Source organism: Somniosus microcephalus, chromosome 19 (genome assembly GCF_052327205.1).
Source record: "Somniosus microcephalus isolate GS21.2 chromosome 19, FLI_Smic_1.0, whole genome shotgun sequence".
NCBI classification, from domain to species: domain Eukaryota; kingdom Metazoa; phylum Chordata; class Chondrichthyes; order Squaliformes; family Somniosidae; genus Somniosus; species Somniosus microcephalus.
The window spans coordinates 73,905,736-73,976,065 of NC_141005.1; the positions used below are offsets into that span (position 1 = coordinate 73,905,736).

At 50.0% G+C, this 70,330-nt stretch overlaps 1 long non-coding RNA gene across 1 annotated transcript; it reads right to left on the bottom strand.

Moving 5' to 3' along the window:
• Positions 1-31,772: 31,772 nt before the first annotated feature.
• LOC147104908 (uncharacterized) lies at positions 31,773-37,707 on the bottom strand. The gene is made up of 2 exons (XR_015072402.1): positions 37,380-37,707; positions 31,773-32,186 (listed from the first exon to the last, which is right to left on the bottom strand). It is a non-coding gene; the product is annotated as an uncharacterized LOC147104908 (long non-coding RNA).
• Positions 37,708-70,330: the final 32,623 nt, after the last annotated feature.

Genomic DNA, 70,330 nt, shown 5'->3' on the forward strand with positions numbered 1-70,330 from the left:
TGTGAGTGTGTGGAAGTGAGTGTGTCTGTGAAAGTGTGAGTGAGTGAAAGTGTGAGTGCATGTGTGAAAGTGTGCATGAGTGTGTGAGAAAGTGTGAGTGAGTGTGTGTGAAAGTGTGAGTGTGCATGTGAAAGTGTGCATGAGTGTGTGACAGTGTATGTGTGTGAAAGTGTGAGTGTATGTGTGAAGGTGTGAGTGAGTGTGTCAAAGTGAGTGTGTCAACGTGTGAGTGAGCATGTGTGAGTGTGTAAAAGTGTGAGTGTGTGAAAGTGAGTGTGTGTGTGTAAGTGTGAATGGGTGTGTCAAAGTGAGTGTGAAAGTGTGAGTGAGCATGTGAATGTGTGTGTGTGAAAGTGAGAGTGAGTGTGTGTGAAAGGGAGTGTGCATGTGAAAGTGTGCATGAGTCTTTGAAAGCGAGTTTGTGTGAAAGGGTGCATGAGTGTGTGAAAGTGTGAGTGAGTGTGTGAAAGTGTGTGTGTGAAAGAGTGCGTGAGTGTGTGAAAGTGAGTGTGTTTGAGTGGGTGCATGAAAGTATGAATGAGCGTGAGAAAGTGAGTGTTTGAAAATGTTAGTGCATTTGTGAAAGTGTGAGTGAGTGTGTGAAAGTCAGTGTGTGAAAGTGAGAGTGTGAGAAAGGGAGTGTGTGTGGAAGTGTGCATGAGTGTGTGAAAGTGAGTGTGTGTGAAATGTGAGTGTATGTGTGAAAGTGTGAGTGAGTGTGTGAAAGTGAGTGTGTGAAAGTGTGAGTGAGTGAGTGAGAGAAAGTGTGTGTGTGTGAAAGTGTGAGTGTGCATGAAAGTGTGAGTGTGAAAGTTTGTGTGTGTGTGAAAGTGTGAGTGAGCATGTGAACGTCAGTGTGAAAGTGTGAGTGAATGTGTGAAAGTGTGTGTGTGTGTGTGTGAAAGTGTGCATGAGTGTGTGAAAGTGAGTGTGTATGAAAGCGTGAGTAAGTGTGAAAGTGTGAGTGTGTGTGAAAGTGGGAGTGAGCATGTGAAAGTGAGTGTGAGTGGATGAAAGTGAGTGTGTGTGAAAGTGAGTGTGAACGTGTGAATGAGTTTGATAGTGTGAATGTGTGAATGTGTGAAGGAGCATGTGAAAGTGTGTGTGTGAAAGTGTGAGTGAGTGTGTGAAAGTGTGAGTGAGTGTGTGAAATAGAGTGTGTGTGAAAGTGTGACTGTGTAAAAGACTTAATGGGTGTGTGAAAGTGTGAGTGAGCTTGTGAAAGAGTGTGAGTGTGGAAGTGTGAGTGAGTGTGTGTGAAAGTGTGAGTGTATGTGTGAGTGTGAGTGAGTGTTTCAAAGTGAGTGTGTCAAAGTGTGAGTGTGTGAGAAAGAGTGAGTGTGTAAAAGTGTGTGTGTGAAAGTGAGTGTGTGGAAGTGTGAATGTGTGTGTGAAAGTGAGTGTGAAAGTGTGAGTGAGCATGTGAATGTGTATGTGTGAAAGTGTGTGTGTGTGTGAATGAGAGTGTGCATGTGAAAGTGTGCATGAGTGTGTGAAAGTGTGAGTGAGTGTGTGAAAGTGTGAAAGTGTGCGTGAGTGTGTGAAAGTGAGTGTGTTTGAGTGTGTGTGCAAAAGTGTGAATGAGTGTGTGAAAGTGAGTGTGTTTGAAAGTGTTAGTGCATTTGTGAAAGTGTGAGTGAGTGTGTGAAAGTGAGTGTGTGAAAGCGTGAGTGAGTCTGTGAAAGGGAGTGTGTGTGGAAGTGTGCATGAGTGTGTGAATGTGAGTGTGAAAGTGAGTGAGTGTGTGAAAGTGTGAGTGTATTTGTGAAAGTGTGAGTGTGTATGTGAAAGTGAGTGTGTGAAAGTGTGAGTGAGTGTGTGAAATTATGAGTGTGTTAAAGTGTGTGTGAGTGTGAATGTGTGTGTGTGGAAGTGTGCATGAGTGTGCGAAAGTGAGTGTGTGAAAGTGAGAGAGTGTGTGTGAAAGTGTGAGTGAGTGCATGTGTGAAAGTGTGCATGAGTGTGTGAAAGTGAATGTGTGAAAGTGTGAGTGCATGTTTGTGAATGTGTGAGTGAGTGCGTGTGAAAGTGTGAGTGTGTGAAAGTGTGCATGAGTGTGTGACAGTGAGTGTGTGTGAAAGTGAGAGTGTATGTGTGAAAGTGTGAGTGAGTGTTTCAAAGTGAGTGTGTCAAAGTGTGAGTGAGTGTTTCAAAGTGAGTGTGTCAAAGTGTGAGTGAGTGTGTGTGAAAGTGTGAGTGTGTGTGAAAGAGTGTGTGAAAGTGAGTGTGAAAGTGTGAGTGAGCATGTGAATGTGTATGTGTGAAAGTGTGAGTGAGTGTGTGTGAAAGTGTGAGTATGCATGTGAAAGTGTGCATGAGTGTGTGAAAGTGTGAGTGAATGTGTGAAAGTGTGAGTGTGTGAAAGTGTGCATGAGTGTGTGACAGTGAGTGTGTGGGAAAGTGAGAGTGTGTGTGTGAAAGTGTGCATGTAAAAGTGTGCGTGTGAAAGTGTGCATGCGTGTGAAAGTGTGAGTGTGTGAAAGACTGAATGGGTGTGTGAAAGTGTGAGTGAGTGTGTGAAAGTGTGCATGAGTGTGTGAATGTGAGCGTGTGTGAAAGTGTGAGTGTGTATGTGAAAGTGAGTGTGTGAAAGTGCGAGTGAGTGTGTGTGTGAAAGTGTGAGTGTGAGAGAGAGAGTGTGTGTGAAAGTGTGAGTGTGCATGTGAAATTGTGTGTGTGAAAGTGTGAGTGTGTAAAAGACTGAATGGGTGTGTGAAAGTGTGAGTGAGCTTGTGAAAGAGAGTGAGTATGGAAGTGTGTGTGAGTGTGTGAAAGTGAGTGTGTAAAAGTGTGCATGAGTGTGTGAAAATGAGTGCATGTGAAAGTGTGAGTGATTGTGTGAAAGTGAGTGTGTATGAAAGTGTGAGAGAGTGTGAAACGGTGAGTGTGTGTGAAAGTGTGAGTGAGCGTGAAACGGTGAGTGTGTGTGAAAGTGTGAGTGAGCATGTGAACGTCAGTGTGAAAGTGTGAGCGAATGCGTGAAAGTGAGAGTGTGTGTGAAAGTGTGAATGAGTGTGTGAAAGTGAGTGTGTGTGGAAGTGTGAATGAGTGTGTGAAAGAGAGTGTGAATGTGTATGGGTGAAAGTGTGATTGTGCATGTGAAAGTGTGCATGAGTGTGTGAAAGTGTGAGTGAGTGTGTGAAAGTGTGCGTGAGTGTGTGACAGTGAGTGTGTTTGAGTGTGTGTGCGAAAGTGTGAAAGAGTGTGTGAAAGTGAGTGTGTTTGAAAGTGTTAGTGCATTTGTGAAAGCGTGAGTGAGTCTGTGAAAGGGAGTGTGTGTGGAAGTGTGTGTGAAAGTGTGAGTGTATGTGTGAAAGTGTGAGTGAGTGTGTCAAAGTGAGTGTGTGAAAGTGTGCATGCGTGTGTGAAAGTGTGTGTGTGTGAAAGACTGAATGGGTGTGTGAAAGTGTGAGTGAGTGTGTGAAAGTGAGTGTGTGAAAGTGTGCATGAGTGTGTGAATGTGTGAGTGTATGTGTGAAAGTGAGTGTATGTGTGAAAGTGAGAGTGTGTATGTGAAAGTGTGTGTGTGAAAGTGTGAGTGAGTGTGTGTGTGAAAGTGTGAGTGAGTGAAAGTGTGAGTGTGTGAGTGAGTGTGTGAAAGAGAGTGTGTGTGAATGTGTGAGTGAGCTTGTGAAAGAGAGAGAGTGTGGAAATGTGAGTGAGTGAGTGAAAGTGTGAGTGTGTATGAAAGTGTGCATGAGTGTGTGAAAGTGTGAGTGAGTGTGTGAAAGTGTGAGTGTGTATGGAAGTGTGAGTGAGTGTGAAAGGGTGAGTGTGAAAATGTGAGTGAGCATGTGAACGTCAGTGTGAAAGTGTGAGTGAATGTGTGAAAGGGTGAGTGTGTGTGAAAGTGTGAGTGAGTGAAAGTGTGAGTGTGTGTGTGAGAAAGTGTGCATGAGTGTGTGAAAGTGAGTGAGTGAAAGTGTGAGTGAGTGTGTGAAAGTGTGAGTGTGAAAGTGTGAGTAAGTGAGTGTGTGAAAGTGTGAGTGAGCGTGTGAATGTGTGAGTGAGTGTATGAAAGTGACTGTGTGTGAAAGTAAGTGAGTGTGAACGTGTGAATGAGTTTGATAGTGTGAATGTGTGAAAGAGCATGTGAAAGTGAGTGTGTGAAAGTGTGAGTGTGTGAAAGTGTGCGTGAGTGTGTGAAAGTGAGTGTGTGTGAATGTGTGAGTGTGTGTAAAAGTGTGAGTGAGTGTGTGAAAGTGTGAGTGGGTGAGTGAGTGTGTGAAAGAGAGTGTGTGAAAGTGTGATTGTGCATGTGAAAGTGTGTGTGTGAAGGTGTGCATGAGTGTGTGAAAGACTGAATGGGTGTGTGAAAGTGTGAGTGAGCGTGTGAAAGAGAGTGAGTGTGTGAATGTGAGTGAGTGTGTGAAAGTGAGTGTGTGAAAGTGTGCATGCGTGTGTGAATGTGAGTGTGTGTGAAAGTGTGAGTGAGTGAAAGTGTGAGTGTGTGTGTGAAAGTGTGCATGAGTGTGTGAAAGTGAGTGAGTGAAAGTGTGAGTGTGTGTGTGAAAGTGTGCATGAGTGTGTGAAAGTGAGTGAGTGAAAGTGTGAGTGAGTGTGTGAAAGTGAGTGTGAAAGTGTGAGTAAGTGAGTGTGTGAAAGTGTGAGTGAGCGTGTGAATGTGTGAGTGAGTGTATGAAAGTGACTGTGTGTGAAAGTAAGTGAGTGTGAACGTGTGAATGAGTTTGATAGTGTGAATGTGTGAAAGTGTGAAGGAGCATGTGAAAGTGAGTGTGTGAAAGTGTGAGTGTGTGAAAGTGTGCGTGAGTGTGTGAAAGTGAGTGTGTGTGAATGTGTGAGTATGTGTGTAAAAGTGTGAGTGAGTGTGTAAGTGTGAGTGAGTGTGTGAAAGTGTGAGTGGGTGAGTGAGTGTGTGAAAGAGAGTGTGTGAAAGTGTGATTGTGCATGTGAAAGTGTGTGTGTGAAGGTGTGCATGAGTGTGTGAAAGACTGAATGGGTGTGTGAAAGTGTGAGTGAGCGTGTGAAAGAGAGTGAGTGTGTGAATGTGAGTGAGTGTGTGAAAGTGAGTGTGTGAAAGTGTGCATGTGTGTGTGAATGTGAGTGTGTGTGAAAGTGTGAGTGAGTGAAAGTGTGAGTGTGTGTGTGAAAGTGTGCATGAGTGTATGAAAGTGAGTGAGTGAAAGTGTGTGTGTGTGAAAGTGTGCATGAGTGTGTGAAAGTGAGTGAGTGAAAGTGTGAGTGAGTGTGTGAAAGTGTGAGTGTGAAAGTGTGAGTAAGTGAGTGTGTGAAAGTGTGAGTGAGCGTGTGAATGTGTGAGTGAGTGTATGAAAGCGAGTGTGTGTGAAAGTAAGTGAGTGTGAACGTGTGAATGAGTTTGATAGTGTGAATGTGTGAAAGTGTGAAGGAGCATGTGAAAGTGAGTGTGTGAGTGTGTGAAAGTGTGCGTGAGTGTGTGAAAGTGAGTGTGTGTGAATGTGTGAGTATGTGTGTAAAAGTGTGAGTGAGTGTGTAAGTGTGAGTGAGTGTGTGAAAGTGTGAGTGGGTGAGTGAGTGTGTGAAAGTGTGTGTGAAAGTGTGATTGTGCATGTGAATGTGTGTGTGTGAAGGTGTGCATGAGTGTGTGAAAGACTGAATTGGTGTGTGAAAGTGTGAGTGAGCGTGTGAAAGAGAGTGAGTGTGTGAATGTGAGTGAGTATGTGAAAGTGAGTGTGTGAAAGTGTGCATGCGTGTGTGAATGTGAGTGTGTGTGAAAGTGTGAGTGAGTGAAAGTGTGAGTGTGTGTGTGAACGTGTGCATGAGTGTGTGAGTGTGAAAGTGTGAGTGAGCATGTGAAAATGAGTGTGAAAGTGAGAGTGATGGTGTGAAAGTGAGTCTGTGTGAAAGTGTGAGTGAGCATGTGAATGTGTGAGTGAGTGTGTGAAATTGAGTTTGTGTGGAAATAAGTGAGTGTGAATGTGTGAATGAGTGTAATAGTGTGAATGTGTGAAAGTGTGAAGGAGCATGTGAAAGTGTGTGTGTGAAAGTGCATGAGTGTGTGAAAGTGCATGAGTGTGTGAAAGACTGGGTGTGTGAAAGTGTGAGTGAGCGTGTGAAAGAGTGTGGAAGTGTGAGTGAGTGTGTGAAAGTGTGTGTGTAAAAGTGTGCATGAGTGTGAAAGTGAGTGTGTGTGAAAGTGTGAGTGAGTGTGTGAAAGTGTGAGTGTGTGAAAGTGTGAGTGAGCATGTGAATGTGTGAGTGTGTGTGTGAAAGTGTGTGCGTGAAAGTGAGTGTGTGTGAAAGTGTGCGAGTGTGTGAACGTGTGTGAACGTGTGTGTGTGTGTGTGTGTGTGAGAGTGTGTGAGTGTGTGTAAAAGTGTTAGTGCATTTGTGAAAGTGTGAGTGAGTGTGTGAAAGTGAGTGTGTGAAAGCATGAGTGAGTGTGTGAGAGTGAGTGTGTGAAAGTGTGAGTGAGTGTGTGTGAAAGTGTGTGTGTGTAAAAGTGTGTGTGAAAGCGAGTGTGTGTGAAAGTGTGAGTGAGTGTGTGAAAGTGAGTGTGAAAGTGTGAGTGAGCATGTGAGTGAATGTGTGTGCATTGAAAGTGTGTGTGTGAACGTGTGTGTGTGTGAAAGTGAGTGTGTGAAAGTGCGAGTGAGTAAAAGTGTGAGTGCATGTGTGAAAGTGTGCATGAGTGTGTGAAAGTGAATGTATGAAAGTGTGAGTGCATGAAAGTGTGCGTATGTTTGTGAAAGTGTGAGTGGGTGTGTGAAAGGGTGAGTGTGTGAGAACCTGTGGGTGAGTGTGTGAAAGTGTGAGTGTGCATGTGAAAGTGTGCATGAGTGTTTGAAAGTGAGTTTGTGAGAAAGTGTGCATGAGTGTGTGAAAGTGTGAGTGTGTGAAAGACTGAATGGGTGTGTGAAAGTGTGAGTGAGTGTGTGAAAGTGAGTGATGCGCTATCAATTACTCAAAAGACTGAGGTTAAGCGAGTAACTAACAGGCTTTTATTAACAAGAGAATGAAGGTGTGCCTCGAGTGGTCGACCAGTCCAGAATACCGAGGGACTGTGGAGCAGTCATCTTTATACCTGGACTCGTGGGAGGAGTCAGCCGAGGCATGTACAGACATGTACACAGTGGAATACAAACACCCACACAGGCAGGTATAACAGTGGTTTACCACATTCACCCCTTGTTTAAAAATGAGTCCGGCGGGGTGAAGTGTATTAAAAGTTTATGTATTGGAGTCTCTCCGGAGGTCTTGTCTGCCGCTGTGATCGACGTGGCGACGGCAGGGGTAGTGAAGCTTCCGGCGTCGAGTCCCGCGTAGGCTGGGGCACTGGTGTGTAGTCCTCATGGGTGTCGAGCGGGTCGCGGGGCCCAGGCGTGCCGTCTGCTGGGGTTAGATATTGGATCGTGGGGGGGGGGGGGTGGTAGTGGGTAGTGGGTTACTGGGGCCCCCGAGGGTGCGAGGTCTCATATGGAGACTGTGTCCTCCCGCCCGTCCGGGTACGCAATTTAAGCATACTGGGGGTTGGCGTGGAGGAGGTCGACCCTCTCGACCAGGGGGTCCATTTTATGGGTCCTCGCGTGTCTTCTCAGTAGGACCGGCCCTGGGGACATCAGCCATGGCGGTAGCAATGTCCCCTGTAGTGTATGTAACCGTTCCACCTTTAAGAGAACTATTTTAAGAGTTGCACTACTTTATCTTGGCTGCTGTATACTGTAATACCGGTGGTGACCACACCAGTATATAAGTGCTGTGTAATGATTTATTGGGCAGTTCCGCCCTGACCTTCGACTAGTAAAGACCTGTTAATTTTTACTCTTGTGGTCTGTGTAGTAATTCTCAATATAACACACAGACTTAACAGTGGCGACGAGTACGATCTTACCCTGCGGCAGAGATTATCCAAGGCAGTTTAACGGGCATCGAGAAGAGGCATCCGCCCTCATCATTCTGCTGAGAAAAGACTCGAGTCTGCAGAGCAACGGAAGAATTCTAACACGAAGCCTTCCATCAGCAACAGGCAGGATCATCCCTTCTATCACGGTGGTGGGTAAGCCGATCAGCGACGAACAGCGAGTCGGCCACGTTGACTGTGAAGTAGGGGAGAGAAGATCGGAGGATATAAGGGCGGAGAACTCGACCACGGCCGGGGAAAAGAGCCGGACAGAAGTCGGGGCCAGAGGCGCTGAGACTGGGGCAGCGTAAGGCACGGAAGCCGCGGTGAATGCAAACGCAACCGGTGTGAGAGACCGCAGCGAATGCAAACGCAGCAAGTGAGAGAGACCGGGCTGCAAGCGGGCTGGGAGACGCAACAGCATCGAGAGAGAGCTCGACTGCGACTGGTGAAAAAGGCCGGGCAGCTACCGAGGCCGCGAGGCGCAGCGACCGGGACAGCAAGGCGCGGGAGAAAATAAAAAAAAAAATGTTTAAAAACCGCGGAGAACTCAGCCGCAGCCGGGGGGGAAAGGACCGGACTGCAAGAGGGGCTGGGAGGCACGATTGAAAACCGCTGGGGAGGGCGAACGCTGCAATACGGCAATCGCCGTTACAGCCAGCGGGAGAGACAGAGCCCGAGCGAGCGGGAGAGACAGAGCCGAGCGAGCGGGAGAGACAGAGCCCGAGCGAGCGAGCGAGCGGGAGAGAGAAGAGACCGAGCGAGCGAGGGAGACCGAGCGAGGGAGACCGAGACCGAGTGAGGGAGACCGAGCGAGCGGGGGGGAACGAGACCGAGCGAGCGAGGGGGAACGAGACCGAGCGAGCGAGGGGGAATGAGACCGAGCGAGCGAGGGAGACCGTGCGAGCGAGGGAGAATGAGACCGAGCGAGGGAGACCGAGACCGCGCGAGCAGGAGTGACAAGAGACAGCCAGCGGGGGAGAAAGGCAAACGCGGGAAGCTGCCATTTTCGGAGGCGGGGAAGAAGACAAGCGCGGGAAACCGCCATTTTGAAAGTAGGCGGGGAAGAAGACAAGCGCGGGAAACCGCCATTTAAAAAAAAAGTTAAAGAAAAATTTCTTTTTGTTCTCAAGAAGATTGCGAGGATGCCTAAGCGTGGTAACATCAACGATTTCGATCCCGATGTTGAAGATTGGGCCACGTATGTAGAACGCATAGAGATATATTGTAAGGCAAATAAAATATCAAATGAAGATAAAGCACTAACCTTACTAAACTCAATGGGTGCAAAGACATACGGGCTATTGAAGCATCTTCTATCACCAGCTAAACCGGCGGATCAGGCTTTCGCTAATATTGTTGCTGTCCTGAAGGATCATTTGAACCCCACACCGCTGATGTTAGCGGAACGATTTAAATTTTATGCGAGAACGCAACTGAAAGAGGAAAGCAACGCGGAGTACTTAATTGAACTGCGTAAGCTAGCGAAATACTGTCAGTTTGGGGAAAATCTGACAGAGGCACTGAGAGACAAATTCGTGTGTGGGTTGTCGAAAGAAGGAACACAAAAGCGGCTACTTGAAGAGAATGATCTTACACTTGATAAGGCTGTCACTATTGCAGCATCGCACGAAGCCGCAGCGAGAGGCACTGCGGAAATGCAGCTGAAGGCAGCGGTACTCAACGTAGATCAAATGGCTTCGGGTACAACGAAATGTTATCGTTGTGGGAAGACAACACATGATCAGAACCAATGCTGGTTTAAAAACCAGGAATGTAGAAAATGTGGCAAGCTTGGTCACATAGCTAAAGTATGCCGGTCAGGAAAGAAGACCAACAACAAAAAGTCACCGCTGGAAAAGTGCAGAAAGGTACATAAGGTGGCTGAGAAGAGTTCGGATGAACAGAATTCGGATTCAGACTCCAACAACCAGGAACTGGGTAGTCTGAGAATTCACAATGTGAGTAAGGAAGCTGACCTACAAACTATCTGGGTCACGCTCAAGATAGCCGGAGTCCAAGTGAAAATGGAATTGGACACAGGATCAGCCCTAACAGTCATAAACCGAAGGGACTACAAGTGGCTATTCTCACATATACCCTTGAGAGATACCGAGATTGTCTTGAAGACATACACGGGGCAAAGAGTATACCCCATCGGAAAGATAAAAGTCAAGGTGAGACACAAGGGCAAAGAACACCAAGGAATGGACTTATATGTATTACCTGAGGGAGGTCCACCACTTCTGGGACGGGAGTGGATCAGGAAAATAAAGATGGACTGGCACTCCCTAAAAGCAATAACGGGAGATTCCGGAAAAAGAAAAGATGTCAAACCTGCATGATTGTCCAGAATATTGGATGAGGGCATATGCAGCAGTGACAGTGACAAAGCAGAGAGTGAGAACTCGGGGAAGACAATCAGCTCAGACCCTGGAACTGATGATGGTAAGACCAGCCCATGTGCAAAAGACAAGTCTAAAATGGACTTGCAGACTAATGATGGAAAAACGAAGGAGTGTATAAATGCTTCAGGAGAGAACAAAGTATCAGAACAGAATTCCACTGAACAACAACAACATAGTTTGACAGAAAATTCTGAGTCTGTCCAGTCTACAGACATGCACATTTCTGAGGAACCCGGGGCTCGAACTCAACTCAATCTCAAACTACAACAGCAATTAGAACAAATGATTCGCCGTTTTGAGCAAGAGATGAATGCAAAGAAAAAGTTCTTTGACACAGAGTTGGAGAATTTGGGAAGACAGCAGAAGCAGCTGATTGAGAAAATGGAGCAGGAACACACAAACCGTCTGCGCGAGGAGGCCAAACGAATCAAAGCTGATTCAGTTGCTGAAGGTGCGTGCCCTAATCTGGTGGAGCAGGATGTTCAGCAACTGAAGGCGCTTGTTAGCAGGTTGCAGGCAGGAAAGGCTGATGTGGTTGCCATGAATTCCGAGCTCCTACTGAAGTTGGGTGCAGCATCACCGGACGATTCATTTGTTGAAATTCGAACGGTGGAGGCTGCGGATGATGGCGAATTAAAAGCAACAAAGGACCCCCAGTGCAAGGTTACAAACAGCCCTGCAGCCTATACGTCAAAAACACATGACGACGATACTGGGAAACGTCTGATGTCAGAAGAGTTAACGGTCAGCCAACTCTTTCATATGCTGAGGGACAAGACTCTGAAATTGGAAAAACTTGAACACGAGCTTCAATCTTCCAAGGAAAGGGTTTCGGAGCTCTCAAAAGTTATTGAAACAGCTGAGGTTGCAACACAGACTGAGAAGATTGCAGCAGAGCAGCCCTTGGATGCCAAGAGTACGCTGACTCACGTCAATGTAGAACAACAGAACGCTGAAACAGCTGCGCCAGTAGAGGGATTGAATAGTCCGAACAATCAATCTCCGAATGAAGTTGAAGTATTGAAATCACAAGTGATGTCATTAGTAAAAGACTTGCAGGAAGCCCAGAAAAAGCTGGATGAAGCTAAACACATGAAGAAGTCTCTTCAGGAGAGATGTCTGGATTGGGAACAAAAGCTGGCTAACGTCCAGCTGGGCATGGAGGAAATAGAAGACAATAGAAAAGCAGAAGATGATGACTCATCTGAACTATTATCACCCCTGCCAGGTCACGCACGTGGTCCCTCCGAACTGAGTCAAATCAGTCTGGAAGTAGAAAAACTTCCCAAGGTACTCGAGCTTTTAGAAGTCAGCAATGCTGGTTCTGAAGTTACGGAAGTTCAAGCTGGTTCTGAAGCTACGGAAGTTCAAGCGGTTAAGTCCAGTGAAGGACTATTAGATGAGTCACCCCAGCAACAAGAACCTACTACACCATCGAAAACTACTACACCACCGAGGCATTATCCGGACCGAGTCAGGAAGCGCAGGAGGCGCCACCGCAGAGACTGAATCTGTGAACTGTTTTTACATGAAGTTGTGTATATATATGTTATGATGTTATGTTTAATGGGAAACATATACTGTTAAGCTAAAAAGGGAGGATTGTAGTGTATGTAACCGTTCCACCTTTAAGAGAACTATTTTAAGAGTTGCACTACTTTATCTTGGCTGCTGTATACTGTAATACCGGTGGTGACCACACCAGTATATAAGTGCTGTGTAATGATTTATTGGGCAGTTCCGCCCTGACCTTCGACTAGTAAAGACCTGTTAATTTTTACTCTTGTGGTCTGTGTAGTAATTCTCAATATAACACACAGACTTAACAGTGGCGACGAGTACGATCTTACCCTGCGGCAGAGATTATCCAAGGCAGTTTAACGGGCATCGAGAAGAGGCATCCGCCCTCATCATTCTGCTGAGAAAAGACTCGAGTCTGCAGAGCAACGGAAGAATTCTAACACGAAGCCTTCCATCAGCAACAGGCAGGATCATCCCTTCTATCACGGTGGTGGGTAAGCCGATCAGCGACGAACAGCGAGTCGGCCACGTTGACTGTGAAGTAGGGGAGAGAAGATCGGAGGATATAAGGGCGGAGAACTCGACCACGGCCGGGGAAAAGAGCCGGACAGAAGTCGGGGCCAGAGGCGCTGAGACTGGGGCAGCGTAAGGCACGGAAGCCGCGGTGAATGCAAACGCAACCGGTGTGAGAGACCGCAGCGAATGCAAACGCAGCAAGTGAGAGAGACCGGGCTGCAAGCGGGCTGGGAGACGCAACAGCATCGAGAGAGAGCTCGACTGCGACTGGTGAAAAAGGCCGGGCAGCTACCGAGGCCGCGAGGCGCAGCGACCGGGACAGCAAGGCGCGGGAGAAAATAAAAAAAAAAATGTTTAAAAACCGCGGAGAACTCAGCCGCAGCCGGGGGGGAAAGGACCGGACTGCAAGAGGGGCTGGGAGGCACGATTGAAAACCGCTGGGGAGGGCGAACGCTGCAATACGGCAATCGCCGTTACAGCCAGCGGGAGAGACAGAGCCCGAGCGAGCGGGAGAGACAGAGCCGAGCGAGCGGGAGAGACAGAGCCCGAGCGAGCGAGCGAGCGGGAGAGAGAAGAGACCGAGCGAGCGAGGGAGACCGAGCGAGGGAGACCGAGACCGAGTGAGGGAGACCGAGCGAGCGGGGGGGAACGAGACCGAGCGAGCGAGGGGGAACGAGACCGAGCGAGCGAGGGGGAATGAGACCGAGCGAGCGAGGGAGACCGTGCGAGCGAGGGAGAATGAGACCGAGCGAGGGAGACCGAGACCGCGCGAGCAGGAGTGACAAGAGACAGCCAGCGGGGGAGAAAGGCAAACGCGGGAAGCTGCCATTTTCGGAGGCGGGGAAGAAGACAAGCGCGGGAAACCGCCATTTTGAAAGTAGGCGGGGAAGAAGACAAGCGCGGGAAACCGCCATTTAAAAAAAAAGTTAAAGAAAAATTTCTTTTTGTTCTCAAGAAGATTGCGAGGATGCCTAAGCGTGGTAACATCAACGATTTCGATCCCGATGTTGAAGATTGGGCCACGTATGTAGAACGCATAGAGATATATTGTAAGGCAAATAAAATATCAAATGAAGATAAAGCACTAACCTTACTAAACTCAATGGGTGCAAAGACATACGGGCTATTGAAGCATCTTCTATCACCAGCTAAACCGGCGGATCAGGCTTTCGCTAATATTGTTGCTGTCCTGAAGGATCATTTGAACCCCACACCGCTGATGTTAGCGGAACGATTTAAATTTTATGCGAGAACGCAACTGAAAGAGGAAAGCAACGCGGAGTACTTAATTGAACTGCGTAAGCTAGCGAAATACTGTCAGTTTGGGGAAAATCTGACAGAGGCACTGAGAGACAAATTCGTGTGTGGGTTGTCGAAAGAAGGAACACAAAAGCGGCTACTTGAAGAGAATGATCTTACACTTGATAAGGCTGTCACTATTGCAGCATCGCACGAAGCCGCAGCGAGAGGCACTGCGGAAATGCAGCTGAAGGCAGCGGTACTCAACGTAGATCAAATGGCTTCGGGTACAACGAAATGTTATCGTTGTGGGAAGACAACACATGATCAGAACCAATGCTGGTTTAAAAACCAGGAATGTAGAAAATGTGGCAAGCTTGGTCACATAGCTAAAGTATGCCGGTCAGGAAAGAAGACCAACAACAAAAAGTCACCGCTGGAAAAGTGCAGAAAGGTACATAAGGTGGCTGAGAAGAGTTCGGATGAACAGAATTCGGATTCAGACTCCAACAACCAGGAACTGGGTAGTCTGAGAATTCACAATGTGAGTAAGGAAGCTGACCTACAAACTATCTGGGTCACGCTCAAGATAGCCGGAGTCCAAGTGAAAATGGAATTGGACACAGGATCAGCCCTAACAGTCATAAACCGAAGGGACTACAAGTGGCTATTCTCACATATACCCTTGAGAGATACCGAGATTGTCTTGAAGACATACACGGGGCAAAGAGTATACCCCATCGGAAAGATAAAAGTCAAGGTGAGACACAAGGGCAAAGAACACCAAGGAATGGACTTATATGTATTACCTGAGGGAGGTCCACCACTTCTGGGACGGGAGTGGATCAGGAAAATAAAGATGGACTGGCACTCCCTAAAAGCAATAACGGGAGATTCCGGAAAAAGAAAAGATGTCAAACCTGCATGATTGTCCAGAATATTGGATGAGGGCATATGCAGCAGTGACAGTGACAAAGCAGAGAGTGAGAACTCGGGGAAGACAATCAGCTCAGACCCTGGAACTGATGATGGTAAGACCAGCCCATGTGCAAAAGACAAGTCTAAAATGGACTTGCAGACTAATGATGGAAAAACGAAGGAGTGTATAAATGCTTCAGGAGAGAACAAAGTATCAGAACAGAATTCCACTGAACAACAACAACATAGTTTGACAGAAAATTCTGAGTCTGTCCAGTCTACAGACATGCACATTTCTGAGGAACCCGGGGCTCGAACTCAACTCAATCTCAAACTACAACAGCAATTAGAACAAATGATTCGCCGTTTTGAGCAAGAGATGAATGCAAAGAAAAAGTTCTTTGACACAGAGTTGGAGAATTTGGGAAGACAGCAGAAGCAGCTGATTGAGAAAATGGAGCAGGAACACACAAACCGTCTGCGCGAGGAGGCCAAACGAATCAAAGCTGATTCAGTTGCTGAAGGTGCGTGCCCTAATCTGGTGGAGCAGGATGTTCAGCAACTGAAGGCGCTTGTTAGCAGGTTGCAGGCAGGAAAGGCTGATGTGGTTGCCATGAATTCCGAGCTCCTACTGAAGTTGGGTGCAGCATCACCGGACGATTCATTTGTTGAAATTCGAACGGTGGAGGCTGCGGATGATGGCGAATTAAAAGCAACAAAGGACCCCCAGTGCAAGGTTACAAACAGCCCTGCAGCCTATACGTCAAAAACACATGACGACGATACTGGGAAACGTCTGATGTCAGAAGAGTTAACGGTCAGCCAACTCTTTCATATGCTGAGGGACAAGACTCTGAAATTGGAAAAACTTGAACACGAGCTTCAATCTTCCAAGGAAAGGGTTTCGGAGCTCTCAAAAGTTATTAAAACAGCTGAGGTTGCAACACAGACTGAGAAGATTGCAGCAGAGCAGCCCTTGGATGCCAAGAGTACGCTGACTCACGTCAATGTAGAACAACAGAACGCTGAAACAGCTGCGCCAGTAGAGGGATTGAATAGTCCGAACAATCAATCTCCGAATGAAGTTGAAGTATTGAAATCACAAGTGATGTCATTAGTAAAAGACTTGCAGGAAGCCCAGAAAAAGCTGGATGAAGCTAAACACATGAAGAAGTCTCTTCAGGAGAGATGTCTGGATTGGGAACAAAAGCTGGCTAACGTCCAGCTGGGCATGGAGGAAATAGAAGACAATAGAAAAGCAGAAGATGATGACTCATCTGAACTATTATCACCCCTGCCAGGTCACGCACGTGGTCCCTCCGAACTGAGTCAAATCAGTCTGGAAGTAGAAAAACTTCCCAAGGTACTCGAGCTTTTAGAAGTCAGCAATGCTGGTTCTGAAGTTACGGAAGTTCAAGCTGGTTCTGAAGCTACGGAAGTTCAAGCGGTTAAGTCCAGTGAAGGACTATTAGATGAGTCACCCCAGCAACAAGAACCTACTACACCATCGAAAACTACTACACCACCGAGGCATTATCCGGACCGAGTCAGGAAGCGCAGGAGGCGCCACCGCAGAGACTGAATCTGTGAACTGTTTTTACATGAAGTTGTGTATATATATGTTATGATGTTATGTTTAATGGGAAACATATACTGTTAAGCTAAAAAGGGAGGATTGTAGTGTATGTAACCGTTCCACCTTTAAGAGAACTATTTTAAGAGTTGCACTACTTTATCTTGGCTGCTGTATACTGTAATACCGGTGGTGACCACACCAGTATATAAGTGCTGTGTAATGATTTATTGGGCAGTTCCGCCCTGACCTTCGACTAGTAAAGACCTGTTAATTTTTACTCTTGTGGTCTGTGTAGTAATTCTCAATATAACACACAGACTTAACATCCCCGATGTGGACTTCCTTGGGAAGACAAACATTTTCTCATGAGGGGTGGCGTTAGTGGCAGTGCAGAGCAGTGACCGAATAGAGTGGAGCGCATCGGGGAGCACATCCTGCCAGCGGGAGGTCGGAAGGCCCCTAGACTTTAAGGCTAGCAGGGCGGCCTTCCAAACTGTCGCATTCTCTCTTTCCACCTGTCCGTTCCCCCGGGGGTTGTAACTGGTAGTCCTGCTTGTGGCAATACCCCTAGCGAGCAGGTACTGGCGGAGTTCGTCGCTCATAAACGATGAGCCCCGGTCGCTATGGATATAGCTGGGGAAACCGAACAGGGTGAAGAGGTCGTTCAGACATTTAATGACCGTGGCACTGGTCATGTCCGGGCAGGGGATGGCGAACGGGAAACGGGAGTACTCATCAATAATGTTGAGGAAGTACACATTGCGGTCGGAGGAGGGGAGAGGACCTTTAAAATCAACGCTCAGGCGCTCGAAGGGGCGAGTGGCTTTTATCAGGTGAGCCCTGTCTGGTCTATAAAAGTGCGGTTTGCACTCAGCGCAGACTTGGCAGTTCCTGGTCATGGTCCTGACCTCCTCAATGGAGTAAGGCAGGTTGCGGGCCTTGATGAAGTGGAAGAACCTGGTGACCCCCGGGTGGCAGAGGTCATTGTGGAGGGCCCGCAGTCTATCGATCTGCGCGCTGGCGCAGGTGCCACGTGATAGAGCATCCGGGGGTTCATTGAGCTTCCCGGGCCGGTACAAGATCTCGTAATTGTAGGTGGAAAGTTCGATTCTCCACCTCAAGATCTTGTCGTTTTTGATTTTGCCCCTCTGCTTGTTGTTAAACATAAAAGCAACTGAACGCTGGTCAGTGAGCAGGGTAAATCGTTTTCCGGCCAGGTAGTGCCTCCAATGACGCACAGCCTCCACAATAGCCTGGGCCTCCTTCTCAACAGCGGAGTGTCTGGTCTCCGGGCCCTGGAGGGTTCGTGAAAAGAAGGCCACGGGTCTCCCCGCCTGATTAAGGGTAGCGGCCAGGGCAAAGTCGGACGCGTCGCTTTCCACCTGGAAGGGGATGGATTCGTCCACTGCGTGCATGGTGGCTTTGGCAATGTCTTCCTTGATACGGTGGAAGGCTAAGCGGGCCTCTGCCGTCAAGGGAAAAAGAGGTGGACTTGATCAGCGGACGGGCCTTGTCCGCATAGTAGGGGACCCACTGCGCGTAATAGGAGAAAAACCCTAGGCACCTCTTCAGGGCCTTGAGGCAGTGGGAGTTCCATAAGGGGACGCATCCGGTCGGGGTCGGGACCGATGACTCCGTGTTCCACAACACAGCCAAGGATGGCGAGGCGGGTTGTGCGGAATATGCACTTCTCCTCGTTATACGTCAGGTTCAGGAGTTGGGTGGTGCAGAGGAATTTTTCGAGGTTTGCGTCATGGTCCTGCAAGTCATGGCCGCAGATGGTCACATTGTCCAGATATGGGAAAGTGGCCTGCAACGCATTTTGATCGACCATCCGGTCCATCTCCCTTTGGAAGACGGAGACCCCGTTGGTGACGCCAAAGGGAACCCTAAGGAAGTGATAGAGGCGGCCGTTTGCCTCAAAGGCAGTATACTGGCGGTCCTCAGGGCGGATAGGGAGCTGGTAGTACGCTGATTTCAGGTCAATGGTCGAGAAGACGCGGTACTGCGCGATCTGGTTGACCATATCAGCTATGCGGGGGAGTGGGTAAGCACCCAGCAGGGTGTAGCGATTTATTGTCTGGCTGTAGTCGATGACCAGGCGCTGCTTCTCGCCGGTCTTAACGACCACAACCTGGGCTCGCCAGGGGCTGGTGCTGCCCTCAATAATCCCTTCCTTCAGGAGCTGCTCCACTTCGGTTTTAATGAAAACCCTGTCCCCGGCACTGCATCGCCTGCTCTTTGTGGCGATGGGCTTACAGTCGGGGGTGCGGTTAGCAAACAGTGGGGGGGGGGGGGGGAGGGGGTAACTCTGAGTGTGGAGAGGTTGCACCTGGTGCGCGGCGGGCAGTTTGGAAGCTGCTGGCTGCGGACTATGAGTGGGGGGAGGGGTCCACCGTACGCCATCGTAACACTTTTAAGGTGGCACTGAAAATCTAACCCCAGTAGAACGGCAGCGCAGAGGTGGGGCAGGACCAGAAGTTTAAAATTATCGTACACAGTCCCGTCTACTAAGAGTGTCACCACGCAGTAGCCGCCAACTGGGACTCGGAGGCCATAGAAATCCGCTGGTGCGCAGGCAGGACTGGGAGAGAGCAACGCCGCACCATGTCGGGGTGGATGAAGCTCTCCGTGCTCCCAGAGTCAAAAAGGCAGGTTGTTTCGTGACCATTTACCTTAATGTCCATTGTGGACCGGGCCAGTTGGTGCGGTCTCACTTGGTCCAGCATAACGGAGGCCAGCGTAGGGGTCGGTTTGTCGCTGCTGGTATCAGATGAGGTGGTGTTGGGGGCCTGCTGCGTCCAAGATGGCGGCGTCCATGATCCCCATGTGGCTGGAGGCGTCCAAAATGGCTGCTGTTCCGGTGGTTCGCACATGGCTGGGGAGGCCCAAGATGACGGCCCGCACGGCCCACATGCGGCGCTGCTGGGGTTCGGGGTGGCTTTGGCCCTGCAGACGCTGGCGTAGTGTCCCTTCTTCACGCAGCCCGAGCAGATCGCATTTTTCACCGGGCAGCGCGCTCTGGGGTGTTTGGCCTGGCCACAGAAGTAGCATTTCTGGCCTTGGGACACTGCTGCGGTAGTTGGGCCGTTGCTGGGATGTGGCTGGGGTGGCACGGCGCTATGAGACGGTCCTACCGTGTCCCAGGCTGTCATTCCCCGCGGCGTCCACGGTGCAGAGGAGTAGGCATCCATGCCCCGGTAGGCTGCATCCAATGATAGTGCGAGTTCAGAGGCCTTGTTGAGGTCGAGGTCACTCTGCTCCAACAGTCGCTGTCGGGTGTAATTGGACCTGTGGCCTGCTACAAAAGCGTCCCGGATAAGTTCCTCTGTGTACACGGCGGCCTTTACATCCTTACACCCACAGGCCCGGCCAAGCACAGACAGTGCCTGAAGGTATTCCTCGGTCGATTCCCCAGGTTGTTGTTTACGACTCCCCAGGAGGTGCCTGGCGTACACCTCATTCACTGGGCGCGTGTACTGGTCCTTGAGGAGCTTGAGAGCAGCCGTGTACGAGGTCGCATCCTGGATGACCGAGTACGCTCGGTGGTTCACTTTGGAGGTCAGGACATCCAGTTTGTCCACATCCAATTTGACCGTTGCAGCGGAGGCAATCAGGAATCTTTCAAAGCACCTAAGCCAGTGAGCAAACTTGGTGGATGCGTCCGCCTCCCGATGGTCTAAGTCCAGGCATGCTGGTGTGAGGATCTTCTCCATTATAAAAAAATCTTGTTAATAAAATTGATGCGCTATCAATTACTCAAAAGACTGAGGTTAAGCGAGTAACTAACAGGCTTTTATTAGCAAGAGAATGAAGGTGTGACTCGAGTGGTTGACCAGTCCAGAATACCGAGGGACTGTGGAGCAGTCACCTTTGTACCTGGACTCGTGGGAGGAGTCAGCCGAGGCATGTACAGACATGTACACAGTGGAATACAAACACCCACACAGGCAGGTATAACAGTGGTTTACCACAGTGAGTGTGTGTGAAAGTGTGCATGAGTGCATGAAAGTGAATGTGGGTGAAAGTGTGAGTGCATGAAATTGTGCAAATGTTTGTGAAAGTGAGTGTGAGTGTGTGAAAGTGTGAGTGAGTGTGAAAGTGTGAGTGTGCATGTGAATGTGAGCATGAGTGTGTGAAAGTGTGCAGGAGTGTGTGAAAGTGTGAGTGTGTGAGTGAAAGTGAGAGTGAGTGAAAGTGAGAGTGTGCATGTGAGAAAGTGTGCATGAGCGTTTGAAAGAGAGTGTGTGAAAGTGTGCGTGAGGTGTGAAAGAGAGTGTGTTTGAGTGTGTGTGCGCGAAAGTGTGAATGAGCGTGTGAAAGAGTGTGTTTGAAAGTGTTAGTGCATTTGTGAAAGTGTGAGTGAGTGTGTGAAAGTGAGTGTGTGAAAGCGTGAGTGAGTGTGTGAAAGGGAGTGTGTGTGGAAGTGTGCATGAGTGTGTGAATGAGAGTGTGTGTGAAATGTGAGTGTGTGTGTGAAAGTGTGAGTGAGCGTGTGAAAGTGAGCGAGTGTGGAAGTGTGAGTGAGTGTGTGAAAGTGTGAGTGTGTGAGAAAGTGTGAGTGAGCATGTGAACGTCAGTGTGAAAGTGTGAGTGTGTATGAAAGTGTGAGTGAGTATGAAAGGGAGAGTGTGAGAGTGAGAGTGAGCATGTGAAAGTGAGTGTGAAAGTATGAGTAAGTGTGTGTGTGAAAGTGTGAGTGAGCGTCTGAATGTGTCAGTGAGTGTATGAAAGTGAGTGTGTGTGAAAGTGGGTGTGATCGTGTGAATGAGTTTGATAGTGTGAATGTGTGAAAGTGTGAAGGAGCATGTGAAAGTGAGTGTGTGAAAGTGTGAGTGTGTGAAAGTGTGCATGAGTGTGAAAGTGAGTGTGTGTGAATGTGTGAGTGAGCGTGTGAAAGACTGAATGGGTGTGTTAAAATGTGAGTGAGCGTGTGAAAGTGTGCATGAGTGTGTGAAAGTGAGTGTGAGTGTGAAAATGTGAGTGAGTGTGTGAGTGTTGAAAGTGTGAGTGAGTGTGTGAACGTGTGAGTGAGTGAAAGTGTGAGTGAGTGAAAGTGTGAGAGTGAAAGTGTGAGTGAGTGAAAGTGTGAGTGAGTGAAAGTGTGAGTGCATGTGTGAATGTGTGCATGAAAGTGAATGTGTGAAAGTGTGAGTGCACGAAAGTGTGTGTGTGTTTGTGAAAGTGAGTGAGTGTGTGAAAGGGTGAGTGTGTGTGAACGTGTGTGTGTGTGTGTGTGTGTGTGTGTGTGAAGTGTGAGTGAGTGAAAGCGTGCATGAGTGTTTGAAAGTGAGTTTGTGAGAAAGTGTGCATGTGTGTGTGAAAGAGAGAGTGTTCATGTGAAAGTGTGCATGCGTGTTTGAAAGTGAGTGTGTGTGAAAGTGTGAAGGAGTGTGTGAAAGAGAGTGTGAATGTGTGAGTGAGCATGTGAATGTGTGTGTGTGAAAGTGAGAGTGTGTGTGAAAGTGTGAGTGTTCATGTGAAAGTGTGCATGCATGTTTGAAAGTGAGTTTGTGTGAAAGTGTTAGTGCATTTGTGAAAGCGTGAGTGAGTGTGTGAAAGGGAGTGTGTGTGGAAGTGTGCATGAGTGTGTGAAAGTGAGTGTGTGAAAGTGTGAGTGAAAGAGTGTGTGTGAGTGAAAGTGAGAGTGTGCATGTAAAAGTGTGTGTGTGAAAGTGTGCATGCATGTGTGAAAGTGTGAGTGTGAAAGACTGAATGGGTGTGTGAAAGTGTGAGTGAGTGTGAGAAAGTGTGCATGAGTGTGAGTGTATGTGTGAAAGTGAGTGTGTATGTGAAAGTGAGTGTGAGAAAGTGTGAGTGTGTGTGTGAAAGAGTGTGTGAAAGTGTGAGTGTGTAAAAGACTGAATGGGTGTGTGAAAGAGTGAGTGAGCTTGTGAAAGAGAGTGAGTATGAAAGTGTGAGTGAGTGTGAAACGGTGAGTGTGTGAAAGGGTGAGTAAGTGAGTGTGTGAAAGTGTGAGTGAGCGTGTGAATGTGTGAGTGTGTGAGTGTGAAAGTGTGATTGTGCATGTGAAAGTGTATGTGTGAAGGTGTGCATGAGTGTGTGAAAGACTGAAGGGGTGTGTGAATGTGAGTGAGTGTGTGAAAGTGAGTGTGCGAAAGTGTGCATGAGTGTGTGAATGTGAGTGTCTGTGAAAGTGTGAGTGAGTGTGTGTGTGAGTGAAAGTGTGAGTGTGTGTGAAAGTGTGAGTGAGCATGTGAAAATGAGTGTGAAAGTGTGAGTGATGGTGTGAAAGTGAGTCTGTGAAAATAAGTGAGTGTGAATGTTTGAAAGTGTGAAGGAGCATGTGAAAGTGTGTGTGAGAAAGTGCATGATTGTGAGAAAGTGTGAAAGACTGAATGAGTGTGTGAAAGTGTGAAAGAGAGTGAGTGTGGAAGTGTGAGTGAGTGTGAAAGTGAATGTGTGAAAATGTGCATGAGTGTGTGAAAGTGAGTGTATGTGAAAGTGTGAGAGGAGTGTGTGTGAAAGAGCGAGTGTGTGAAAAAGTGCGCATGAGTGCATGAAAGTGAGTGTGTGTGAAAGTGTGAGTGTGTGTGAAAGTGTGAGTGAGCGTGAAAGTGTGAGTGAGCATGTGGAAGTGAGTGTGAAAATGTGAGTGATCATGTGAAAGTGAGGCTGTGTGAAAGTGTGAATGTGTGTGAGAAAGTGTGAGTGACCACGTGAAAGTGTGCGTGGGTGTGTGAAAGTGAGTGTGTGTGAGTGAGTGTGAAAGTGAGTGTGTGAAAGCATGAGTGAATGTGTGAAAGGGAGTGTGTGAGAAAGTGTGCATGAGTGTGTGAAAGTGAGAGTAATTGTGAGAATGTGTGGGTGAGTGTGAGAAAGTGAGTGTGTGTGAAAGTAAGTGAGTGTGAACGTGTGATAGTGTGAATGTGTGAAAGTGTGAAGGAGCATGTGAAAGTGAGTGTGTGAAAGTGTGAAAGTGAGTATGAGAGAGTGTGAAAGTGTTAGTGCATTTGTGAAAGTGAGAGTGAGTGTGTGAAAGTGAGTGTGTAAAAGCATGAGTATGTGAAAGGGAGTGTGTGTGAAAGTGTGTGAGTGTGCGTGTGTGAAAGTGAGTGTGAAAGAGAGTGAGCATGTGAATGTGTGTGTGTTGAAAGTGTGAGTGAGTGTGTGAACGTGTGAGTGTGTGAAATTGAGTGAGTGTGTGTGAAAGTGCGAGTGAGTGAAAGTGTGAGTGCATGTGTGAAAGTGTGCATGAGTGTGTGAAAGTGAATGTATGAAAGAGTGAGTGTGAAAGTGTGCATATGTTTGTGAAAGTGTGAGTTGGTGTGTGAAAGGGTGAGTGTGTGTGAACCTGTGGGTGAGTGTGTGTGAAAGTGTGAGTGAGTGTGTGTGAAAGTGTGAGTGTGCATGTGAAAGTGTGCATGAGTGTGTGAAAATGTGTGTGAGTGTGAGAGTGTGTGAAAGTGAGTGTGTGTGAAAGTGTTAGTGCATTTGTGAAAGGGTGAGTGAGTGTGTGAAAGGGAGTGTGTGTGGAAGGGTACATGAGTGTGTGAAAGTGAGTGTGTGTGAAAGTGTGAATGTATGTGTGAAAGTGTGAGTGAGTGTGTGAAAGTGTGAGTGTGTGAGTGAGTGTTTGATAGAGTGTGTGTGGAAGTGAGAGTGTACATGTGAAAGTGTGTGCGTGAAAGTGTGCATGAGCGTGAGTGAAAGTTTGAGTGCGTGTGTGAAAGAGTGCATGAGTGTGTGAAAGTGAATGTGTGTGAAAGTGTGAGTGCATGAACGTGTGCGTATGTTTGTGAAAGTGAGTGTGAGTGTGTGAAAGAGAGAGAGAGTTTGTGAAAGTGAGTGTGTGTGAAAGCATGAGTGAGCATGTGAAAGAGAGCGAGTGTGAAAGCGTGAGTGAGCATGTGAAAGTGAGTGTGTGTGAAAGCGTGAGTGAGCATGTGAAAGTGAGTGTGTGTGAAAGTGTGCATGAGTGTGTGAAAGTGAGTGGATGTGAAAGTGTGAGCGAGTGTGTGAATGTGAGTGTGTGTGAAAGTGAGAGAGAGTGAAAGTGTGTGTGTTAAAGTGTGAGTGAGCGTGTGAAAGTGTGAGTGAGCGTGTGAATGTGTGAGTGAGTGTGTGAAAGTGAGTGTGTGTGAAAGTAAGTGAGTGTGAGTGTGAGAAGGTGTGAGTGTGTGAAAGTGTGAGTGTGTGAAAGTGTGAGCATGCAAAAGTGCACTTGTGTGTGAAGGTGTGAGTGTGTGTGAAAGTGCGAGTGTGCATGTGAAAGTGTGAGTGAATGTGTGGAAGGGAGTGTGTGTGAATGTGTGCATGAGTGTGTGAAAGTGTGAGTGTCTAAAAGTGTGAGTGAGCATGTGAAAGTGAGTGTGTGTGAAAGTGTGCGTGCATTTGTGAAAGTGTGAGTGTGTGAAAGTGAGTTTGAGTGTATAAGTGTGAGTGTGTGAAAGTGTGTGTGTGTGAAAGCGTGAGTGAGTGTGTGAATGTGCATGAGTGTGAGAATGTAAGTGTGTGTGAAAGTGTGCACAAGTGAGTGAAAGTGAGAGTGAGAAAGTGTGCGTGAGTGTGTGAAAGTGTGAGTGTGTGAAAGTGAGTGTGTGAGAAAGCGTGCGAGTGTGTGAAAGTGATTGTATGTGAAAGTGTGCGTGAAAGTGTGCATGAGTGTATGAAAGTGTGAGAGTGTGAAAGCGTGAGTGTGTGAAAGTGAGTGAGCATATGAAAGTGAGTGTGAAATTGAGAATGTGAGAAAGTGTCAGTGTGTGTGAAAGTGTGAGTAATTGAAAGTGTGAGTGAGCGTGTGAATGTGTGAGCGTGTGTGAAAGTGTGTGTGTGTGAAAGTAAGTGAGTGTGAATATGTGAAAGAGTGTGATAGTGTGAATGTGTGAAAGTGTGAAGGAGCATGTGAAAGTGTGAGTGTGAAAGTGTGTGAGTGAGTGTGTGAAAGTGTGAGTGTGTGAAAGTATGTGAGTGTGTGTGAAGGTGTGCGTGAGTGTATGAAGGTGTGAGTGTAAAAGTGTGAGTGTGTGAGAAAGTGAGTGTGCATGTGAAAGTGTGAGTGAGTGTGTGAAAGAGAGTGTGTGAGAAAGTGTGCATGAGTTTGTGAAAGTGAGTGTGTGTGAAAGTGAGTGTGTGTGAAAGTGTGCATGAGTGTGTGTGAAAGTATGAGTGCGTGTGTGAAAGAGTGAGTGTGAAAGTGTGTGTGAAAAAGTGTGCATGAGTGTATGAAAGTGAGTGTGCATGAAAGTGAGAGTGAGTGTGAAAGTGTGAGTGTGTGTGAAAGTGAGTGAGCATGTGAAAGTGAGTGTGAAAGTGAGTGATCATGTGAAAGTGAGGCTGTGTGAAAGTGTGAATGTGTGCGTGAAAGTGTGAGCATGTGAATATGTGAGTGTGTGTGAAAGTGTGTGTGTGAAAGTGAGTGTGTGAAAGTGTGAGTGTGTGAACGTGTGCGTGGGTGTGTGAAAGAGAGTGTGAAAGTGTGCGTGAGTGTGTGAAAGTGATTGTGTGAGAGTGTGTGTGAAAGTGTTAGTGCATTTGTGAAAGTGAGTGTGTGAAAGCATGAGTGAGTGTGTGAAAGGGAGTGTGTGAGAAAGTGTGAGTGAGTGTGCGAGTGAGCATGTGAATGTGTGTGTGTTGAAAGTGTGAGTGAGTGTGTGAACGTGTGAAAGTGCGAGTGAGTGAAAGTGTGAGTGCAGGTGCGAAAGTGTGCATGAGTGTGTGAAAGTGAATGCATGAAAGTGTGAGTGCATGAAAGTGTGCGTATGTTTGTGAAAGTGTGAGTGGGTGTGTGAAAGGGTGAGTGTGTGTGAAAGTGTGAGTGGGTGTGTGTGAAATTGAGTGTGTGTGTATGTGAAAGTGTGCATGAGTGTGTGAAAGTGTGAGTGAGTGTGTGTGTGTGAAAGTGTAAGAAGGTGAGTGTGTTTGAGTGTCTGTGCGAAAGTGTGAATGAGCATGTGAAAGTGAGTGTGTGTGAAAGTGTTAGTGCATTTGTGAAAGTGTGAGTGAGTGTGTGAAAGGGAGTGTGTGTGGAAGTGTGAATGTATGTGTGAAAGTGTGAGTGGGTGTGTGAAAGGGCATGTGAAAGTGAGTGAGTGTGAAAGTGAGAGTGAGTGTGTGAAAGTGTGAGTGTGTATGAAAGTGTGAGTGAGTGAGAAAGTGTGTGTGAGCATGCCAAAGTGAATGTGAAAGTGTGAGTGAACGTGTGATAGTGTGAGTGTGTGTGAAAGCATGAGTGAGTGAAAGTGTGTGTGAAAGTGTGCATGTGTGAAAGTGTGAGTGTGTGAAAGCGTGAGTGAGCATGTGAAAGAGAGTGTGAAAGTGAGTAATTGTGTGAAAGTGAGTCTGTGTGAAAGTGGGAGTGAGTGTGTGAAAGTGTGAGTAATTGTGAGAATGTGTGGATGAGTGTGTGAAATTGAGTGCGTGTGAAAGTGAGTGTGAACGAGTGTGATAGTGTGAAAGTGTGAAGGAGCATGTGAAAGTGAGTGTGAAAGTGTGTGAAATTGCGCGAGTGTGTGAAAGTGAGTGAGTGTGTGTGTGAAAGTGAGTGTGAGTAAGTGTGCGTGTGTGTGAAAGAGAGTGTGTGAAAGTGAGAGAGTGTAAGTGTGAGTGAGTGTTTGAAAGTGTGAGTGAGCGTGTGAATGTGTGAGTGAGTGTGTGAAAGTGAGTTTGAGAGAAAATGTGTGTGAATGTTTGAATGAGTAATAGTTTGAATGTGTGAAAGTGTGAAGGAGCATGTGAAAGTGTGTGTGTGAAAGACTGAATGAGTGTGTGAAAGTGTGAGTGAGTGTGTGAAAGAGAGAGAGTGTGGAAGTGTGAGAGTGTGAGAAAGTGAGCGTGCAAAAGTGTGCATGAGTGTGTGAATGTGAGTGTGTGAAAGTATGAGTGAGTGTGAGAAAATGTGAGTGAGTGAAAGTGTGAGTGTGTGTGTGAAAATGTGCATGAGTGTGTGAAAGTGAGTGTGTGTGAAAGTAAGTGAGTGAATGTGTGATAGTGTGAAAGTGTGAAGGAGCATGTGAAAGTGGGTGTGTGAAAGTGAGTGGGTGTGTGAAAGTGTAAGTGAGTGTGAAATTGTGAGTGAGTGTGAGAAAGTGAGTGTGTGAAAGTGTGAGCGTATGTGTGAAAGTGAGCGTGAGTGTGTAAGTGTGCGTGTGCGTGTGCAAGTGAGTATGAAAGTGTGAGTGAGTGTGTGTGTGAGTGTGTGAAAGTGAGTGTGCAAGTGCGCGTGAGTGTGTAAATGTGTGTGTGAAAGTGTGCATGAGTGCATGAAAGTGTGCGTATGTTTGCGAAAGTGCGCATGAGTGTGAAAGCGTGAGTGAGTGTGTGAAAGTGTGAGCGAGTGTGAAAGTGTGAGTGTGTGTGAAAGTGTGAGTGAGCATGTGAAAGAGAGTGTGAAAGGGTGAGTGATCATGTGAAAGTGAGGCTGTGTGAAAGTGTGTGAGTGAGCATGTGAAAGTGTGAGAGTGTTTGAAAGAGAGTGTGTGAACGTGTGCGAGAGTGTGTGAAAGTGAGTATGTGAGAGTGTGTGTGAAAGTGTTAGTGCATTTGTGAAAGTGTGAGTGAGTGTGTGAAAGTGAGTGTGTAAAAGCATGAGTGAGTATGTGAAAGGGAGTGTGTGTGAAAGTGTGAGTGTATGTGTGAGTGTGTGAGAAAGTGTGAGTGAGTGAGTGTGTGTGAAAGTGTGAGTGAGTGTGTGTGAAAGTGTGAGTGAGTGTGTGTGAAGGTGTGAGTGAGTGTGTGTGAAAGTGTGAGTGAGTGTGTGTGAAAGTGTGAGTTAGTGTGTGTGAAAGTGTGAGTGAGTGTGTGTGAAAGTGTGAGTGAGTGTGAGAAAGTGAGTGTGGTTAAAGTGTGAGTGAGTGAAAGTGAGTGTGAAAGTGTGAGTGAGCATGTGAATGTGTGTGTGTGTTGAAAGTGTGAGTGAGTGTGTGAGTGTGTGAAATTGAGTGAGTGTGTGTGAAAGTGCGAGTGAGTGAAAGTGAGAGTGCATGTGTGAAAGTGTGCATGAGTGTGTGAAGGTGAATGTATGAAAGAGTGAGTGTGAAAGTGTGCGTATGTTTGTGAAAGTGTGAGTTGGTGAGTGAAAGGGTGAGTGTGTGTGAACCTGTGGGTGAGTGTGTGTGAAAGTGTGAGTGAGTCTGTGTGAAAGTGTGAGTGTGCATGTGAAAGTGTGAGTGTGCATGAGTGTTTGAAAGTGAGTTTGTGTGAAAGTGTGCATGAGTGTGTGAGTGTGTGAAAGTGAGTGTGTGAGAAAGTGTTAGTGCATTTGTGAAAGCGTGAGTGAGTGTGTGTGGAAGGGTGCATGAGTGTGTGAAAGTGAGTGTGTGTGAAAGTGTGAATGTATGTGTGAAAGTGTGAGTGTGTGAAAGTGTGTGAGTGTTTGATAGAGAGTGTGTGGAAGTGAGTGTACATGTGAAAGTGTGTGTGTGAAAGTGTGCATGAGTGTGTGAAAGTGAGTGTGTGAAAGATTGAATGTGTGTGTGAAAGTGTGCGTGTGAAAGTGTGCATGAGTGTGTGAAAGTGTGTGTGTGAGTCAGTGTGTGAAAGTGAGTGAAAGTGTGAGTGTGTATGAAAGTGTGAGTGTGTGAGAAAGAGAGAGTGAGCATGTGAAAGTGAGAGTGATCATATGAAAGTGAATGTGTGAGTGTGAGTGTGAGTGTGAGTGTGAGTGAGAAAGTGAGTGTGAATGTGTGTGAAAGTGAGTGTGTGAAAGTGTGAGTGAGTGAGTGAATGGGTGAGTGTGTGTGAAAGTAAGTGTGAAAGAGCGTGTGAAAGTGAGCGTGTGAAAGTGAGAGTGTGAGTGTGAAAGAGAGAGTGAGTGTGTGAAAGTGAGTGTGTGTGAAAGTGAGTGTGAGTGAGTGTGTAACTGAGTGTGTGTGTGAATGTGAGTGTGTGAAAGTGTGAGTGCATGAAAGTGTGCATATGTTTGTGAAAGTGAGTGTGTGAAAGCGTGAGTGAGTGTGAGAAAGCGTGAGTGAGCATGTGAAAGTGAGTGAGTGTGAAAGTGTGAGTGTGTGGAAGTTTGTGTGAGTGTGTGAATGTGAGTGTGTGTGAAAGTGTGAGTGTGTGAAAGTGAGTGTATGTGAAAGTGTGAGTGAGTGTGTGAAATTGAGTGAGAGAGAGAGTGAGAGAGAGAGAGAGAGAGAGAGAGTGAGCGTGTGAAAGTAAGTGAGTGTGTGTGTGTGAATGAAGGTGTGAGTATGTGATAGTGTGAATGTGTGAATGTGTGAAAGTGTGAAGGAGCATGTGTGTATGTGAAAGTGTGAGTGTGTGAAAGTGTGTGTGAGAGAGTGTGTGAAAAAGTGTGTGTGAAAGTGTGAGTGTGTGAGTGTGTGAGTGTGCAAAAGTGTGCTTGAGTGTGTGAAGGTGTGAGTGTACGTGTGAAAGTGAGTGTGTGTGAAAGTGTGAGTGCATTTGTGAAAGTGTGAGTGAGTGTATGAGTGAGTTTGAGTGTATAAGTGTGAGTGTGTGAAAGTGTGAGTGTGTGAAAGCACGAGTGAGTGTGTGTGAACGTGCGTGTGTGAAATTGTGCACGTGTGTAAAAGTGTGCACGTGTGAGTGAGTGTGAAAGTGTGCGTGAGTGTGTGAAAGAGAGTGAGTGAGTGAAAGAGCGAGTGTGAGAAAGAGAGTGTGTGTCAAAATGTGTGTGTGTGTGTGTGAGAAAGTGCGCATGTGTGTGAAAGAGAGTGTGTGAGAAAGCGTGCGAGAGAAAGCGTGCGAGTGTGTGAAAGTGATTGTATGTGAAAGTGTGAGTGAGTGAGTGAAAGTGTGAGTGTGTATGAAAGTGAGAGTGAGCATGTGAAAGTGAGTGTGAAATTGAGAGTGAGAAAGTGTGAGTGAGCGTGAGAATGTGTGAGCGAGTGTGAGAAAGTGAGTGTGTGAAAGTAAGCGAGTGTGAAAGTGAAAGAGTGATAGTGTGAATGTGTGAGTGTGTGAGTGTGCATGAGTGTGTGAAAGTGAGTGTATGTGAAAGTGTGAGTGAGTGAAAGTGTGAGTGTGAGAGAAAGCGTGAGTGAGCATGTGAAAGTGTGAGTAATCGTGTGAAAGTGAGTCTGTGAGAAAGTGGGAGTGAATGTGTTTAGGTCTCGGAGCACGGAGTCCATCAAGCGCTGGAAAGCCTGTGCCGCGTTCTTGAAGCCAAACGGCATCCGTAGGTACTCAAAAAGGCCGAACGGGGTGATGACTGCGGTTTTTGGGACGTCTTGTGGGTGCACGGGAACCTGGTGATACCCACGGACGAGGTCGACTTTTGAAAAGATGGAATTTCCCGCCAACTGGGCCGAGAAATCCTGAATATGCGGGATCGGGTACCGATCAGGAGTAGTGGCGTCGTTCAGGCGTCGGTAGTCGCCGCATGGCCGCCAGCCGCCGCCCGGTTTCTGAACAATGTCGAGAGGCGAAGACCAGGGACTATTCGACCGGCGAATAATCCCCAGCCGCTCCATCGTGTCGAACTCCGCTTTCGCAGCCACGAGCTTGCCCGGTTCAAGCCTTCGAGCCCATGCATAAACCGGAAAGCCAGCAGTGGTGATATGATGTTCAACACCATGCTTCGTGGCCGAGGAGGAGAAAGTGGGCCGCTCAGCTCCAGGAACTCGGAGGAGCCGAGTGAAGTCATCTGGAGATGGGAACGCACAGGCGATAGAGCGTGACACGGCGTTAATGCGGTGGCACGGAATCGAGTGGAACGTGGCCGTGTTGATCAACCGGCGGTGCCGGACATAGACGAGGAGGCCGTTGGCACACAGAAAATCCGCCCCTAGGATGGCCTGCGAGACTTTGGCCGTGACGAATTCCCAATGGAAACGCTGACCGCCGAAACACAACTGGACCCGCCGTTTTCCGAAAGTTCGAATGGCTGCGCCATTAGTCGCCTTGAGGGAAAGGCCGTGGCCCCCAGCTTGAATATCGAGATTCGATGCAGGTAGGATGCTACACTGCGCCCCGGTGCCGCAAAGGAAACGCCGACCCGATAGGGAGTCGGTGATGAAAAGAAGTTTCCCCGAAGATCCGATGGCCATCGCAGCCGCGGAGCGCCCATTAGACCTGGTCCTCCTTCGCCAGGAACGCTGCAGGAGCTTTGTTTTTTTTGGGGCGAAAAGCTGCAGGGAGAGTGGCAGCATCGTGCTTTCGTGCCAAAACGGGCGTGGTAGGAGCAGCAGCCCGCTGCGAGGAGCTGGAGCCGCGTCTGTGGGGGATGGGTGTCTCGTGGCAGCGCAGCACTGCTGGGTTACTGTGAAAATCTTATCTGCTTCGGCAGCAAGCTCTGCGCAGTCTGTGACCTTGGCCCTGGCTAGGGCAGCCTGCACCTGCTCCAGCAGTTGGCAGAGGAAAAGCTCCCGGAAGAGGAAGCATTCCGGTTCGGCACCTAAGAGCGTGAGCATTTGGCTCATGAGCTCGGACGGTTTGGAGTCCCCAAGGCCGGGCATAGCAAGAAGCCGGCGAGCGCGTTCTGACTTCGAGAGCCCGAAGACTTGTAGCAACCGCGCCTTTAACGTATCATACTTGCGGTCAGTATGTGGACTACCGAGTAGGCTGACGATCCGCGAGGCAGTGCCACTATTGAGGGCGGAGACCACGTAGTAATAACGGGTCTGATCCGTGACGATGTTCCTGATGGCGAACCGGGCTTCAGCCTGGATGAACCACGCGGCTGGTTGCTCCCAGAACTGTGGCAGTTTCAGAGTCACAGCGTTCGTTTCCATGCTGAAGATCTTCCGCGAAAACCGTTCGCGAAAGTTGGGGTCACCAATGTAGGAATGTGGGTTCCTAACTAAAAGACTGAGTTCTACTCAGGCGATCAAACAAAACGAACTTTAATGAAACAAACAGGTTTTAACAAAAAACTGCAGGATAACATCGAATGTAGATCTGCTCTCTTCGGAGGCTGTCATGACATCATCACGTTTTTCCTGCCAGTGGGGGATCACGTGATGAACGGCGTGACGTCATTACGTTTTAGCCGCGCTGTTAAAGTAACCACGCTCTGTACAGTTAAACAGCATAAATAAAGATACAGACTCAGACTGTAGCTAACATGTTGTTAAAGGAATTATATACAAACGATCCGAGTCCTTTGGTGGCTCCGCCACACAGTCATCTCTCCAACTGTTTGGAGCAATCAAAGCCTCCAGTGCACACTCCTAGATGAACCTTCAAATGCAATGTGGCTGTCAGGGCGAGGCTGGTTCTGGACCCAAGTGGAGAGACAAGGCTAGAGGCAGGTATAAAGTTCAAACAAAGTACTTTACTTAATAAACACAAAGATACAATTACACTTTAGAAGCTCTGACAAGCAACCACTTGACACAAAGGCTTGTCAAGACTGAGCACAGAGAAGGGGGGAAACAGAACTTATATACTACAAATCACAGGTGAAACTCATAAGCCCAATAACAGTCAATTAAGGATTAACACAGGGGTAACCACTCATGAAGGTGCCACCTAGGGGTTATTAGGAGAACTAACCGGCACCCTCACAGGACCCCCTCCCCTAGGAACGGCTCGCGACGTTCCTCCTGGACGAGCCGGGTGGCGATGGCGAAAATCCCTTATGAGTTCCGGATCCAAAATGCCCCAGGCCGGAACCCAGGAACGCTCTTCAGGACCGAAACCCTCCCAGTCAACCAGGTATTGGATGCTCCTCCTGACCCGGCGACAATCAAGGAGGCGACGGACCGTGAAGGCTTGCTGGCCGTCGATCATATGGGGCGGGGGGGTCTAGCCACAGGAACCAAGGGACTAGTAAGTACCAGCTTGAGGTGAGAGACATGAAATGTGGGATGTATCCTCATCGATCGAGGAAGGAAGAGCCGGTAGGCCACAGGGTTTACTTGCTCCAAAATCCTAAAAGGTCCTATGAACCCGGGAGCCAACTTGCGGGACTCCACATGGAGCGGAAGATTCTTGGTAGACGGCCAGACCTTCTGTCCGGTCCGGAACCGAGGAGCTGGGCGACTGTGACGGTCGGCTTGTACCTTCTGCCGAGATGAGGCAAGCCGCAAGGCGGATCGGACCCTCCTCCAGGTACGACGGCAGCGTTGGACTAACCCCTGGGCAGCCAGCACTCCTACCTCCCTCTCCTGTTCCGGGAAGAGTGGCGGTTGGAAGCCATATTGGCACTCAAAAGGCGAAAGACCAGTGGAGGAGCTCTGAAGGGTATTATGTGCATACTCTGCCCAGACCAGGTACTTGCTCCAGGAGGAAGGATTGGAGGACACAAAGCTTCGTAGCACCCTCTCCAGATCCTGATTAGTTCTCAGTCTGGCCGTTAGATTGAGGGTGGAACCCCGAAGAGACTGACGGAAGCCCCCAGGAGGGAACAAAAGGCCTTCCAAAACTGATATGATAACTGAGGACCACGGTCAGAGACAACATCCAGGGGCAAGCCATGGAGGCGGAAGACGTGTTGGACAACCAGCTGGGCGGTCTCCCTGGCAGAGGGAAGCTTGATAAGAGGAACGAAGTGAGCAGCCTTTGAAAAGCGATCAACCACAACTAGGATGGTGGTGAATCCTTCAGATGGAGGTAGCCTGGCGATGAAATCCAGGGCGATGTGAGACCAGGGACGGCTGGGAATAGGCAAGGGATGCAGGAGACCAAGCGGAGGTTGTCGGGATGTCTTGTTCTGGGCACAGACGGGACAAGCGGAGACAAAGGCCCGGGTGTCGGCTTCCATAGCGGGCCACCAGAACCTCCTTTTAAGAAACTCGAGAGTCTGATGGATCCCAGGATGACCCATCAATCGAGAAGAATGGCCCCATTGAAGGACCTGGGCGCACACTCGACTGGGAACATATAGTTTATTAGGAGGGCCTCCTCCGGGATCGCCCTCCCGACGTTGGGCCCTTCGCACCACAGTCTCAATCTCCCACACGACGGGAGCCACGATGCAGGAACTAGGGACGATAGGTTCCGGAATCCGGTCCTTTTCCGAGGGGTCAAACTGGCGAGAAAGGGCATCCGGTTTGAGGTTCTTCGACCCTGGGCGGTACGACAGGAGAAAGTTGAACCGGTTAAAGAAGAGTGCCCACCTGGCCTGCCGGGGGTTGAGGCGCTTAGCGTCCTGAATATATATCAGGTTCTTATGGTCGGTCCAGACGACAAAAGGATGTTCCGCTCCCTCCAACCAGTGTCTCCACTCCTCCAAGGCCAACTTAACTGCCAAAAGCTCCCTGTTGCCGACATCATAGTTACACTCAGCTGGCTTCAGGCGACAGGAGAAGGCGGCACAGGGATGAAGTTTTTGGTCCTTGGGGGAGCGCTGGGACAGGACAGCCCCAACTCCAATATCCAAGGCATCCACCTCTACGATGAAGGGCAGGGTGGGATCGGGATACATCAGAATGGGGGCGGAGGTGAAGCGTTGTTTGAGCTCCTGGAAGGCCCGTTCTGCTTCAGAACACCAGCTGAACCGTAAAGACGAGCCCTTGGTCAATGCAGAGAGGGGAGCGGCAAGGGAGCTGAAGTTACGGATGAAGCGTCTGTAAAAGTTGGCGAATCCCAGGAACCGCTGAATCGGCTTAACCGACGTGGGACTCGGCCAGTTCAGGACGGCTTGAACCTTACTCGGATCCATCTGGACGCTTCCACCAGAGATAACGTAGCCCAGGAAGGTGACCTTAGTGATGTGGAATTCACACTTCTCGGGTTTGACAAAGAGACGGCTCTCCAAGAGCCTCTGCAACACCCGCCTGACGTGTTGGACATGCTGCTGGGGGGACTTCGAGAAGATGAGAATGTCATCCAAATAAACAAACACGAACTGATTCAGCAGGTCCCGGAGCACGTCATTGACCAGAGCCTGGAAGACAGCAGGAGCATTAGTGAGACCAAAGGGCATGACAAGGTATTCCCAGTGACCGCTCGGGGTGATAAAGGCAGTTTTCCATTCATCCCCCTCCCTAATGCGGACCAGGTTATATGCGTTGCGGAGGTCAAGTTTGGAGAAGATGGTAGCTCCCTGTAGCTGCTCAAACGCTGAAGACATCAAAGGGAGAGGATAGCGGTTCTTAATCGTAATTTTGTTAAGCCCCCGATAGTCCTATACAAGGTCCGAGACCACCATCCTTCTTTTTTACAAAAAAAGAAACCTGCACTCGCTGGGGAGGTGGAAGGACGAATGAAACCTGTGGCAAGGGCTTCTTTGATATATTCCTCCATCGAAACATTCTCAGGGCCAGAGAGAGTGTAGAGCCGACCCCGAGGGGGGCTAGTGCCAGGCAGGAGATCAATCGCACAGTCGTAGGGCCGGTGTGGGGGGAGTGTAGAGGACCGCCCTTTACTAAATACCGCATGGAGGTCCGAATACTCAGGAGGCACACGAGCAAGGTCCAGCTGATCGGCTGGCTCGGGAGAGGAAGGACGAGGCAGACTAGGGAAGACCTTGAGACAGTTAGTTGAACATGAAGGGCCCCACTCCAGCACCGTGCCAGTAGTCCAGTCAATATGAGGGTTGTGGAGAAAGAGCCACGGGTGTCCAAGAACGAGAGGGAGCTCAGGGGAATCTATCAGGTGAAACTGCAACAACTCTTGATGTCTCTCCCCCACTTGGACCTGTAACACTCGTGATATGATGAACGTGCCCAGAACCAAGGGGCCTGCCATCGAGGGCGGTGACTTGTAAAGGCTTGTCCAGGCGGGAGAAAGGAATTTTCAGTCTGTGCACCAGGGTACGGTCAATAAAACAACCCACGGCCCCGGAGTCAATGAACGCCTGCAGATTGAACTGCTTTCCCTCCCAAGAGAGACGAGCAGGAATCAGGGTTTGGAAGACTGAAGGGGTGGGAGAAGGGGTTTGATCAGTCCGTATCTCCCCAATCCTCCTGGCTTGTTCCTGGAGCTCTGGGCATGTGGCTCTGAAATGACCAGACAGGCCACAGTAAAGACAACACCCCTCTCTCAATCTCCTCTGTCTCTCAACCTGGGAGAGCCAAGTTCTGCCGAGTTGCATAGGTGTCTCTTCCGTGCTAACAGGTGGACTCAGGGGTACTTGGAAACTCCTGGTCAGATCCGGAACACCGGACGATCTCACCCCGGTGGAAGTAGTGAATCTCCTCTCTCTAGCATGCTCCCGGAGGCGGTTATCCACTCTGACAGCAAGGGAGATGAGCGGGTCAAGGTCCTCCGGGATCTCTCTGGACGCTAGTTCATCCTTGATAGTTCCGGAAAGGCCGTAAAAAAACCATGGAAAGAAGGGCCTCGGTGTTCCAGCGACTCTCCACAGCGAGTGTGCGGAACTCAATGGCGAAGTCGGCTACGCTGCAGCCGCCCTGGCAGAGATTCAAAAGTCTCTTAGCTGCCACCCGTCCACTCACAGGATGGTCAAAGACCTTGCCCATCTCTTTGGTGAAATCGACAACGTCAAAGCAGACCGAAGATTGCTGCTCCCAGATAGCGGTAGCCCAGGCGAGAGCTTTTCCCGAGAGTAGTGAAATAATGAATTCTACCTTAGAGCGAGGTGAATGGAACATGGAAGGTTGAAGTTCAAAAACCAGGAAGCACTGGGTCAGGAAACCACGACACTTGCCTGGATCACCATCATAGCACTCCGGCGCAGGTAGGCGAGGCTCTCGGTAAGTCCGGCGATCGGCGACCGGTGGGGTAGCACCCAAAGGAACTGACTGACAAGGAACATCCTGAGCAGAAGCCACAGCAGCTAGGTGTTGAATGGTCGGAGTCCACGTATCTACCTTGTCCGAAATGCTTTGGAGAAGTTGCTCAAGGCAGCCGAGGAAAGCACCTTGATGGGAAAGAATAGAACGAAGTTCCTCCATCACTGCTGGGTCCATAATGGCTCAGTCTTGCTGTCAGGGCAAGGCTGGTTCTGGACCCAAGTGCAGAGACGAGGCTAGAGGCAGGTATAAAGTTCAAACAAAGTACTTTACTTAATAAACACAAAGATACAATTACACTTTAGAAGCTCTGACAAACAACCACTTGACCCAAAGGCTTGTCAAGACTGAGCACAGAGAAGGGGGAAAACAGAACTTATATACTACAAATCACAGGTGAAACTCATAAGCCCAATAAGGATTAACACAGGGGTAACCACTCATGTATTTAATAGGGTTATTGGTTTTTTGTCAGTTTATTTGTGAACTTGTTTTTGGTCGAATAAAAAGAGAGGGTAACCACTCATGAAGGTGCCACCTAGGGGTTACTAGGAGAACTAACCGGCACCCTCACAGTGGCTCCTTTAAATGTCCCGGATGAAAACATATCATCAATGACATCATCAAACCTGCACCATTTAATAGGGCCGGGTAAAGCGCAGGGTGGGCTTAATAGGCCCCATTAGCGCGAAGTTGATTTCTGCAGCGGGATGAAAGCGACAACAGGGTCGTGACCCGCCCACACCCGACCCACCCAGGTACAGAAAATTCTGGCCCTGAGTTCGCTGACTGACCTGCAATGACCAGGAGCAGCTGTAAAGCAGAGTCCGCTCACTAGAGGGAGATGCAGACTCCCTGTTCACCTTGGTTGTCCAATATCTGTTCTCTGAAGGGTTCGACCCGAAACGTCAACTCAAATTTCTCTCCACGGATGTTGCCTGACCTGCTGAGTTTTTCCATCATTTTCTGTTGTCATCTGTTCTCTGATGTAGTTTCCACACTCTCTCAGGCCCCAGCTGGAACAGACGCTCCATCACAGGTCACATTGTGGTTAGACTGAGGGCCTCACATAGTGACTCCATTCGAGGCGTTACACAGGAGCTCAGTGAGGGACTGAGGCCAATCCTGTCACTCACAGGGGAGGGGCCAATCCTGTCACTCACAGGGGGCGGGGCCAATCCTGTCACTCACAGGGGGAGGGCCAATCCTGTCACTCACAGGGGAGAGGCCAATCCTGTCACTCACAGGGGGCGGGGCCAATCCTGTCACTCACAGGGGGCGGGGCCAATCCTGTCACTCACAGGGGGAGGGGCCAATCCTGTCACTCATAGGGGGTGGGGACAATCCTGTCACTCACAGAGGGAGGGGCCAATCCTGTCACTCACAGGGGGAGGGGCCAGTGCTGTCACACACAGGGGAGGGGCCAATCCCACTCACAGGGGGAGGGCCCAATCCTGTCACTCACAGGGGAGGGGCCAATCCTGTCACTCACAGGGGGAGGGGCTCAATTCTGTCAGAGGGGGAGGGGCCAATCCTGTCACTCAGGGGGAGGGGCTCAATTCTGTCAGAGAGGGAGTGGCTCAATCCTGTCACTCACGGGGGAGGGGCCAATCCTGTCACTCACAGGGGAGGGGCCAATCCTGTCACTCACAGGGGAGGGGCCAATCCTGTCACTCACAGGGGAGGGGCCAATCCTGTCACTCACAGGGGGGGCCAATCCTGTCACTCACAGGGGGAGGGGCCAATCCTGTCACTCACAGGGGAGGGGCCAATCCTCTCACTCACAGGGGAGGAGCCAATCCTGTCACTCACAGGGGAGGGGCCAATCCTGTCACTCACAGGGGGAGGCCAATCCTGTCACTCACAGGGGGAGGGGCCAATCCTTTCACTCACAGGGGGCGGGGCCAATCCTGTCACTAACAGGGGGAGGGGCCAATCCTGTCACTCACAGGGGAGGGGCCAATCCTGTCACTCACAGTTATGCTGAACCTTTATAAAGCTCTGGTTAGGCCACAACTGGAGTATTGCGTCCAGTTCTGGGCACCACACTTTAGGAAGGATGTGAAGGCCCTTGAGAGGGTGCAGAGGAGATTTACCAGAATGGTTCCGGGGATGGGGGATCTTAGCTACAAGGACAGGTTGGAGAAGCTGGATTTGTTTTCATTAGAGCAAAGGAGGCTGAGGGGTGATTTGATCGAGGTGTACAAGATTATGACGGGTTTTGATAGGCTAGATGGGGAAAGGTTGTTCCCACTAGTTGATGGTACAAGGACTAGGAGACACAGATTTAAGGTTTTGGGCAAGAGATACAGGGGGGACACGAGGAAAAACTTTTTTATGCAGCGAGTGGTGAGGACCTGGAACTCGCTGCCGACGGAAGTGGTGGAAGCGGAGACACTCAATGTTTTCAAGGGGAGACTGGATAGGCACTTGAGGGAAATAAACTTGCAGGGCTACGGGGATAGAGCAGGGGAATGGGACTGACTGGATTGCTCTACAGAGAGCCGACACGGACTCGATGGGCTGATTGGCCTCCTTCTGTGCCGTATGACTCAATGACTCCTCGCACACACACACTCCTCACACTCACACACACACACCCCTCACACACACACACACACACACTCCTCACACTCACACACACACTCCTCACCCTCACACACACTCCTCACACTCACACACACTCCTCACACTCACACACACACTCCTCACACTCCTCACACTCACACACACACTCCTCACACTCACACACACACACTCCTCACACACACACACACTCCTCACACACTCACACCCACTCCTCACACACACACACACTCCTCACACACTCACACCCACTCCTCACACACACACACACTCCTCACACACATGTGTTGTGTGGCACTACCACCGTGCTAAAAGGGATAGATTCAGAACAGATCTAGCTGCTCAAAACTGGGCATCCATGAGGTGCTGTGGACCATCAGCAGCAGCAGAACTGTATTCCACCACAATCTGTAACCTCATGGCCCAGCATATCCCTCACTCTACCATTACCATCAAGCCAGTGGACCAAATCTGGGTCAATGAGGAGTGTAGAAGAGCATGCCAGGAGCAACACCAGGTGTACCTAAAAATGAGATGCCAACCTGGGGAAGTTGCAACACAGGACTACATGCATGCTAAACAGTGGAAGCAGCATGCTATAGACAGGGCTAAATGATCCCACAATCAACAGATCAGATCAAAGCTCTGCAGTCCTGCCACATCCAGTCGCGAATGGTGTTGGACCATTAAACAACTAACGGCAGGAGGAGGCTCCATGAACATCCCCATCCTCAATGATGGTGGAGCCCAGCACATGAGTGTATAAGACAAGGCTGAAGCATTTGCAACCATCTTCAGCCAGAAGTGCCGAGTGGATGATCCATATCGACCTCCTCCTGAGGTCCCCACCACCAAAGAAGCCAGCCTTCAGCCAATTTGATTCACTCCACATGATATCAAGAAATGGCTGAGCGCACTGAATACCGCAAGGGCTATGGGCCCCGACAACATCCCGGCTATCGTGCTGAAGACTTGTGCTCCAGAACTGGCCACGCCTCTAGCCAAGCTGTTCCAGTACAGCTACAACACTGGCATCTACCCAACAATGTGGAAAACTGCCCAGGTATGTCCTGTCCACAAAAAACAGGACAAATCCAATCTGCCAATTACTGCCCCATCAGTCTACTCTCAATCATCAGCAAAGTGATGGAAGGTGTCATCGACAGTGCTATCAAGCGGCACTTGCTCACCAAAAACCTGCTCACCAATGCTCAGTTTGGGTTCTGCCAAGACCTCTCAGATCCAGACCTCATTACAGCCTTGGTCCAAACATGGACAAAAGCGCTGAATTCCAGAGGTGAGGTGAGAGTGACTCCCTTGACATCAAGGCAGCATTTGGCCGAGTGTGGCATCAAGGAGTCCTAGTAAAACTGAAGTCAGTGGGAATCAGGGGGAAACTCTCACTGGCTGGAGTCATACTTAGCACAAAGGAAGATGGTTGTGGTGGTTGGAGGGCAATCATCTCAGCCCCAGGACATCACTGCAGGAGTTCCTCAGGGCAGTGTCCTAGGTCCAACCATCTTCAGCTGCTTCATCAATGACCTTCCCTCCATCAATGATCTTCCCTCCATTATAAGGTTAGAAGTGGGGATGTTTGTTGATGATTGCACAGTGTTCAGTTCCATTCGCAACACCTCAGATAATGAAGCAGTCCATGCCCGCATGCAGCAAGACCTGGACGACATTCAGGCTTGGGCTGATAAGTGGCAGGTAACATTCACGCCGCACAAGTACCAGGCAATGACTATCTCCAATAAACAAGAGTCTAACCACTGCTCCTTGACATTCAATGGCATTACCATCGCCAAATACCCCACCATCAACATCCTGGGGGTCACCATTGACCAGAAACTTAACTGGACCAGCCACATAAATACTGTGGCAACAAGAGCAGGTCAGAGGCTAGGTATTCTGCGGCGAGTGTCTCACCTCCTGACTCCCCAAAGCCTTTCCACAAGGCACAAGTAAGGAGTGTGATGGAATATTCTACACTCGCCTGGAAAAGCGCAGCTCCAACAACACTCAAGAAGCTCAACACCATCCAGGACAATATGTTCTGGTATCGGACAGTATGTGCAGGTATGAAGGCAATATGTGCTGGTATGAGGGCAGTATGTGCTGGTATGAAGGCAATATGTGCTGGTATGAGGGCAATATGTGCTGGTATTGGGCAGTATGTGCTGGTAAGAGGGCAGTATGAGCTCGAATGAGGGCAGTATGTGCTGGTATTGGGCCGTATGTGCTGGTATTGGGCAGTATGTGCTGGTATGAGGGCAGTATGTGCTGGCATTGGGCATTATGTGCTGTTATGGGGCAGTATGTGCTGGTATGAGGGCAGTATGTGCTGGTATGAAGGCAGTAAGTGCTGGTATTGGGCAGTATGTGCTGGTATTGGGCAGTATGTGCTGGTATTGGGCAGTATGTGCTGGTATGAAGGCAGTATGTGCTGGTATTGGGCAGTATGTGCTGGTATTGGGCAGTATGTGCTGGTATTGGGCAGTATGTGCTGGTATTGGGCAGTATGTGCTGGCATTGGGCAGTATGTGCTGTTATGGGGCAGTATGTGCTGGTATGAGGGCAGTATGTGCTGGTATGAAGGCAGTATGTGCTTGTATTGGGCAGTATGTGCTGGTATTGGGCCGTATGTGCTGGCATTGGGCAGTATGTGCTGTTATGGGGCAGTATGTGCTGGTATGAGGGCAGTATGTGCTGGTATGAAGGCAGTATGTGCTGGCATTGGGCAGTATGTGCTGTTATGGGGCAGTATGTGCTGGTATTGGGCAGTATGTGCTGGTATCGGGCAGTATGTGCTGGTATGAAGGCAATATGTGCTGGTATTGGGCAGTATGTGCTGGTATTGGGCAATATGTGCTGGTAAGAGGGCAGTATGAGCTCGAATGAGGGCAGTATGTGCTGGTATTGGGCAGTATGTGCTGGTATTGGGCCGTATGTGCTGGTATTGGGCAGTATGTGCTGGTATTGGGCAGTATGTGCTGGCATTGGGCAATATGTGCTGGTATTGGGCAGTATGTGCTATTATGGGGCAGTATCTGCTGGTATTGGGCAGTATGTGATGTTATGGGGCAGTATGTGCTGGTATGAGGGCAGTATGTGCTGGTATGAGGGCAGTATGTGCTGGTATGAGGACAGTATGTGCTGGTTTGAGGGCAGTATGTGCTGGTATGAGGGCAGTATGTGCTGGTATTGGGCAGTGTGTGCTGGTAAGAGGGCAGTATGTGCTGGTATGAGGGCAGTATGTGCTGCTATTGGGCAGTATGTGCTGGTATGAGGGCAGTATGTGCTGGTATGAGGGCAGTGTGTGCTGGTATTGGGCAGTATGTGCTGGTATGAGGGCAGTATGTGCTGCTATTGGGCAGTATGTGCTGGTATGAGGGCAGTATGTGCTGGTATTGGGCAGTATGTGCTGGTATTGGGCAGTATGTGTTGGTATGAGGGCAGTATGTGCTGGTATGAGGGCAGTGTGTGCTGGTATTGGGCAGTATGTGCTGGTATGAGGGCAGTATGTGCTGGTATTGGGCAGTATGTGTTGGTATGAGGGCAGTATGTGCTGGTATGAGGGCAGTATGTGTTGGTAAGAGGGCAGTATGTGCTGGTATGAGGGCAGTATGTGCTGCTATTGGGCAGTATGTGCTGGTATGAGGGCAGTATGTGCTGGTATCGGGCAGTATGTGCTGGTATGAAGGCAATATGTGCTGGTATTGGGCAGTATGTGCTGGTATTGGGCAGTATGTGCTGGTATGAAGGCAGTATGTGCTGGTATCGGGCAGTATGTGCTGGTATCGGGCAGTATGTGCTGGTATGAAGGCAATATGTGCTGGTATGAGGGCAGTATGTGCTGGTATGAAGGCAATATGTGCTGGTATGAGGGCAATATGTGCTGGTATTGGGCAGTATGTGCTGGTAAGAGGGCAGTATGAGCTCGAATGCGGGCAGTATGTGCTGGTATTGGGCTGTATGTGCTGGTATTGGGCAGTATGTGCTGGTATGAGGGCAGTATGTGCTGGCATTGGGCAGTATGTGCTGTTATGGGGTAGTATGTGCTGGTATGAGGGCAGTATGTGCTGGTATGAAGGCAGTATGTGCTGGTATTGGGCAGTATGTGCTGGTATTGGGCAGTATGTGCTGGTATTGGGCAATATGTGCTGGTATGAAGGCAGTATGTGCTGGTATTGGGCAGTATGTGCTGGTATTGGGCAGTATGTGCTGGTATTGGGCAGTATGTGCTGGCATTGGGCAGTATGTGCTGTTATGGGGCAGTATGTGCTGGTATGAGGGCAGTATGTGCTGGTATGAAGGCAGTATGTGCTGGTATTGGGCAGTATGTGCTGGTATTGGGCCGTATGTGCTGGCATTGGGCAGTATGTGCTGTTATGGGGCAGTATGTGCTGGTATGAGGGCAGTATGTGCTGGTATGAGGGCAGTATGTGCTGGCATTGGGCAGTATGTGCTGTTATGGGGCAGTATGTGCTGGTATTGGGCAGTATGTGCTGGTATGAGGGCAGTATGTGCTGGTATGAGGACAGTATGTGCTGGTATTGGGCAGTATGTGTTGGTATGAGGGCAGTATGTGCTGGTATTGGGCAATATGTGCTGGTATGAGGGCAGTGTGTGCTGGTTTGAGGGCAGAATGTGCTGGTTTGAGGGCAGTGTGTGCTGGTATGAGGGCAGAATGTGCTGGTATGTGGGCAGTATGTGCTGGTATGAGGGAAGTATGTGCTGGTATTTGGCAGTATGTGCTGGTATGAGGGTAGTATGTGCTGGTATCAGGCAGTATGTGCTGGTATGAAGCCAATATGTGCTGGTATTGGGCAATATGTGCTGGTATCGGGCAGTGTGTGCTGGTATGAAGGCAATATGTGCTGGTATTGGGCAGTATGTGCTGGTATGAAGGCAGTATGTGCTGGTATTGGGCAGTATGTGCTGCTATCGGGCAGTATGTGCTGGTATGAAGGCAATATGTGCTGGTATGAGGGCAGTATGTGCTGGTATGAAGGCAATATGTGCTGGTATGAGGGCAATATGTGCTGGTATTGGGCAGTATGTGCTGGTAAGAGGGCAGTATGAGCTCGAATGAGGGCAGTATGTGCTGGTATTGGGCAGTATGTGCTGGTATGAGGGCAGTATGTGCTGGCATTGGGCATTATGTGCTGTTATGGGGCAGTATGTGCTGGTATGAGGGCAGTATGTGCTGGTATGAAGGCAGTAAGTGCTGGTATTGGGCAGTATGTGCTGGTATTGGGCAGTATGTGCTGGTATTGGGCAGTATGTGCTGGTATGAAGGCAGTATGTGCTGGTATTGGGCAGTATGTGCTGGTATTGGGCAGTATGTGCTGGTATTGGGCAGTATGTGTTGGCATTGGGCAGTATGTGCTGTTATGGGGCAGTATGTGCTGGTATGAGGGCAGTATGTGCTGGTATGAAGGCAGTATGTGCTTGTATTGGGCAGTATGTGCTGGTATTGGGCCGTATGTGCTGGCATTGGGCAGTATGTGCTGTTATGGGGCAGTATGTGCTGGTATGAGGGCAGTATGTGCTGGTATGAAGGCAGTATGTGCTGGCATTGGGCAGTATGTGCTGTTATGGGGCAGTATGTGCTGGTATTGGGCAGTATGTGCTGGTATCGGGCAGTATGTGCTGGTATGAAGGCAATATGTGCTGGTATTGGGCAGTATGTGCTGGTATTGGGCAATATGTGCTGGTAAGAGGGCAGTATGAGCTCGAATGAGGGCAGTATGTGCTGGTATTGGGCAGTATGTGCTGGTATTGGGCCGTATGTGCTGGTATTGGGCAGTATGTGCTGGTATTGGGCAGTATGTGCTGGCATTGGGCAATATTTGCTGGTATTGGGCAGTATGTGCTATTATGGGGCAGTATCTGCTGGTATTGGGCAGTATGTGATGTTATGGGGCAGTATGTGCTGGTATGAGGGCAGTATGTGCTGGTATGAGGGCAGTATGTGCTGGTATGAGGACAGTATGTGCTGGTTTGAGGGCAGTATGTGCTGGTATGAGGGCAGTATGTGCTGGTATTGGGCAGTGTGTGCTGGTAAGAGGGCAGTATGTGCTGGTATGAGGGCAGTATGTGCTGCTATTGGGCAGTATGTGCTGGTATGAGGGCAGTATGTGCTGGTATTGGGCAGTATGTGCTGGTATTGGGCAGTATGTGTTGGTATGAGGGCAGTATGTGCTGGTATGAGGGCAGTGTGTGCTGGTATTGGGCAGTATGTGCTGGTATGAGGGCAGTATGTGCTGGTATTGGGCAGTATGTGTTGGTATGAGGGCAGTATGTGCTGGTATGAGGGCAGTATGTGTTGGTATGAGGGCAGTATGTGCTGGTATTGGGCAGTGTGTGCTGGTATGAGGGCAGTGTGTACTGGTATGAGGGCAGTATGTGCTGGTATGAGGGCAGTATGTGCTGGTATTGGGCAGTATGTGCTGGTATGAGGGCAGTATGTGCTGGTATTGGGCAGTATGTGTTGGTATGAGGGCAGTATGTGCTGGTATTGGGCAGTGTGTGCTGGTAAGAGGGCAGTATGTGCTGGTATGATGGCAGTATGTGCTGGTATTGGGCAGTATGTGTTGGTATGAGGGCAGTATGTGCTGGTATTGGGCAATATGTGCTGGTATGAGGGCAGTGTGTGCTGGTGTGAGGGCAGTATGTGCTGGTATGAGGGCAGTGTGTGCTGGTATGAGGGCAGTATGTGCTGGTATGAGGGCAGTATGTGCTGGTATGAGGGCAGTATGTGCTTGTATTGGGCAGTATGTGCTGGTATGAGGGCAGTGTGTGCTGGTATGAGGGCAGTGTGTGCTGGTATTGGGCAGTATATGCTGGTATGTGGGCAGTATGTGCTGGTATGAGGGCAGTGTGTGCTGGTATGAGGGCAGTGTGTGCTGGTATTGGGCAGTATATGCTGGTATGAGGGCAGTGTGTGCTGGTATTGGGCAGTACGTGCTGGTATGAGGGCAGTGTGTGCTGGTATTGGGCAGTACGTGCTGGTATTGAGCATTATGTGCTGGTTTGAGGGCAGTGTGTGCTGGTTTGAGGGCAGTATGTGCTGGTATGAGGGCAGTGTGTGCTGGTATTTGGCAGTACGTACTGGTATGAGAGCAGTATGTGCTGGTATGGGGGCAGTATGTGCTGGTATGAGGGCAGTATGTGCTGGCATTGGGCAGTATGTGCTGGTATTTGGCAGTATGTGCTGGTATCGGGCAGTATGTGCTGGTATCAGGCAGTATGTGTTGGTATCGGGCAGTATGTGCTGGTATCGGGCAGTATGTGCTGGTATGAGGGCCATATGTGCTGGTATTGGGCAGTATGTGCTGGTATTGGGTGGTATGTGCTGGCATTGGGCAGTATGTGCTGGTATGAGGGCAGTATCTGCTGGCATTGGGCAGTATGTGCTGGTATGAGGGCAGTATGTGCTGGTATGAGGGCAGTATGTGCTGGTATGAGGGCAGTATGTGCTGGTATGAAGGCAGTATGTGCTGGTATGAGGACAGTATGTGCTGGTATGAGGGCAGTATGTGCTGGTGTCAGGCAGTATGTGCTGGTGTCGGGCAGTATGTGCTGGTGACGGGCAGTATGTGCTGGTATCGGGCAGTATGTGCTGGTATGAAGGCAGTATGAATGAGCTTGAATGAGGGCATTATGTGCTGGCATTGGGCAATATGTGCTCGGTATTGGGCAGTATGTGCTGGTATGAGGGCTGTATGTGCAGGTATGAGGGCAGTATGTGCTCGAATGAAGGCAGTATGTGCTGGCATTGGGCAATATTTGCTGGTATTGGGCAGTATGTGCTGGTATTGGGCAATATCTACAGAATCACAGAAAACCCACAGTGCAGATAGAGGCCATTTCGGCCCATCGAGCCTGCACCGACACATATCCCACACGATCCCCGTAACCCCTACACCAACACATATCCCACCCTATCCCCACGTATTTAATCCCCCTAACACTAAGGTCAATTTTATCATAGCCAATCAACCTAACCCGCACATCTTTGGACTGTGGGAGGAAACCGGAGCACCCGGAGGAAACCCACGCTGGACACGGGGAGAATGTGCAAACTCCACACAGACAGTCGCCCGAGCCGGATTCGAACCCGGGTCCCTGGCGCTGTGAGGCAACAGTGCTAACCACTTATGCCACCGTGCTTGTATTGGTCAGTATGTGCTGGGATGAGGGCAGTATGTGCTGGTGTCGGGTAGTATTTGCTGGTATCAGGCCGTATGTGCTGGTATTGGGCAGTATGTGCTGGTATGAGGGGTAGTATGTGCTGGTATTGGGCAGTATGTGCTGGTATCGGGCAGTATGTGCTAGTATGAAGGCAATATGTGCTGGTATCGGGCAGTATGTGCTTGGTATGAAGGCAAATATGTGCTGGTAATTGGGCAGTATGTGCTGGTATGAAGGCAGTATGTGCTGGTATGAAGGCTGTATGTGCTGGTATCGGCTGTATGTGCTGGTATCGGGCAGTATGTGCTGGGTATGGAGGACAGTATTGTGCTGGTATTGGGCAGTATGTGCTGGTATGAAGGCAGTATGTGCTGGTATGAGGGCAGTATGTGCTGGTATGAGGGCAGTATGTGCTGCTTTTGGCCGTATGTGCTGGTATTGGGCAAGTTATGTGCTGGTATGAGGGCAGTATGTGCTGGCATTAGGGCAGTATGTGCTGTTATGGGGCAGTATGTGCTGGTTTGAGGGCAGTATGTGCTGGTATGAGGAAAGTATGTGCTGGTATGAGGACAGTATGTGCTGGTTTGAGGGCAGTATGTGCTGGTATGAGGGCAGTATGTGCTGGTATTGGGCAGTGTGTGCTGGTAAGAGGGCAGTATGTGCTGGTAAGAGGGCAGTATGTGCTTGGTATTGGGCAGTTATGTGCTGGTATGAGGGCAGTATGTGCTGGTAAGAGGGCAGTATGAGCTCGAATGAGGGCGGTATGTGCTGGTATTGGGCAGTATGTGCTGGTATGAGGGCAGTATGTGCTGGCATTGGGCAGTATGTGCTGTTATGGGCAGTATGTGCTGGTATTGGGCAGTATGTGCTCGGGTATTGGGCAGTATGTGTTGGTATGAGGGCAGTATGTGCTGCTTTTGGGCAATATGTGCTGGTATGAGGGCAGTGTGTGCTGGTTGAGGGCAGTATGTGCTGGTTTGAGGCAGTGTGTGCTGGTATGAGGGCTAGTATGTGCTGGTATGAGGGCAGTATGTGCTGGTATGGGCAATGTGTGCTGGTGTGAGGGCAGTGTGTGCTGGTATGAGGGCAGTATGTGCCTGGTATGAGGAGGCAGTATGTGCTGGTATGAGGCAGTATGTGCTGGTATGAGGCAGTATGTGCTGGTATTGGGCAGTATGTGCTGGTATTGGGGCAGTATGTGCTGGTATTGGGCAGTATGTGCTAGGTATTGGGGCACAGTATGTGCTGGCATTGGGCAGTATGTGCTGGTATGAGGGCTGTATGTGCTGGTATGAGGGCAGTATGTGCTGGTATGAAGGCAGTATGTGCTGGTATTGGGCAGTATGTGCTGGTATTGGGCCGTATGTGCTGGCATTGGGCAGTATGTGCTGTTATGGGGCAGTATGTGCTGGTATGAGGGCAGTATGTGCTGGTATTGGGCAGTATGTGCTGGTATTGGGCAGTATGTGCTGGTATTGGGCAGTGTGTGCTGGTATTGGGTGGTATTTGCTGGAATTGGGCAGTATGTGCTGGTATGAGGGCAGTATCTGCTGGCATTGGGCAGTATGTGCTGGTATGAGGGCAGTATGTGCTGGTATGAGGGCTGTATGTGCTGGTATGAGTGCAGTATGTGCTGGTATGAGGGCAGTATGTGCTGGTATGAAGGCAGTATGTGCTGGTATGAGCACAGTATGTGCTGGTGTCGGGCAGTATGTGCTGGTGTCGGGCAGTATGTGCTGGTGTCAGGCAGTATGTGCTGGTGTCGGGCAGTATGTGCTGGTGTCAGGCAGTATGTGCTGGTGACGGGCAGTATGTGCTGGTATCGGGCAGTATGTGCTGGTATGAAGGCAGTATGAGCTTGAATGAGGGCATTATGTGCTGGTATTGGGCAATATGTGCTGGTATTGGGCAATATGTGCTGGTATTGGGCAGTATGTGCTGGTATTGGGCAGTATGTGCTGGTATTGGGCAGTATGTGCTGGTATTGGGCAGTGTGTGCTGGTATGAGGGCAGTATGTGCTGGTATGAAGGCAGTATGTGCTGGTATGAGGGCAGTATGTGCAGGTATGAGGGCAGTATGTGCTGGTATTGGGCAGTGTGTGCTGGTATTGGGCAGTATGAGCTCGAATGAAGGCAGTATGCGCTGGCATTGGGCAATATTTGCTGGTATTGGGCAGTATGTGCTGGTATTGGGCAATATGTGCTGGTATTGGGCAGTATGTGCTGGGATGAGGGCAGTATGTGCTGGTGTCGGGTAGTATGTGCTGGTATCAGGCCGTATGTGCTGGTATCGGGCAGTATGTGCTGGTATGAGGGCAGTATGTGCTGGTATGAGGGTAGTATGTGCTGGTATGAGGGTAGTATGTGCTGGTATCGGGCAGTATGTGCTAGTATGAAGGCAATATGTGCTGGTATTGGGCAGTATGTGCTGGTATTGGGCAGTATGTGCAGGTATGAAGGCAGTATGTGCTGGTATCGGGCAGTATGTGCTGGTATGAAGGCAATATGTGCTGGTATTGGGCAGTATGTGCTGGTATGAAGGCAGTATGTGCTGGTATCGGGCAGTATGTGCTGGTATGAGGACAGTATGTGCTGGTATTGGGCAGTATGTGCTGGTATGAGGGCAGTATGTGCTGGTATGAGGGCAGTATGTGCTGGCATTAGGGCAGTATGTGCTGTTATGGGGCAGTATGTGCTGGTTTGAGGGCAGCATGTGCTGGTATGAGGACAGTACGTGCTGGTTTGGGGGCAGTATGTGCTGGTATGAGGGCAGTATGTGCTGGTATTGGGCAATGTGTGCTGGTAAGAGGGCAGTATGTGCTGGTATGAGGGCAGTATGTGCTGGCATTGGGCAGTATGTGCTGTTATGGGGCAGTATGTGCTGGTTTGAGTGCAGTATGTGCTGGTATGAGGGCAGTATGTGCTGGTATTGGGCAGTATGTGCTGGTATTGGGCAGTGTGTGCTGGTATGAGGGCAGTATGTGCTGGCATTGGGCAGTATGTGCTGGTATGAGGGCAGTATGTGCTGGTATGAGGGCAGTATGTGCTGGCATTAGGGCAGTATGTGCTGTTATGGGGCAGTATGTGCTGGTTTGAGGGCAGTATGTGCTGGTATGAGGACAGTATGTGCTGGTTTGAGGGCAGTATGTGCTGTTATGAGGGCAGTATGTGCTGGTATTGGGCAGTGTGTGCTGGTAAGAGGGCAGTATGTGCTGGTATGAGGGCAGTATGTGCTGGTATTGGGCAGTATGTGCTGGTATGAGGGCAGTATGTGCTGGTATGAGGGCAGTGTGTGCTGGTATTGGGCAATATGTGCTGGTAAGAGGGCAGTATGAGCTCGAATGAGGGCGGTATGTGCTGGTATTGGGCAGTATGTGCTGGTATGAGGGCAGTATGTGCTGGCATTGGGCAGTATGTGCTGTTATGGGGCAGTATGTGCTGTTATTGGGCAGTATGTGCTGGTATTGGGCAGTATGTGTTGGTATGAGGGCAGTATGTGCTGGTATTGGGCAATATGTGCTGGTATGAGGGCAGTGTGTGCTGGTATGAGGGCAGTATGTGCTGGTATTGGGCAGTATGTGCTGGTATTGGGCAGTGTGTGTTGGTATGAGGGCAGTATGTGCTGGTATTGGGCCATATGTGCTGGTATGAGGGCAGTGTGTGCTGGTATGAGGGCAGTATGTGCTGGTATGAGGGCAGTATGTGCTGGTATGAGGGCAGTATGTGCTGGTATTGGGCAGTATGTGCTGGTATGAGGGCATGTGTGCTGGTATTGGGCAATATGTGCTGGTATGAGGGCAGTATGTGCTGGTATTGGGCAGTGTGCTGCTAAGAGGGCAGTATGTGCTGGTATTGGGCAGTATGTGCTGGTATGAGGGCAGTATGTGCTGGTATGAGGACAGTATGTGCTGGTATTGGGCAGTATGTGTTGGTATGAGGGCAGTATGTGCTGCTTTTGGGCAATATGTGCTGGTATGAGGGCAGTGTGTGCTGGTTTGAGGGCAGTATGTGCTGGTTTGAGGGCAGTGTGTGCTGGTATGAGGGCAGTATGTGCTGGTATGAGGGCAGTATGTGCTGGTATGAGGGCAGTATGTGCTGGTATTGGGCAGTATGTGCTGGTATGAGGGCAGTGCGTGCTGGTATTGGGCAGTATGTGCTGGTATGAGGGCAGTATGTGCTGGTATTGGGCAGTATGTGGTGGTATGAGGGTAGTATGTGCTGGTATCGGGCAGTATGTGCTGGTATGAAGGCAATATGTGCTGGTATTGGGCAATATGTGCTGGTATCGGGCAGTATGTGCTGGTATGAAGGCAATATGTGCTGGTATTGGGCAGTATGTGCTGGTATTGGGCAGTATGTGCTGGTATGAAGGCAGTATGTGCTGGTATCGGGCAGTATGTGCTGGTATCGGGCAGTATGTGCTGGTATGAAGGCAATATGTGCTGGTATGAGGGCAGTATGTGCTGGTATGAAGGCAATATGTGCTGGTATGAGGGCAATATGTGCTGGTATTGGGCAGTATGTGCTGGTAAGAGGGCAGTATGAGCTCGAATGCGGGCAGTATGTGCTGGTATTGGGCTGTATGTGCTGGTATTGGGCAGTATGTGCTGGTATGAGGGCAGTATGTGCTGGCATTGGGCAGTATGTGCTGTTATGGGGTAGTATGTGCTGGTATGAGGGCAGTATGTGCTGGTATGAAGGCAGTATGTGCTGGTATTGGGCAGTATGTGCTGGTATTGGGCAGTATGTGCTGGTATTGGGCAATATGTGCTGGTATGAAGGCAGTATGTGCTGGTATTGGGCAGTAAGTGCTGGTATTGGGCAGTATGTGCTGGTATTGGGCAGTATGTGCTGGCATTGGGCAGTATGTGCTGTTATGGGGCAGTATGTGCTGGTATGAGGGCAGTATGTGCTGGTATGAAGGCAGTATGTGCTGGTATTGGGCAGTATGTGCTGGTATTGGGCCGTATGTGCTGGCATTGGGCAGTATATGCTGTTATGGGGCAGTATGTGCTGGTATGAGGGCAGTATGTGCTGGTATGAGGGCAGTATGTGCTGGCATTGGGCAGTATGTGCTGTTATGGGGCAGTATGTGCTGGTATTGGGCAGTATGTGCTGGTATGAGGGCAGTATGTGCTGGTATGAGGACAGTATGTGCTGGTATTGGGCAGTATGTGTTGGTATGAGGGCAGTATGTGCTGGTATTGGGCAATATGTGCTGGTATGTGGGCAGTGTGTGCTGGTTTGAGGGCAGAATGTGCTGGTTTGAGGGCAGTGTGTGCTGGTATGAGGGCAGAATGTGCTGGTATGTGGGCAGTATGTGCTGGTATGAGGGAAGTATGTGCTGGTATTGGGCAGTATGTGCTGGTATGAGGGTAGTATGTGCTGGTATCAGGCAGTATGTGCTGGTATGAAGCCAATATGTGCTGGTATTGGGCAATATGTGCTGGTATCGGGCAGTGTGTGCTGGTATGAAGGCAATATGTGCTGGTATTGGGCAGTATGTGCTGGTATGAAGGCAGTATGTGCTGGTATTGGGCAGTATGTGCTGCTATCGGGCAGTATGTGCTGGTATGAAGGCAATATGTGCTGGTATGAGGGCAGTATGTGCTGGTATGAAGGCAATATGTGCTGGTATGAGGGCAATATGTGCTGGTATTGGGCAGTATGTGCTGGTAAGAGGGCAGTATGAGCTCGAATGAGGGCAGTATGTGCTGGTATTGGGCCGTATGTGCTGGTATTGGGCAGTATGTGCTGGTATGAGGGCAGTATGTGCTGGCATTGGGCATTATGTGCTGTTATGGGGCAGTATGTGCTGGTATGAGGGCAGTATGTGCTGGTATGAAGGCAGTAAGTGCTGGTATTGGGCAGTATGTGCTGGTATTGGGCAGTATGTGCTGGTATTGGGCAGTATGTGCTGGTATGAAGGCAGTATGTGCTGGTATTGGGCAGTATGTGCTGGTATTGGGCAGTATGTGCTGGTATTGGGCAGTATGTGCTGGTATTGGGCAGTATGTGCTGGCATTGGGCAGTATGTGCTGTTATGGGGCAGTATGTGCTGGTATGAGGGCAGTATGTGCTGGTATGAAGGCAGTATGTGCTTGTATTGGGCAGTATGTGCTGGTATTGGGCCGTATGTGCTGGCATTGGGCAGTATGTGCTGTTATGGGGCAGTATGTGCTGGTATGAGGGCAGTATGTGCTGGTATGAAGGCAGTATGTGCTGGCATTGGGCAGTATGTGCTGTTATGGGGCAGTATGTGCTGGTATTGGGCAGTATGTGCTGGTATCGGGCAGTATGTGCTGGTATGAGGGCAGTATGTGCTGGTATGAGGGCAGTATGTGCTGGTATGAGGGCAGTATGTGCTGGTATTGGGCAGTATGTGCTGGTATGAGGGCATGTGTGCTGGTATTGGGCAATATGTGCTGGTATGAGGGCAGTATGTGCTGGTATTGGGCAGTGTGCTGCTAAGAGGGCAGTATGTGCTGGTATTGGGCAGTATGTGCTGGTATGAGGGCAGTATGTGCTGGTATGAGGACAGTATGTGCTGGTATTGGGCAGTATGTGTTGGTATGAGGGCAGTATGTGCTGCTTTTGGGCAATATGTGCTGGTATGAGGGCAGTGTGTGCTGGTTTGAGGGCAGTATGTGCTGGTTTGAGGGCAGTGTGTGCTGGTATGAGGGCAGTATGTGCTGGTATGAGGGCAGTATGTGCTGGTATGAGGGCAGTATGTGCTGGTATTGGGCAGTATGTGCTGGTATGAGGGCAGTGCGTGCTGGTATTGGGCAGTATGTGCTGGTATGAGGGCAGTATGTGCTGGTATTGGGCAGTATGTGGTGGTATGAGGGTAGTATGTGCTGGTATCGGGCAGTATGTGCTGGTATGAAGGCAATATGTGCTGGTATTGGGCAATATGTGCTGGTATCGGGCAGTATGTGCTGGTATGAAGGCAATATGTGCTGGTATTGGGCAGTATGTGCTGGTATTGGGCAGTATGTGCTGGTATGAAGGCAGTATGTGCTGGTATCGGGCAGTATGTGCTGGTATCGGGCAGTATGTGCTGGTATGAAGGCAATATGTGCTGGTATGAGGGCAGTATGTGCTGGTATGAAGGCAATATGTGCTGGTATGAGGGCAATATGTGCTGGTATTGGGCAGTATGTGCTGGTAAGAGGGCAGTATGAGCTCGAATGCGGGCAGTATGTGCTGGTATTGGGCTGTATGTGCTGGTATTGGGCAGTATGTGCTGGTATGAGGGCAGTATGTGCTGGCATTGGGCAGTATGTGCTGTTATGGGGTAGTATGTGCTGGTATGAGGGCAGTATGTGCTGGTATGAAGGCAGTATGTGCTGGTATTGGGCAGTATGTGCTGGTATTGGGCAGTATGTGCTGGTATTGGGCAATATGTGCTGGTATGAAGGCAGTATGTGCTGGTATTGGGCAGTAAGTGCTGGTATTGGGCAGTATGTGCTGGTATTGGGCAGTATGTGCTGGCATTGGGCAGTATGTGCTGTTATGGGGCAGTATGTGCTGGTATGAGGGCAGTATGTGCTGGTATGAAGGCAGTATGTGCTGGTATTGGGCAGTATGTGCTGGTATTGGGCCGTATGTGCTGGCATTGGGCAGTATATGCTGTTATGGGGCAGTATGTGCTGGTATGAGGGCAGTATGTGCTGGTATGAGGGCAGTATGTGCTGGCATTGGGCAGTATGTGCTGTTATGGGGCAGTATGTGCTGGTATTGGGCAGTATGTGCTGGTATGAGGGCAGTATGTGCTGGTATGAGGACAGTATGTGCTGGTATTGGGCAGTATGTGTTGGTATGAGGGCAGTATGTGCTGGTATTGGGCAATATGTGCTGGTATGTGGGCAGTGTGTGCTGGTTTGAGGGCAGAATGTGCTGGTTTGAGGGCAGTGTGTGCTGGTATGAGGGCAGAATGTGCTGGTATGTGGGCAGTATGTGCTGGTATGAGGGAAGTATGTGCTGGTATTGGGCAGTATGTGCTGGTATGAGGGTAGTATGTGCTGGTATCAGGCAGTATGTGCTGGTATGAAGCCAATATGTGCTGGTATTGGGCAATATGTGCTGGTATCGGGCAGTGTGTGCTGGTATGAAGGCAATATGTGCTGGTATTGGGCAGTATGTGCTGGTATGAAGGCAGTATGTGCTGGTATTGGGCAGTATGTGCTGCTATCGGGCAGTATGTGCTGGTATGAAGGCAATATGTGCTGGTATGAGGGCAGTATGTGCTGGTATGAAGGCAATATGTGCTGGTATGAGGGCAATATGTGCTGGTATTGGGCAGTATGTGCTGGTAAGAGGGCAGTATGAGCTCGAATGAGGGCAGTATGTGCTGGTATTGGGCCGTATGTGCTGGTATTGGGCAGTATGTGCTGGTATGAGGGCAGTATGTGCTGGCATTGGGCATTATGTGCTGTTATGGGGCAGTATGTGCTGGTATGAGGGCAGTATGTGCTGGTATGAAGGCAGTAAGTGCTGGTATTGGGCAGTATGTGCTGGTATTGGGCAGTATGTGCTGGTATTGGGCAGTATGTGCTGGTATGAAGGCAGTATGTGCTGGTATTGGGCAGTATGTGCTGGTATTGGGCAGTATGTGCTGGTATTGGGCAGTATGTGCTGGTATTGGGCAGTATGTGCTGGCATTGGGCAGTATGTGCTGTTATGGGGCAGTATGTGCTGGTATGAGGGCAGTATGTGCTGGTATGAAGGCAGTATGTGCTTGTATTGGGCAGTATGTGCTGGTATTGGGCCGTATGTGCTGGCATTGGGCAGTATGTGCTGTTATGGGGCAGTATGTGCTGGTATGAGGGCAGTATGTGCTGGTATGAAGGCAGTATGTGCTGGCATTGGGCAGTATGTGCTGTTATGGGGCAGTATGTGCTGGTATTGGGCAGTATGTGCTGGTATCGGGCAGTATGTGCTGGTATGAAGGCAATATGTGCTGGTATTGGGCAGTATGTGCTGGTATTGGGCAATATGTGCTGGTAAGAGGGCAGTATGAGCTCGAATGAGGGCAGTATGTGCTGGTATTGGGCAGTATGTGCTGGTATTGGGCCGTATGTGCTGGTATTGGGCAGTATGTGCTGGTATTGGGCAGTATGTGCTGGCATTGGGCAATATGTGCTGGTATTGGGCAGTATGTGCTATTATGGGGCAGTATCTGCTGGTATTGGGCAGTATGTGATGTTATGGGGCAGTATGTGCTGGTATGAGGGCAGTATGTGCTGGTATGAGGGCAGTATGTGCTGGTATGAGGACAGTATGTGCTGGTTTGAGGGCAGTATGTGCTGGTATGAGGGCAGTATGTGCTGGTATTGGGCAGTGTGTGCTGGTAAGAGGGCAGTATGTGCTGGTATGAGGGCAGTATGTGCTGCTATTGGGCAGTATGTGCTGGTATGAGGGCAGTATGTGCTGGTATGAGGGCAGTGTGTGCTGGTATTGGGCAGTATGTGCTGGTATGAGGGCAGTATGTGCTGCTATTGGGCAGTATGTGCTGGTATGAGGGCAGTATGTGCTGGTATTGGGCAGTATGTGCTGGTATTGGGCAGTATGTGTTGGTATGAGGGCAGTATGTGCTGGTATGAGGGCAGTGTGTGCTGGTATTGGGCAGTATGTGCTGGTATGAGGGCAGTATGTGCTGGTATTGGGCAGTATGTGTTGGTATGAGGGCAGTATGTGCTGGTATGAGGGCAGTATGTGTTGGTAAGAGGGCAGTATGTGCTGGTATGAGGGCAGTATGTGCTGCTATTGGGCAGTATGTGCTGGTATGAGGGCAGTATGTGCTGGTATCGGGCAGTATGTGCTGGTATGAAGGCAATATGTGCTGGTATTGGGCAGTATGTGCTGGTATTGGGCAGTATGTGCTGGTATGAAGGCAGTATGTGCTGGTATCGGGCAGTATGTGCTGGTATCGGGCAGTATGTGCTGGTATGAAGGCAATATGTGCTGGTATGAGGGCAGTATGTGCTGGTATGAAGGCAATATGTGCTGGTATGAGGGCAATATGTGCTGGTATTGGGCAGTATGTGCTGGTAAGAGGGCAGTATGAGCTCGAATGCGGGCAGTATGTGCTGGTATTGGGCTGTATGTGCTGGTATTGGGCAGTATGTGCTGGTATGAGGGCAGTATGTGCTGGCATTGGGCAGTATGTGCTGTTATGGGGTAGTATGTGCTGGTATGAGGGCAGTATGTGCTGGTATGAAGGCAGTATGTGCTGGTATTGGGCAGTATGTGCTGGTATTGGGCAGTATGTGCTGGTATTGGGCAATATGTGCTGGTATGAAGGCAGTATGTGCTGGTATTGGGCAGTATGTGCTGGTATTGGGCAGTATGTGCTGGTATTGGGCAGTATGTGCTGGCATTGGGCAGTATGTGCTGTTATGGGGCAGTATGTGCTGGTATGAGGGCAGTATGTGCTGGTATGAAGGCAGTATGTGCTGGTATTGGGCAGTATGTGCTGGTATTGGGCCGTATGTGCTGGCATTGGGCAGTATGTGCTGTTATGGGGCAGTATGTGCTGGTATGAGGGCAGTATGTGCTGGTATGAGGGCAGTATGTGCTGGCATTGGGCAGTATGTGCTGTTATGGGGCAGTATGTGCTGGTATTGGGCAGTATGTGCTGGTATGAGGGCAGTATGTGCTGGTATGAGGACAGTATGTGCTGGTATTGGGCAGTATGTGTTGGTATGAGGGCAGTATGTGCTGGTATTGGGCAATATGTGCTGGTATGAGGGCAGTGTGTGCTGGTTTGAGGGCAGAATGTGCTGGTTTGAGGGCAGTGTGTGCTGGTATGAGGGCAGAATGTGCTGGTATGTGGGCAGTATGTGCTGGTATGAGGGAAGTATGTGCTGGTATTGGGCAGTATGTGCTGGTATGAGGGTAGTATGTGCTGGTATCAGGCAGTATGTGCTGGTATGAAGCCAATATGTGCTGGTATTGGGCAATATGTGCTGGTATCGGGCAGTGTGTGCTGGTATGAAGGCAATATGTGCTGGTATTGGGCAGTATGTGCTGGTATGAAGGCAGTATGTGCTGGTATTGGGCAGTATGTGCTGCTATCGGGCAGTATGTGCTGGTATGAAGGCAATATGTGCTGGTATGAGGGCAGTATGTGCTGGTATGAAGGCAATATGTGCTGGTATGAGGGCAATATGTGCTGGTATTGGGCAGTATGTGCTGGTAAGAGGGCAGTATGAGCTCGAATGAGGGCAGTATGTGCTGGTATTGGGCAGTATGTGCTGGTATGAGGGCAGTATGTGCTGGCATTGGGCATTATGTGCTGTTATGGGGCAGTATGTGCTGGTATGAGGGCAGTATGTGCTGGTATGAAGGCAGTAAGTGCTGGTATTGGGCAGTATGTGCTGGTATTGGGCAGTATGTGCTGGTATTGGGCAGTATGTGCTGGTATGAAGGCAGTATGTGCTGGTATTGGGCAGTATGTGCTGGTATTGGGCAGTATGTGCTGGTATTGGGCAGTATGTGTTGGCATTGGGCAGTATGTGCTGTTATGGGGCAGTATGTGCTGGTATGAGGGCAGTATGTGCTGGTATGAAGGCAGTATGTGCTTGTATTGGGCAGTATGTGCTGGTATTGGGCCGTATGTGCTGGCATTGGGCAGTATGTGCTGTTATGGGGCAGTATGTGCTGGTATGAGGGCAGTATGTGCTGGTATGAAGGCAGTATGTGCTGGCATTGGGCAGTATGTGCTGTTATGGGGCAGTATGTGCTGGTATTGGGCAGTATGTGCTGGTATCGGGCAGTATGTGCTGGTATGAAGGCAATATGTGCTGGTATTGGGCAGTATGTGCTGGTATTGGGCAATATGTGCTGGTAAGAGGGCAGTATGAGCTCGAATGAGGGCAGTATGTGCTGGTATTGGGCAGTATGTGCTGGTATTGGGCCGTATGTGCTGGTATTGGGCAGTATGTGCTGGTATTGGGCAGTATGTGCTGGCATTGGGCAATATTTGCTGGTATTGGGCAGTATGTGCTATTATGGGGCAGTATCTGCTGGTATTGGGCAGTATGTGATGTTATGGGGCAGTATGTGCTGGTATGAGGGCAGTATGTGCTGGTATGAGGGCAGTATGTGCTGGTATGAGGACAGTATGTGCTGGTTTGAGGGCAGTATGTGCTGGTATGAGGGCAGTATGTGCTGGTATTGGGCAGTGTGTGCTGGTAAGAGGGCAGTATGTGCTGGTATGAGGGCAGTATGTGCTGCTATTGGGCAGTATGTGCTGGTATGAGGGCAGTATGTGCTGGTATTGGGCAGTATGTGCTGGTATTGGGCAGTATGTGTTGGTATGAGGGCAGTATGTGCTGGTATGAGGGCAGTGTGTGCTGGTATTGGGCAGTATGTGCTGGTATGAGGGCAGTATGTGCTGGTATTGGGCAGTATGTGTTGGTATGAGGGCAGTATGTGCTGGTATGAGGGCAGTATGTGTTGGTATGAGGGCAGTATGTGCTGGTATTGGGCAGTGTGTGCTGGTATGAGGGCAGTGTGTACTGGTATGAGGGCAGTATGTGCTGGTATGAGGGCAGTATGTGCTGGTATTGGGCAGTATGTGCTGGTATGAGGGCAGTATGTGCTGGTATTGGGCAGTATGTGTTGGTATGAGGGCAGTATGTGCTGGTATTGGGCAGTGTGTGCTGGTAAGAGGGCAGTATGTGCTGGTATGATGGCAGTATGTGCTGGTATTGGGCAGTATGTGTTGGTATGAGGGCAGTATGTGCTGGTATTGGGCAATATGTGCTGGTATGAGGGCAGTGTGTGCTGGTGTGAGGGCAGTATGTGCTGGTATGAGGGCAGTGTGTGCTGGTATGAGGGCAGTATGTGCTGGTATGAGGGCAGTATGTGCTGGTATGAGGGCAGTATGTGCTTGTATTGGGCAGTATGTGCTGGTATGAGGGCAGTGTGTGCTGGTATGAGGGCAGTGTGTGCTGGTATTGGGCAGTATATGCTGGTATGTGGGCAGTATGTGCTGGTATGAGGGCAGTGTGTGCTGGTATGAGGGCAGTGTGTGCTGGTATTGGGCAGTATATGCTGGTATGAGGGCAGTGTGTGCTGGTATTGGGCAGTACGTGCTGGTATGAGGGCAGTGTGTGCTGGTATTGGGCAGTACGTGCTGGTATTGAGCATTATGTGCTGGTTTGAGGGCAGTGTGTGCTGGTTTGAGGGCAGTATGTGCTGGTATGAGGGCAGTGTGTGCTGGTATTTGGCAGTACGTACTGGTATGAGAGCAGTATGTACTGGTATGAGGGCAGTATGTTCTGTTATGGGGCAGTATGTGCTGGTATTGGGCAGTATGTGCTGGTATGAGGGCAGTATGTGCTGGTATGGGGGCAGTATGTGCTGGTATGAGGGCAGTATGTGCTGGTATGGGGGCAGTATGTGCTGGTATGGGGGCAGTATGTGCTGGCATTGGGCAGTATCTGTTGGTATGGGGGCAGTATGTGCTGGTATCAGGCAGGATGTGCTGGTATCAGGCAGTACCCCCTCTAACTTTGCATACTACTGCCGCATCTCCAACCTCCATTTCTTCTCCAAAGTCCTTGAACATGTTGTCACCTCCCAAGTCCGTGCCCACATTTTCCGCAGCTCTTTGTTTGAATCCCTCCAATCACACACCGATGGCGGGTTGCCAGGTGTGTCTGTGTCCTGTTCTCCAGCGGCGCGACATTTAAATCAGGCTCCAAAGTGCAGTTGGGAGCCTGATTTAAATGTAACGCTAGCCGGGTTTCCCAGTGTTCGGAAATCCTGGTTGCCAAACAGAGATGGGAGCAGCCTGACATAGCAGGTAAGTGCTTTTCAGAGCACACCTGTGGGCCAGGAGGGGCAGGAGGCCCCTCTCCAGTCCCTCAAGCAAACCTTCGGCCACCCTTCTGTCGGTCACGGCCTCTCCTCGCTGCTGCGATTGGCCGAACCCCCCACTCCAGCCCCCAATTTCTCCCTCACGATTGTCGTGCTCTGCCCCCCACCACCCCCAACCCCTGATCCAGAGCTCCGATTGCCAGGGACCGTCCCCAACAAGCGGGAAACGGAATTAAGAAATGATAATGAGGTCGTGCCTCACCCCCCACAAAGACGTTCCCCCGCTCCCTCACCGTCTCCCCCTAAATATCGGGGCCGTTGTCTTCGGTTTCTGCCGCCAACTCCATCCCTCACCCTGGTTACTGTCAGAGGCTGAACCAGACTGTTCCCATTTGACTCTCAGCTCAGCTTCTGAACCCAAATCCTCTCCATCAACAAAACCACCTACATCCACCCTTGTCCATCTCCGCCCCTGCCTCAGCTCATCTGCTGCTGAAACCCTCATCCACGCCTTTGTTACCTCCAGACTCGACTATTCCAATACTCTCCTGGCCTTGTATTTATATAGCTCCTTTAACACAGCAAAACGTCCCACGGCGCTTCACAGGAGCGCTACAAAACAAAATTTGACACCGAGTCACATGAGCTATTAGGGCAGGTGGGTCAAAGAGATGGGTTTTCAGGAGCGTCTTAAAGGAAAAGAGAAGCATCCGGAAAGGCGTCGAACACCTCGAGTCTCTTCGCTGGGAGCAAGCGGAAGCCAAGCACAGGCAGCGCAAGGAGCGCACGTCAACCCAAGCACCCCACCCACCCGCCCCTTCAACCACCGTCTGCCCCACCTGTGACAGAGACTGTAGGTCCCTCATTGGACTCATCAGTCACCTGAGAACTCATTTTTAGTGTGGAAGCAAATCATCCTCGGTTCCGAGGGACTGCCTAAGAAGAAGAAAGGAAAAGAGGTTTAGGGAGGGAATTCCAGAGCTCGGGGCCCAGGCAGCTGAAGGCACGGCCGCCAATGGTGGAGCAATTAAAATCAGGGATGCGCAAGAGGCCAGAGTTGGAGAAGCGCAGAGATCTCGGGGGGTTGTGGGGCTGGAGGAGGTTACAGAGATAGGGAGGGGGGGGCCAGGCCATGGAGGGATTTGAAAACAAGGATGAGAATTTTAAAATGGAGTGAATTTTCAATTGACTCCAGTTGTGACAGCAGTACGGAGGGAGGAAGGCAGCGGGTGACCCAGCTGCTGATGTTTGGCATCCTGTTTATACATAAATAGTATCCAGCCGAGAAAGGTCGCACACAGTTGCCAAAGGAGCCCCCTCCCCCTTGCTCGCCTGACACCATCCCCTCGGAGACGGGGGGTCTGTAAATGTCTGCTGGGGTGCCCATTGATTCCCCTTTCATGCGAGTCTCAGGTGTGTGTTTCTTGATCTGAGAGGCAGACCCTTCCCTCCATCTGCTGTTAAAGTACAAACACCAACATTGTTCATCCGCATCATTAATGTCCAGACTGTCTCTCTACAGCACCCTGGGCCTCCGGCCTCTCTCCGCACCCCCTCTTTTCACACCAAGGTGTGAACCAAAACATGCCTGCTGTCAACAACCACCACCCCCCCCCCCCCCCGCCTCCCCCGCACCCCTTCCAAAAATATCCACTCTGGGAAATCCAGCTAAACTCTATCCACTGAATGTGGGGAATTATCTCCCAGTTAACAACCACTTGCATTTATACAGCGCCTTTAACATAGTAAAACATCCCAAGGCGCTTCACAGGAGTGATTATCAAACATAATTTGACACCGAGCCACATAAAGAAACATTGGGGCAGGTGACCAAAAGCTTGGTCAAACAGGTAGATTTTAAGGAGCGTCTTGAAGGAGGAGAGAGAGAGGTCGAGAGGCGGAGAGGTTTAGGTTTAGGGAGGGAATTTCAGAGCATCGGGCCGAGGCAGCTGAAGGCACGGCCGCCAATGGTGCAGCGATTAAAATCGGCATTGCGCAAGAGGCCAGAATTGGAGGAGCGCGGAGACCTCGGAGGATTGTAGGGCTGGAGGAGGTTACCGAGACAGGGATTAAAATGGGAGCAGGGCACTGGTGGTGCTTTATGGGAGCAGCAGCAACAGTTGTTCGAAGCCCAATTCCCAACACTAAGCTGCAGAACCAAATCATTTGCATGACACAGCAGGCCCTGGGCTGCAGTCAGATGGGAGGCCCTCACTCACACCAAACTACCAACTGCTGTTTTATTGGGTTTATTTGATTAAAAGCTTTTTACTCGCCATTATCCAGGTACTTAGGGATCAATAGGCTCTTTGTAGTGTTAAAGATCCCGGCAGAAGGTGGAAATGTGTGTGAGATTGAGGTCTAATGAGTGCCTGGGGCCTATTTACGCACAAACGTCTGAAGCCATTGCCCTTGCAAATGCTGGTGACAGTTTAGTGTCCCAATGGGGCGGGTCAGCAGGTCTAAATAGTCAGCAGCTGCTTCATCTAATCCTTAATGTACTCTCCAACCTGACACTTTCTCGCTCAGCCCAATTAAATCCTGCTTGACTGCCTGGTTTACGACCCAGCATTTATTTATCTGTGGGAAAAGGCCTGAGCTCAGCTCCGCTGCTACTCGGTGACAGCCAGGCCCAACTGAGAGCACAATCGCCCCCCACTCCCGCCATAGAGCGAAGGAGCAGTGGCGTTTGGTGGGGGAAAGGCAGGAGGGGGGAGCTTCCAATTTAGACTCGGGGAATTATAAGTCCAATTTCAAAATCTGTGGACGACACTAAATTGGGAGATGTAATTAACACTGAGGAAGAATGTGGTGAAATACAACAACAACTTGCATTTCTATAGCGCCTTTAATGTAGTAAAACGTCCCAGGGCGCTTCACAGGGGTGTTATAAAACAAAATTTGACACCGAGCCATATAAGGAGATATTAGGGCAGGTGACCAAAAGTTTGTTGAAAGAGGTAGGCTTTAAGGAGCGTCTTAAAGGAAGAGAGAGAGAGGTAGAGAGGCGGAGAGGTTTAGGGAGGGAATTCCAGAGCTTTGGGCCTCGGCAACTGAAGGCACGGCCACCAATGGTGGAACTGTGGCGGTACCACTGGTTGTCCCTTACATTGAGACACATAATTCCCTTTAACTTACCTAACTGTATGTACTTAACTTACTTATGTATGTATAACTTACCTGTTGGGGCTGTTGCCCCTTTAACTTACCTGTTGGGCCGTTGCCCCTTTAAGAGGCGACCTAACGCGCTGACGTCACACATCACGTGACGCATGCGCGCCGGCCGCCGGCCTGACTCGGTCTTCCAAGACGGCCGCCGGCACAGCCCGGCCTACCGTGACTTCGGCCGCATTGGCCAGCCGACGGGAGCGACGCGATCTCCCGCTCCCGCAGCAAGCACCGGCACAGCCTGGCCTCGCGACCTCGGCCTCAACGGCCAGCCTCCGTACCGGCGAGATGCACCGATGCAACGGCGCAGGTCACGTGACCGCCTAAGCGCACGCGAACGTGCTGACGTCACGACGCGGTCACGTGACGCCCAAAGCGTGGGAACACACAGCAGAGCGTGATGACGTCATCGCGCTCTCCACAGGACTGCGAGCTCAGTCCTCGTGGAGTCCCCGCTGGGACAAGACCTACACCACGGTGCTCCTACAGTCAGCCATCTTATCTGCCATCTTACCTGATGTAATTAGTCTGTTCCTGTAAATAAACAACTTATTTATAGTTCGTCGAAGTCAAACTCTCTTATTTAGTGGCGATCTACACGAACCGCTACAGAACGATTAAAATCGAGGATGTGGAAGAGGCCAGAATTGAAGGAGCGCAGAGATCTCGGAGGGTTGTGGGCAATGCTCCCTGTAAGCTGCGAGGCTGCGGTCCAGGGAACCCACGCAGCCGGCTTGCTGCGTTTTCAATACACAAACCGCGCATGCGCAGTATTTTCAATGGCCAACACAGCCCCTTAAAGGGCCCGTGCAGGGCCAAACAAAATTAGAGGGAACATTGGTTGTGGGGCTGAAGAAGATTACAGAGATAGGGAGGGGCAAGGCCATGGAGGGATTTGAAAACAAGAATGAGAATTTTGAAATCGAGGCGCTGCTTAACCGGGAGCCAATGTAGGTCAGCGAGCACGGGGGTGATGGGTGAACGAGACTTGGTGAAGAAGACATTAATAAACTTGCAGAATTGGTATGTAAATGCCAAATTAATTTCAATATAGATAAGTGTGAGGTGGTACATTTTGGGTGGAAGAATTAGGAGCCACATACTGTTTGGAAAATAAGACTCTGAATGGGGTAGAGGAGCAAAGGGATCTTGAGGTACAGATACACAAATCACTAAAAGTAGTGACATAAAGGCCATAAAAAAGCAAACCAGGCACTGGAGTTTATCTCTAAAGCGATAGGATTGAAAAGCAGTGAAGTTATGCTAAACTTGTATCGAACCTTGGTTAGACCACACTTGCAGAGACAGTTCTGGTCTCCATATTATAAAAAGAATATAGAGGCATTCAAGATGGTGCAAAAAAGGTTCACAAGGGTGATAATCTGAGAGTAAACGGGTGAAAGATTTGGCTCCGTAATTCCCGATTTTTCAGCGCTACGGGTGCCGTTTCATGCCGGAAATTACGTCTGTTCCGTGCTCACACATTTCTGGTGCGTGCTGAACCATTGTAGTGAGGGCGGTAGCGTCGGCGCTGGGAGCATGCACCAGAAGTATTTGGAGTCGGCAGTTGTGGCTTCAATCAGCGTCAATGCTGATTTGCCGCCAGCGCCGCCATTTTGGTCCTCCACGCTGGAGCTAACGGCCTGTGTTAACCTCGCACAGCTGAGCATGTGTTCAGCAGCAGGAGGGACCCCCACCAGAGATATTTATAGGGATCAGCAACCACTCTAAGATTAGCTGCTGATTGATTTTGACTGGCTCTGTGTAAGCTTGTGGAAGTGTTTGGAGCTTTCTAGAGTTGTTTAAAGTTGGTGAGGTGACAGGGAGTGGTGCTGCTAGTGGAGAAGGCCTGCTTCTGACTTCAAGGGTTCTGGTCAGATCACTTGTTCCCACTCATGGGTGCTCTGGTTGTCGTCCTCCTTGGCCTGCAGCATGACAGGGAGATGGAGCAGAGGCAGCGACGAAGAGGACAGGCTGCTCGCAGAGGGAGGAGGAGGAGGAGGAGGGGGAGAAGGGCAATCAGCAGGAGGCCTTTCCCACCTAGGGTCTTCCGAGAGCAATTCTCTTACCTCAGCCTGAGCCAGGAGCAGTGTGTGAGGCGTCTGCACTTTACGAAGGACGTGCTCACAGAATTCTGCCACCTCTTGCAACCAGACCTGCAGCCTCACACCAGGGCACGGACAGCGCTGCCAGTGGCTGTGAAGGTAACCGAGGCTCTGAATTTCCTCACGTCGGGATCCTTCCAGGCTGGAGTAGGCGACATCTGTAACATCTCCCAGTTCACCGTCCATTGCTGCATAAGAGAGGTGACCGGTGCTCTTTATACCAGGAGAGGGGACTTCCTGGTCATCTCTCTGACCAGAGAGAAGCAGGCGGAGCGTGCACGTGGCTTTGTCATGATAGCGAGCTTCCCATGGTGCACCATCGACTGCACACATGTGGCTTTGTGGGCACCGTATCGAAATGCTGAGCTGTACCGTAAACACAAAGATTATCACTCACTGACTGTGCAGTTGGTGTGCGACCATGCTCAGCACATCATGATGGTGAATGCCCGGTATCCTGGCAGCAGTCAGGATGCGATTATTCTGCACCAATCCGCTGTTCCCTCAGTCTTTGAGCCACCATGACAAACCAGAGGGTGGCTACTGGGTGACAAGGGCTATCTGCTGACCACCTGGCTCATGACTCTGCTCCGCAACCCAAGCACACATGGGCCGCACACGTACAAGGAGAGCCATGCTGCCACACGGGATCTGATAGAGAAGACCATTGGCTTCCTTAAACAACGCTTCCGCTGCCTGGATCGCTCTGGAGGAGCCCTGCAGTATTCACCAGAGTGCGTCTCAAGATTCGTCATGGTCTGCTGCACACTCCACAACCTCGCCATCATGAGGGCACGGCCCTTTCCACCAGGTATACGGCGACCAGCTGAGGAGGAGGAGGAGGAGGAAACGGAAGAGGAGGAAGTAATTCAGACAGCCCCTTTCTGCCCGGGCTGTCCGTGATCGATTCATCTGACTGCAGTACCCATAAACACAACCCCAATTCCCCATTCATCAATAGTCCCTCATCTTACCTTCCCTCTGTTACTGATCATCACAGTGTTCTCTTGGCCACAATGTTGAAATAAAAGCCACCACAAAAGAAACATTCCATCCAACTTTATACATCAATCCATCCAATATTACATAACAAGGTGAACTAATCACCCTTGTGCATTCCTTTAGTGCCTGTTTTGCGTGTGCCTTTGCCTGTCCTAGTGCTCCTACGCAGTGCTACCCCAGTGGCTGCAGCATGGCTGGTGGAAGGCTGCTGACTTTCAGTGGGGGAGACTGCAGATGGCCTTGGCGGACGACCTTGAGCAGCTCTGGGCACCAGCTCGGCATGGCTGGCAGCAATCTGGGCTGGCTGGCTGACAGGCAACAGCAAGAGCACTGGCGGAGTGGCAGTGATGGGAGAACGAATGCTGTCATCTGAGAGAGGACGGCAGGTTTGTGCTCCACGGAGCCACTGCCACTCCTCCGGGGCAGTGCCTCAGCAATCCGAGTAATCTGTTGGAGGACAGATTGTTGGTCTGCTGTGACACCCCGCAAGCCCCTTTCCCCATTGGTAAACACAGCCACGATGGCAGCAATCTGAGCTTGCGTGACAGAGTCTGAGCTTCCACTGCAGCACTCAGTCATTGGGTGGCTGCTGCTTGTGCTGCAATGGAAACTGAGACATCGGCCATCAGACGCTACATCATGGTTGGGTCCACAAATGTGCTAATGGAATTGGCCATCACTTCCACGCTGGAACGGATGTGCTCCAAGCTCTGCGCAAGGTTGGTGCCGGACTCCTCCATGCTCCCTGACATTGCACTCTGGCTTTCTGGCAGGTCTGCTAATGTACCAAGCATTTCATTGTGCATACCCATCAGCCTTCCTCTGTAGGCTGCCCCATCGAAGTCCTCATCTGAGTCCTGTGCAGCAGAACACGTGTGCGACCTCACCCTCCGGGGAGCTGGCACCTGCGCTACCCTTCCCCCTGCCCTGGCTGCAGCCCACTCGTGTCCGGTGACTCACCACGTGCAGATCCTGCCTCTAAGCTACCGTCTAAAGTCTGCGCAGTCCCAGTATCTGAGCTGGTGGCTGCGAGTGTCAGATCGAGTGATGGTGTTTCTTCTTCATCATCACTCTCCTCTCCCTCTTCCTCTTGCACCACTGGCTGGGCAGGTTGGATTTCTTGGGTCTCTGAAATGAGGAAGGCACACGGGCAGGGTGTGAGGGGAGGGGGGAAGCAAGAGGTGGATGCTAACAGCATCTGCAGCTGGTAAATCAGAAGAGATTGTGGGATGAGGGGTAAGTGGGATGTGAGAAGAAGGATTATGTATGAGGATACCGTCACCTTGGATTGTTTCAGTCCCACTGCTGATCACGGGCTCAGCGATGCCCCTGCCAAGAATGGCCAGCACCGTCTCCTCCATGGGGGTCAGGTTATGCAGGCGTGCCTGTCCCCTGCCAGTTAGGTCCTACTGGCACTGGTTATAAACCACCTTATCCTGCAAGAGAAGGGGAAGTGTGTCAGTGAGTGTGGTGCAATGTGTTTGGGTGAAGTGTGTCAGTGAGTATGGTGCAATGTGTTTGGGCGAAGTGTGTCAGTGAGAGTGGTGCAATGTGTTTGGGTGCAGTGTGTCAGTGAGTGTGGTGCAATGTGTTTGGGTGAAGCGTGTCAGTGAGTGTGGTGCAATATGTTTGGGTGATGTGTGTGTCAGTGAGTGTGGTGCAATGTGTTTGGGTGAAGTGTGTCAATGAGTTTGGTGCAATGTGTTTGGGTGAAGTGTGTCAGTGAGTGTGGTGCAATGTGTTTGGGTGAAGTGTGTCAGTGAGTGTGGTGCAGTGTGTTTGGGTGAAGTGTGTCAGTGAGTGTGGTGCAATGTGTTTAGGTGAAGTGTGTCAGTGAGTGTGGTGCAATGTGTTTGTGTGAATTGTGTCAGTGAGTGTGGTGCAATGTGTTTGGGTGAAGTGTGTCAGTGAGTTTGGTGCAATGTGTTTGGGTGAAGTGTGTCAGTGAGTGTGGTGCAATGTGTTTGGGTGAAGTGTGTCAGTGAGTGTGGTGCAATGTGTTTGGGTGAAGTGTGTCAGTGAGTGTGGTGCAATGTGTTTGGGTGATCTGCCTGTCATGGTTAAATAGCTGTGAGATGTGGGTGTGAGGCTTGCAGCTGTGGTAAGTGTGTGTGGGTGAGGTGAAGCTATGAATGTGAGGTATGAGTCGTGTTTGGTAGAGATTGTTGGTAGGTAAGTGATTGGAGTGTGGTGCATTGAGCAGTGTGTGAGGCTGGTGGTGCAGATGGTGGGATATGGCATTTGAAGATGAATTCACTGACCTTGACCACTCGTGTGAGGTCATTAAACTTCCTGCATCCACGGCTTCGGGGCTAAACTGCTGGCATTCACCACAGCGGCTTTCTGCTCCCATTGGACTTTACATTGTTGCCTGGAGGGTCTCCGGGCCCCCTGTGGAAACAGCACCTCTCTCCTCCGATCCACCTCCTGCACCAAGGCCTCCAGTGCTGCTTCCGAGAACCTTGGTGCACGCTCGCTCCCCTGTTGTGCCATCATTAGTTGTTGTTCACTGTCTTCCCCAGGCAGTTCAATGAGCTGCTACAGGCAGAATGCACCTCCTCTTTATGAGGTGCAGACTGCCTTTAAGTAGTGTAGGCTTGGTTTAATTGGAGCTTGCCTTGTACAAAGTTGGGCCCCCGCTGAGCGTTCAGCCACGCAGTGGCGCGGTCAGCGCTGGGCTGAACACCACAATCATGAAAATGAGCAGGCAGCACAAGGTTTTCTGAATGGGCGCGGGTTGATCGCGCATCACAATCTCCGCACCCGTTTTTGGGGCTACCGAATTTCTAGGCCTATCCCTATCAGGAAAGGCTGAACAGGCTGGGGCTCTTTTCTCTAGAGGGCTTTAAAATGGT